Below are 72,089 nucleotides of genomic sequence, written 5' to 3'. Positions count from 1 at the left end.
TGTTTAGAAATGTTCAAGATGTATTAAAAAAAGATGTTCATGATATTTGGAAAATGTGCAATCGGGAAAAGAGTGCTTAACCTGTGTTTAAAGAAGTTGACATGTATTTGAAAATGTAACGAAAAGGGGAAAACATATGAAAATCCTTCGATAAACAGATAAAACCATGTAGAGAAAATACATACAAATAGAAAACAACTGACAGAACCTTCCAAAAACTACACAGAGTTTCCAAAACGCTAATAGGCCAGACCCCTTTGGTAGCCATGACTACTATCGATCTATTTCTTTACCTATTTATTAGAAGTATATATTTGATATTTTGAAATATTTTAAATAATTAAGTTCTTAAAAGTACTTTACCTATTTCTTTAATGTTCACTACACATTAAAAAAAGATGTTCATGATGTTTTTAAAAAAGTATATATATATATATGGTGTTTTGAAAAATGTTCGTTAATATGCAAAAAAAATGTTTGCGTAGTTTGTGAAATATATTCCTTCTATTCAAAAGATCACTCAAGGCATTTATAAAATGTTCACACATTTTGAAATATGGCTCTTGGCATTAAAACAATCATGGCATGTAAAACAAAAATCTTGAAATTCTAGAAAAGTGTTCATAGCATACAAATAAATCACACCATTTAGTAAAAAACCAGTAACACATACAAAATGTTTGCAAGCTTCAAAAGAAATGTTCATGAGTTTTTTTGAAATGTTCAAATGTGTATTAAAAATGTTCAAACATGCATTTTTTGAATGCTCATGATATATTAGGATAAGTGTTTAATATGTATTTGAACTGCCGGATGGAAGATTGGCCATGCAAATATCTTGGTCTTCAACTTAGCGTCCATCGGCTCACCCGAGTGGACTGGCAGCCCATACTCGATCAGGCAAAGAGATTCATACCAGCATGGCAAAGGGGGCTGATCCAGAGGCCCGACAGACTTGTGCTTGTCAAGAGTGTGATATCGGCACGCCCGGTACATCACTTGCTAGTCATGGGCGCGCCCCAATGGGTATATGAAGAGATCGACAAATGGATGCGTGCCTTTTTCTGGGCAGGGAAGGAATCAGTGAACGGCAGGCAATGTTTGGTGGCATGGCAAACTCTTTGCAGACCAACTGGCTTTGGAGGATTGGGAGTCAAGAACCTAAAGTTGCAAGGACTAGCCATGAGAGTGCGATGGGAGTGGCTGAGGAGGTATAACGCCCACGATGTGGCTATATCTCCCACGTGTCGGAGCACGACTTAGAGGCATAACTGCATTGTAAGCAATGTCGCAAGAGGGGTAATCTTTACACATCCCATGTACTGAATAAGAAAAGAGGTACATAGTTGGCTTACAATCGCCACATCACACAATAGCATAAATATAGCATTACAATCATCTAGATACAATCAAGGTCCGACTACGGAACCAAAATAAAGACAACCCCAAATGCATAATGTCCCCGATCGCCCCAACTGGGCTCCACTACTGATCATCTAGAAAGGAAACGTAGTATTGTCCCGAGTCCTCATCGAACTCCCACTTGAGCTCGGTCGCATCTCCTGGAGCAGTATCATCGGTCCCTGCATCTGGTTTTGGGCCACTTTGGAGGGGTGTTGGGCTGCAACACACACGAGGCCTTTTCGGTTCCTCGTTTAACCGTTGGAGTATCAAACGAAGTCCAAATGGCATGGAACTTGACAGGCGGTCTACCGGTAGTATACCAAGGCCGCTTGGCAAGTCTCGGTCCAATCCGAGAACGTTTAACACCTGCACACAAAAAGAGGTAAAAGGGGACACGGAGGACATAGGAGCGCCGAAAAGCAAAACGGACAACGGGAAAAATGCTCGGATGCATGAGACGAACATGTATGCAAATGCGATGCACATGATGACATGATATGATATGCATGACAAAGACAAAAGCAACACGAAGACAAAACCCAACAACGAGGAAATATCATAACTTAGTGCCGAAAATGGCAAGAGTTGGAACACAAATATGGCAGGTTACATATGGGGCGTTACAACACTCCACCACTACGAAAGGATCTCGTCCCGAGATCTAGGATTGGAAAAACCCTGGGTATTCAGAACGGAGGTGGTCCTCGCGTTCCCAGGTGGATTCATGGTCGGAATGATGTGACCACTTCACTTTCAGGAATTTGATAGACTTGTTGCGAGTCTTGCGCTCAGTTTCTTCAAGAATAGCAACGGGGTGCTCATGATAAGACAGGTCTTCTTGGAGATCAATCTCTTCGAAGTTGATGGTGCGGTCAGGAGTCTTGAAACACTTGCGGAGCTGAGACACGTGAAACACGTCGTGCACGTTTGCAAAGTTGGATGGAAGCTCAAGTTGATAGGCTAGATCGCCTCTTTTGCCAATGATCTTGAAAGGACCCACGTATCTAGGGGCAAACTTCCCTTTGATACCGAAACGACGAGTACCTTTCATTGGAGAGACGCGGAGGTAGACATGGTCTCCGATCTCGAAAGCCAAGTCACGATGCTTGCTATCATAGTAACTCTTCTGGCGCGATTGCGCGGCTTTGAGATTTTCACGAATGACTTTGCACATTTCTTCAGCCTCTGTGATCAAGTCATTGCCAAGAAGTTGGCGTTCACCAGTCTCTGGCTAGTTAAGAGGACTACGGCACTTTCTGCCATAGAGAATCTCGAATGGGGCCTTGCCCGAACTCGCTTGGAAGCTGTTGTTGTAGGAGAACTCGGCATATGGAAGACAATCTTCCCACTTCATACCGAAAGAAATGACACAAGCCCTGAGCATATCTTCAAGAATTTGATTGACTCGCTCGACTTGGCCACTAGTTTGAGGATGAAAAGCTGTGCTGAAGCGAATGTTGGTGCCCATGGCCTTCTGAAAAGAATCCCAGAACTTAGAGGTGAAGATGCTACCACGATCTGAAGATATCAACTGCGTAATGCCGTGCAAGGAGACAATCTTGGAGGTATATAGCTCTGCCAACTGAGCTGCTGTGATAGATTCTTTGATAGGGAGAAAATGAGCCACTTTAGTGAGCTTGTCGATGACAACGAAGATAGCATCATTGCCACGCTTGGACTTGGGAAATCCAGTCACGAAGTCCATCTCAATATGGTCGAACTTCCATTCTAGAATGGCAAGAGGTTGGAGGAGACCAGCTGGTCGTTGGTGTTCTGCTTTCACTCTTCTGCAGAAATCACATTCATTCACGAACTGAGCAATTTCGCGCTTCATTTGAGTCCACCAATACGGCTGCTTGAGGTCATGGTACATCTTTGTACTTCTAGGGTGAATAGAGAGGAGTGAATTGTGAGCCTCGTTCATAATGACTTTACGAAGGTCACCCTTAGGAACAACAATGCGATCCTTGAAGAATAGAGTATCCTTGTCATCAAGACGATAGCACTTGTACTTGGGTTGACTCTTGGCAATCCCAATCTTCACCTTCTTCACCATTGCATCAAGAAGTTGAGCCTCACGAATCTGATCTTCCAAAGTAGGAGAGACTTGGAGGTTGGCAAGGAATCCTTGAGGAACAACTTGGAGATTAAGTTTGTGGAAAGCTTCACAAAGCTCTGGTTGGTAGGGCTTGAGAATCAAACTGTTGCAGTAAGCCTTCCTGCTCAATGCGTCAGCAATTACATTGGCCTTGCCTGGAGTATATTCGATACTCGGATTATACTCTTGAATCATTTTGAACCAATGAGTCTGCCTGAGGTTGAGGTTGGGCTGAGTGAAGATGTACTTGAGACTCTTATAATCAGTGAAGATGTCCACTTTCCTTCCCAACAAGAGATGTCTCCATGTTAAAAGAGCATGGACAACTGCCGCCAACTCGAGGTCATGAGTGGGGTAGTTCTTTTTGTTGGGCTTCAACTGGCGAGAGGTATAAGTCACAACTTTCTTCTCTTGCATCAATACTGCACCAAGACCTTGAAGGGAAGCATCACAAAAAACCTCAAACGGTTTGGATTCATCAGGAGGAGTCAGAACTGGAGCTGTGACTAACTTCTCTTTGAGGGTGTTGAAAGCGATGTCACATTCAGGCGTCCATACATACTTCACATGCTTCTGTAGGAGGTTGGAAAGAGGCTTCTCGATCTTAGAGAAGTTCTCAACGAACTTTCGACAATAGCTTGCGAGCCCAAGGAAGCTGCGGAGTTGCTTCACATTCTGAGGCGGTTCCCAATTCACAATTGCAGACACCTTCTCAGGATTAACAGCTATGCCCTTGGCGGAGATGATATGCCCAAGGTAGAGAACCTCATCGAGCCAAAACTCACACTTTGAAAACTTCTCATAGAACTGATGTTCTCTGAGTTTGTCCAGAACCAATCTCAAGTGCTTGACATGATCCTCCTTGTTCTTGGAAAAGACCAGAATGTCATCAAGGTAGACCAAGATGAAGTCATTTGTGTAGGCGTTGAAGATGAAGTTCATCATGCGAGAGAATGTTGGAGGAGTGTTGACAATGCCGAAACACATGACCATGTATTCATATGAACCATATCTTGTTCTGAATGCTGTCTTGGGGATATCTTCTTCACGAATGCCAATCTGATGATAGCCCATACGGAGGTCAAGCTTGGAGAAAACTTGAGCACCTTTGAGTTGTTCGAAAAGCTCATTGATGTTGGGAAGTGGGTACTTGTTCTTTATGGTCTTGTTGTTCAATGGACGGTAGTCAACACAAAGTCGGTCCGTTCCATCCTTCTTCTTGACAAAAAGAACACAACAACCCCATGGGGAAGAACTTGGTCGGATGAGACCCATACGCTCTTGAATATCGACTTGTTTCTTTAGCTCCTTCAACTCTTCTGGTCCAAGCTTGTAAGGATGTTTGCAAACAGGTTCCGTGCCAGGCTCAAGATCGATGACGAATTCAACTGGCCGGTGCGGAGGCATTCCTGGAAGCTCTTCTAGAAAGACGTCTTGATATTCACAAACGACTAGAATCTAAGAGATGGCATCCAACTCACCCTTCTCATTGAGAGAAAACAGTCGAATGGTATCATCACGAGCGGCAAAGACGATTACATCCTCAGACGAATGTGTCAATTGAATCTGCCTGGCAGCACAATCAAGCTGAGCCTTGTGCTTAGAAAGCCAGTCCATTCCGAGAATAAGATCAATATCCGAGTCACCAAGAACATTAGGAGAAGACAGAAACTTATAGTCGCCCAACGTGATGGTAACATCCGGAACCATGGAGTTAGCGTTCATGCGTTTACCCGGAGAGACAACTGCTAACGAACCAGGCAAAACTTGGAAAGCCAACTTATGCTTAGATGCAAATGGTCTCGAGATGAAACAATGCGACGCACCAGTGTCAAAAAGAACTTTCGCAGGAATATCATTAACAAGAAGGTTACCCATTATCACATCTGACGAGTCCTCTGCCTGAGCTGCATTCATCATGTTGACCTTTGCAAACTTGGGATTATGCTTGACCACTGCGGTACTGGCAGGTCTCACAGGAGGAGGAGGAAGACGCCTCTGGTTGAAGCATTTGTTTGCATAGTGACCCTTCTGCTGACACTTGTTGCACGTGACCTCTGAGAGCGGACGGTGATACAGAGCACTTGATCTTGGAGCATGAGACGAAGTCTTGTTCCGAAAGCCTGGGTTGGATGGGTGGGAAGATCCATTGCCACCTTTTCTCTTCTGCTGATAAGGCTGTCGGAACGGAGGAGGAGGCAACCAATACTTTTGCTGCTTAGTTGTCACTTGAGTTGAGGAAGAAGGAGTTGCATCCCTGACTCGCTTCTTGGAAGCATCGCACTTGAGCTGAGCAGTCTCTTGCTTTAGTGCCATGTTGTAGAAATCATCGTACTTCTTCGGCTCAAAAAGCACGAGAGCTAGTTGCAGATCTTCTCTGAGGCCACCTCTGAACTGATAAATCACGCTCTTCTCGTCAGGGACGTCTTGCTTAGTGAAACGAGTGAGCTTCTGGAACATGATGTTGTACTGGTAAACAGACAAGCTGCCTTGCTTCAGATTGCAGAACTCCTCACGCTTACTCTCAACAACACTCTGAGGAATGTGGTGAGCTTTGAAGTCTTGACAGAATTCATCCCAGGTAATCACACGACCTCCTCTAGAATCTTTGTATTGCTGAAACCACTCTGCAGCTTGGTCTTTGAGTTGGAACGAAGCAAACTTGACAAAGTCCTCAGGCCTGACGTTGCTGCACTCGAAATGCTTGCAGATATCCACGAGCCAATCATCAGCGTCTGTTGCCTCAACACAGTTACTGAAGGTCTTTGACTGATTTGCGAGGAATTGGTTGAGTGTAGCAAACTGATTCTGATTGTTGCCATGGCCTTGATTTCCTTGGTTGCGCTCTTGCAAGAGTTGCATAAGCATCTGCGTGTTGGCGTTGGTAGCGGCCATCACAGCTTTCCATGCCTCCGGAGGTGGAGGTGGTGGCAGCGGTTCCGGATTCTGACGCGTTGGAGGAGCCATCCTGCATCCATTAGCATCTTGACAGACATATATTCAAGCTGAATCAAATGGATCGAAATTGCAACATATAGTCTTAACATTCGAACAAGAATGAATGAATGAATTCCAAATTAAATGGTCACACTTCCATAAATTGAGAAGCCACTTAGATAGAGGTAGATGAATAAAACAACAAGGTACAGACATGAACAAATACTTGGTAAGGATTACCCAATCACAAACCAAATATCCGCGGAAGAAATACTAGAGCAACATGAATTCCCACCTATGAAACTCCCAAAATTTTCCCGGTTATGCAATCAGGTGTTGGGGATACAGGGGAAGCATAATATCTCACCCAAATCTAGCAAATCCTACATCCAGCTGTATCCATCCTTCAACACATAACCAAGAAACCTTCAGAAATCATTTACCTCAACCTTCGAAAAGCATCCGTTATACGAGTTATGGCAATACTCCCGAACTCCCGCCCCAGTACTGGGTGGCGTCGAGGTTATCTCACCAACAACTGAATAAAAGAGATTTTCGATGTTGGCGAAACTCGGGTATTCCAGAACTGCAACGATAAAATTGTGACGACAACACCTCGGAGCTCAACTCCCCGGGACACTGCCACAACCCCTAAATGTCAGGAGGTAGCAAGAACAATGTTCTCGTCACAAAACCATCGGAACGATTCCAAGATACCCGCGTGATCCTAAATTTTTTTAGTGAAATTTGAGAAGAGAAGAGTCAAAACTCTACGTCAGGATGCCTCACCAGAGCGATGAAGGGACTGAGGAGTAAAAAGAATCCTACTCTCCGATATATATAATCCTATAAGACTCAAAACATTTTTCTAGACTCAACAACGCCAGCGATTCGATCAAGCAGGGGGCTCCTAAGTCGGGGAAGGCTCTGATTACCAACTTGTAACGCCCACGATGCGGCTATATTTCCCACGTGTCGGAGCACGACTTAGAGGCATAACCGCATTGTAAGCAATGTCGCAAGAGGGGTAATCTTTACACATCCCATGTACTGAATAAGAAAAGAGGTACATAGTTGGCTTACAATCGCCACGTCACACAATAGCATAAATATAGCATTACAATCATCCAGATACAATCAAGGTCCGACTACGGAACCAAAATAAAGACAACCCCAAATGCATAATGTCCCCGATCGCCCTAACTGGGCTCCACTACTGATCGTCTGGAAAGGAAACGTAGTATTGTCCTGAGTCCTCATCGAACTCCCACTTGAGCTCAGTCGCATCTCCTGGAGCGGTATCATCGGTCCCTGCATCTGGTTTTGGGCCACTTTGGAGGGGTGTTGGGCTGAAACACACACGAGGCTTTTTCGGTTCCTCGGTTAACCGTTGGAGTATCAAACGAAGTCAAAATGGTACGAAACTTGACAGGCGGTCTACCGGTAGTATACCAAGGCCGCTTGGCAAGTCTCGGTCCAATACGAGAACGTTTAACACCTGCACACAAAAAGAGCTAAAAGGGGACACCGGAGGACATAGGAGCGCCGGAAAGCAAAACAGACAATGGGGAAAATGCTCGGATGCATGAGACGAACATGTATGCAAATGCGATGCACATGATGACATGTGCTGATATGCATGACAAAGACAAAAGCAACACGAAGACAAAACCCAACAACGAGGAAATATCATAACTTAGTGCCAAAAATGGCAAGAGTTGGAATACAAATATGGCAGGTTACATATGGGGCGTTACAGGAGGACCGATCTCGCTCGTCCTTGGCAAGGTCTACAACTCATGGTAGATCAGGAGGCTAGAGCAGTCTTTGATAGCATGGTACGAATAAAGGTAGGAGAAGGTAGCAGGGTCGTGTTCTGGACAGACAGATGGCTACACGGGTTCACTATTGGTGACATAGCTCCTTTGATTGCTGGCATGGTGGATGATGGAACCAAAAGGAAGAGAACAGTGCAACAGGCTCTAACGGAGGGTGCTTGGTTACATGACATCAGAGACGAGCTTTTATTCACGGCACACCTGCAGTTAATCCACTTGCAGCAGGCCATTGCAACGGTTGACAGGGATGTCTCGGAGGAGGATCAATTCATTTGGCCTTGCGACGCATCAGGTGCATACACCACGAAATCCACCTACAGTCAACTTTGCCAGGGCGCTCTGCCGCAGCCCAGCGGATCTGGCATAGCTGGGCACCCCTCAAGTGCAAAATCTTTGCCTGGCTGGCTTCCCAAAACAGGCTATGGACATCTGATCGGCGAGCGCGGCACGGTTTGCAGGACGCTCCCTCGGCGTGCTACACATGCTGCCAAGAGGAGGACAATGCGGATCACATTTTGGCACAATGTGTCTTTACGAGGCAAGTGTGGCACGGATGTTTCGAGTACTTACAAGTCAACTTGCTCATCCCGAGCCATGAAGATTCCTTCATGGATTGGTGGGGAAGGACACGGGTCACCTTACAGGGGCTGGACAAGTGAGGTCTCGACTCCTTCATCATTGCGACAGCTTGGCAGCTTTGGAAGCAAAGGAACGCGAAGGTGTTCAATCGGATCGACCAGATTAGAACGGCGGAAAATCTAGTGCATCAAATCTTTGAGGACATCAAGCTATGGAAACTTGCCGGAGTAGGAGTTGTGGGTTTAGCTAGATTTGTGAGAGAGCAGCCTTTTCTTTCTCTACTGGAGTTGGTGTAATCGTGACGATGTTTGCATCTGCCACAAATCTTGTAAAAATTGCTTCTTCTCTAAATACGGTATGCATTTGGCGTACTCTCGAAAAAAAAAAGATAAATGTGGTGACTGTTAAACATTGTTGTCTTATGGTTTTCTGAAACAAAATTGGGAGGGGGGGGGGGGGGGGGGGGGGGGGGGGTGGAATTCTCCTTAATTTGAAACAATCAATTCTGAAGGCAAAATCTAACAATTCAAAACCGTTCGAAATGCCTAGGATGATGGTACGAGAAAAATAATCCCTGCTAATTGAAAAGGAAAACACCATCCACGGCATTTAGGATCCCATCATCATCAGCCAAACCGTCTTCCTCATCCACCGCACAAACGTTCAAATCCAAGCCTTGACGATGACGAGATCTCACTTCCATCTCCACGGAGCCACCTTCCTCACGGTTCTGTCCGCAAAAGCGTCGCTTCACCCGTGGAGAGGAAGATGAAGCCAGATATCTCGAGTCCAAGACGTCAGAGGCGCTCAACACTATGATGGCATCCTCCAGGCCGACCACGTCGCCGTTGCATCCCCTTACCATTCCTCCACCCGTGACGGCGCTCTTGATTTGCATCTCCGAGTCGCAATCCAGTCGGTCGACGCCGTCGATCAATATAACGCGGTGAGGGTTCTCCCTGACCGCTTCGAACAGCCTCGCCATGAGGTCGCCGTCGTTGTCTGTGTCCGTTGATCTCGGCCTCTTGAGGGCAAGCTTGCTGCCGTGTGCGGGAATGTCGGCGTTACCCTGCACCTGCAGGGCGGTGAACTCGGCGTAGGAGCCAAACACGAGCCTCGCGAGCTCCCGAGCAACCGCCATCTTGCCGCCACCATCCCTTCCTAGGAAGAGCAGCCAGGTCGACGACGACGTGCCAGACGGCTTAGTCCTCGTCACGCCGGATCGGCACCGGAGCACCGTGCTCGATATGCCGGGGACATTGCTCCCGTGCCACGGAACACTCAGCTCGAGCGCGTCACAGAGGATCCTGAGATTTGTTGCGGTGAGCTCCGTGAACTTCCGCAGGCGGCAAGCAGCCTGCATGTGTCACGCCCACGGTCGGGTAATCAATCCAATCATGATCTTCACTTCATAAGAGAATACAGTAGATAAATGTACCGGTCTAGCTATCTGGATTAGTTGCACGTACGTCTGCTTGAAGACTGGTGCCGCTGTAGGTTAATCTGATGGGAGTTTTATCTTTGAAGCGGCGGAGCCACGGATGAATGTTCGCCGTCGTTTTGTCTGGCTCGGTGCCGCCAAAGGTGGCCGATCGCCCTGCTCCTGATTTTGCTTTGCTAGGTTGACACCCACTGCAAGAGAGACACAGGAAAAAAATTAGCGTGCATGTCTAGATTTTTACTCATGGTTGTGTGCGTCACAGTGATACAACTATCCTTCTTTGTTGTAAAAAAAGTCTACAGGTGCATATTGGAAAATTAGTAAGCATTTCCAGATTTTTACTTGTGGTTGTATGCATCACATATTTTTACTTCCAAAAAATTTCCTGGAAATATTAAAATAATGAAGATGCATGCACTACGTTGGACAAATTAGTGGCCCTTGTTATGGTATAGTAACAAAAGAGTTCAAATTTTTCTTAAAAAAGGAGTTCAATTTTTCTCAAAAAAAGAGTTGAATATTTTTACCATAGCAAAGTGATTAAAAAAAATAGGAACATAACAAAGTTGGATTTTGTTTATTTTAGATTAACCGGAATCATTTCCTGCCGCCCTTGTTGAGATAAAACCAACCGGGAAAATGAACTATCAACTCGAGAAATATTGTAAGCTACAAAATATTATAATTTTAGAAATTTAGCTTTTGGTAGGATGACTGTCTTTGAATGGTTGACAGACATCTTACCTATTTTCTTTCATGTAATGAGGGCAGACAAAAAAAGAAAGCACACATGTGAAGCAGATGGGAAGATCACGTCGCGCGCAAGAGTTAGAGAATGAACATTTGTTTCTTATAACATTTGATTTTGTTGTTAATGCTTATTTTCTCTCTCTCTATTAATTTTTATACAAAGCACGGGTTAAAAAATATACACCTTGCATATCTTTTTTTGAGCTTTGTTAGAGTTTGTGTCCTGCTCAGAAAGGCGAGACGGTGGCGGCTCCCTGAAGATGGAATAAAGGTCTCCCCGTCTAGTCCCCATTCCGGTGATGTGTGTAGCATCATCGGTGGGCGTGTGGGGGTGTGTCTCCAGCGGGTCTTTCTTTGGTGGATTTGCTCGGATCTGTTCATTGTTCGTCTTCGTTCGTGTGTCTTCAGGTTGGATCCTTTTGATCTACACTCTTCATCTGCGGCGGTTGCTGTTCTGGTGCGTTGGTTCCATGGGGCCTTAGCACGACGACTTTCTGACTGTCTACTACAACAATGTTTGCCCGGCTCTGGTGAGGGAGGGGCGATGACAGCGGCGCGCCTTCGGCTCGCTTCAGTGCTTGTAGTCGTCGCTAGGTGGTCTACGGTTCTGGATGTAATTTTTATTATTTCTAGTGTCCGTTGTACTACCATGATTGAAGATGAATAGATTGAAAGTTTTTCTGCAAAAAAAAAGAACGCAAAAAGTATCTCTTCAAAGATACATGACTTCAAAGTGGTTTTTTAGTTCTTTTTGGTGAAAGTGGTTGTTTAGTAGAACTTCATAAGTGGCAAGTCTTGTAGGGCTCGAGTCCCTATGTGGCCCAATTCAGCCCAAAGAAAATAAAGAATAAATATGACTTTTTTTTGTCTTAAGATGTTCATCCACAAGATCCAACCCTTCCTAACCCCTGATAACGTCCTCCTTGGCTTAAGCCTAGGTCCAGTAGCGATGTCATATCAAGTGTGTGAAATCAAACTTTTTCAACTATATAAGAATATATTTAAAACAACAAAATTACACATGAAGTAGTTATTTATCTACACAAGGGAAATAACTGGTATTATTATTATGTAAGTGAAGTACTGCAAATTAATTAGGAGATTCTTTTTCAAAGGTACGGCTATAGGAGTGTTCTTCATTAACATTTGCAGTCACCTGCTAGGCAACAAGTGCTTCCATCTTCATACTCCTACTAAAGATGAGCTAGGGTTATGGCAAGTCAAAGTTTAGCTTAGGGCATTCACTTGAAGCGTGAGAGGGGGAGGTCTACATAGAAGGCTTTATCTAGTGGGGTGGGGTGAAACATAACAGCCAGTTGCAACAACGATGCCAAGCGGGGAAAGAAATAGATTCGTCAAACGGTTTAAAAAATATTTTTGGAAAAAATATCCAGTGATGTGAGCAATAACCTACAAGTGCGACTCTATTCAAGCTTTTCATCTAGTAAAGAACATTCGCCGCCATCATCACGACCATAAAAATAAAGCAACATGTCCTAGACTCCTAGATAATTAAGAAGAGAAAAGGCTCAAATATCATCTACGAAAAAAATGTTAATCACATCTATATCTTTTCAATTAGTTGAGTTGAAATATCAATGACATCGGTGTTGAGATTTTTTCGAAAAGGGGGGATTCCCCTCGGTGTTGAGATATTTGGTACAAAAAAAATCTAGTCATGTGAGTAATAATAATAACTTTATTTCCGAGTATTTTGGTCGGTAATGTTTAACCTTGTGCGTGGGGGTGGGTTGGGGGGGGGGGGGGGGGGGGGGGGGGTTGCTAAGACCTTCAACCTTTAGCCATTCTGGTTTTATCATTAGGTTAAGAAACATTTGGCGCCACCATGACGGAAGCACACCACACCCTAATCTAGTTAGGTAAGAAGAGGGAAAGCTAAAAATTCGTCTAAACAAAACAATACGACAAAAGATGCAAAGAGAGCCTTGGCTCAATGGTTGGGCATGCGGTTGTGCAGCCTAACGACCCGAGTTCAATTCCTAGAATTGACAGGTGATGCACAGGGATTTTCCCTCATTTATTGAGGATCAAGTTTGGTGTGTGGTGGAACCACCAATCAAAAAATATCTTGATACTCATTTAAAAAAATTCTGAGGACCATGTTTATCTTGGTACTCATACTAAAATGGCCGTATGCATCCCTAGTTGGTGCAGAGGCTGGGGAAGTGAAATTCTCCCCCATTTTTAAAAGACCGGGGAATCCCCTTTTCGAAAAAAAATACGCCAAAAGATGGATAAACGCCCACGCCATTCTGTGCCAAGTACCTTCCGACCGGGACGGTCTGGAGAGATGGTTGCCCTCCTCCGGCGATAATCCCGTCGGCAACTGCCCTAGTTGATTGCTCCAACGAAGCGACGACGCTGGCCCTGACATGGGAGCTCGAGAATCCGGCTGCGCGCATGACGCGGTCGACGCTGGGGTCGTCGAGGACGGAGGTGACGAGCTTCTCAAGCTCGACCTTTCCCTCGGCCCCGCCCGTGCGCCGGTACGGGCGCGCCTGCGCCCGCTTCAGTACGGCGACAAACGCGTTGGACGGCACTGGGTCGCCACCGTGGTGGGCCACGGTCACGGCGAGGCGGCCGAGCGCGAGGTCCAGGCAGAGGTCGAGCAAGTTGTGCTGCAAGGGGTGGGACTGGGACCTGATGCACCAGGCGCGAAGGATGCTTGCCGGCGCCGGGGACGAGAGCATTGCGCTTGCGATGTGGAGCGGGGTGACCTGCGCATGACCCCGCCGCGTCGCCAAGCTCACCGCTTGCCGCACGACGACGGCCGCCTCCTCCCCCAGCGAGTGCCCGTCGGTGACCCGCATTCTACTCATGGATCAGTTCGAGCTAGGGTAGTAGAGGCAGGTGTTTCTTCTTTTTTGTCGAGGTGGGTGCGTGCAGAGATTTATGCATGCATGGCACGGCGGCCGGCATGCAGGAGTAATTGCATGCGCTCCCCGGCCGGTTCCTGTATCTCTACGTACGGAATATATGCGGTGATCAACATTGGGATCAGTTAACAACCTCGATCGCCTGTCGATGTCATGTCACAGCAATCCTTGATCTGCCCAGACAATCTACCGTACGCTCGAATGAACAGAACTCATATCCATCTGCTTGTACTCATATGGAAATTATGCAGTCCATGAGCAGTCATGGCTGCAGGAAGGGACACCCAAGGACGCCGTGCCTCATGCATGCAGTGTAGTCATGGCAGAAGGGTACATAGGGTGACGACACAAGTGGTCCCAAAACATTCACCACCCTTATTACACAAAACAACTAAAGCCAAACAAAAGACAGGAATCATCTTCATCGCGGTTTGCACCATATGCTAAGTATAGGAGGAGTTGTATTGAGAATCTGCTATAGCAGCACACCTGTGAAACCCAAGAAATTTATAGAAAGAGCCCCAATAAGCATTTATAGAGGATGATTTTGTGGGATGCTGCTGGAGATGCTCTAACTACCACCACATATTTTCAGTCTCATCCCTAAAACGAATATAGCCGAACACGTACGCCTAAAATGCAGTTGAAACCATTACATTTTCACTCAAGGTTAAATTATACAGCACGCTTGTCAATAGTTCTTTTTTTCTTTTTACAAAAAAGCATGCATATGCTAGCCACAAGCCTTCTCAAAATCTTGTCATGAAACCATTGACTAAAAGTTTCTGTCACAGAACTACTAGAAACTCATGCCCTTACTTTCGAAACACGACAAAATAATTGTGATTGATTAGTTCTAGCTTTCACAACACACGACAAGACTCTGATCCACGGGTACATACCACATATAGCATGCATGCATGCTGTAAATGTGGTGCGTATCACTGGTCCATCCTGCGCATTGCTGCCCCCATTGCTGCATTAATTGATGGCGATATATAAGCTCAGTGTGTAGTTGTATGTGACATGAATATTCGAATAATAATAAAAAAACTACAACTAAAAATACAAATGACATATTGTACTTGATTATTTTTATAGCCATAAAGCATTTAGGAGTATTAAATATAAATAGCGTAATAAAATGAGTTGCTTCTCATGCATGGTTGCATGTTGGTGTGTGCATTTTTTCCTGCATGGTTACATGTTGCATGAATCTTTTCCCATGAATGGTTGCATGTTGACATGACATGTTTGAATGTTAAGAGAAATATGTTAGTGGGGATCACATATTTAGTAACTCTCATGGGTATGAAACAGATGACATAAATGGGCTCAAAACATTCGCCACCCTTATCTACTACCCCTATAAAAGGAAGAGAGGGCGGAGAACCAAACAATCAGATTCATCCATCAACAAGATCTAATGGCCCTTAATCCTCCAATGTTTAACGCAAGCAAACCACGCGTTAAGCCAAATCCATCGATCGCTAATCTGACCCGCCGTTCAAAAAAAAAATGCTCCCACACACGACCGCACGACCTCTCCCCTCCTCCACGCACGACCCCTCTCGCCTCCCCTCCCCGCACGTCTCTCGCCCCATCCTCCTCCTCCCGTGCCGTTCGCCGCCCCGTCGTTCCTCTCGCAGCCTCGCACCGCCTTTAGTCGCAGGAGCCGCCCCGCCGCGCCTGGAGCCGCCTCCCATAGCCGCGGCCAGTCGCCGCGCCCGGAGCCGCCTCCCGCAGCCGCCGCCGGTCGCCCCGGGAGCCTCCCCGCCGGCCTTTTGCGCCTCCCGCGGCCGCGCCCTTCGTCGCCGGTGGCCGCGCACGTCGCCCCGAGAACCACCCCGCCAAGCCTTGCCGCCTCCCACAGGCGCGCCCGTCGCCCCGCCCCGCCGGCCCTTCACTGCCTCCCATCGCCGTGGGTCGCCGCCGCCGGAGCCGTCCTCTTCTGCTTCCCGGCGGCCTAATGCAAGTAAGTTTCTTTTACACTTTCAACCAAAGGAATTGAGCAACTAGGTGGTAACAGATGCGCAATATATCCTAAATATATTTGGACAGACTGATTACTTAGATTACTTTCATCAGCGAAATCATGTGAATGCTACTGTTGGCATAAACCTGTCTATACAGCCTATAGGTGCCTGTACGAATTTCCCGGAGAGCCGCCATGGGCGCTCTGGTTGACACCACCTTCTTCACATCTTCTCTGGCGAGGAAAACGTTGCACACACGGCTTGAGGAATGAGGACCCTCCCTCTCCTTCAGAGGAATGTTTAATTGCAAGTAGTAAATCTTTCTTCCCGTCCATATCTTGACAGATTTGGCCACCAAATTATCCATCTCGAATACCTAAAACTGCAAGCATCAGACCAAGCTAAGCATCATATTCAAAGAATATGCAACTTTCCTACATGATTCAGTTTCTTTAATTTCCTATTGCTGAACTGTATAGCGGTTTTTGTTCATGCATTTGGGTTCTATAGTCATTTGGGTTCTGCTCAGGGGATTTTATTCATGCATGATTCACTGTACAATAGGATTTGTTGAGAATTCATAAACAATAAAAGTTTTCTGCTTGGATCACAATTACTCAAATATCAGCCTTTTTTATGTTTAATTATTTTAACTGATCAACAACCTATATGTAGTACTTTCTGGAGCAGCCTCCCCTTATACAATTATGACCTTCTATTCATAGATGATAGACTATGTTCCAGAGCAGCCGGTATGAGCTTCATGTATTATGCTGGTTCATAAGAGGTTCACTTGGTGCAGATGATGAGGTCCTTGGAATGCTTCCTGTAGCACGGGAATTTCTACGCCATGGAGTTAATATATAATCTGAAATATAATATAAGAAGAAGGAAATGCATTTTGTTAAGTTTCCTCCACATTGTAGTAAGGGTTAGTCCATCCACCCTCTCTTCTCACCACAAACACCCTGGATTGGATCCATGTGGCAGCTGGTGATTCCAGGCTCCTGTGTGTGTATTTGGTGACATCTTGTTACACTATAGGAGGAAAAAAATAGTTTCAGGAGAATCGGGTTCCAGACTTTCAGTAGTAACAAAGTGCAATTCGGTGGAACCATGGAAGGTCCTGTAGCTTGGATGTGCAGGGGAGGCTGAAGGTTACAATCCTTTTAATTTGTTGATAATTTATTTGACGTAGATTGTAATTTATATGGCCGGAGTAGATTCGAATTTGCATAGTGTGGATCCCAAAAACTGGTTCCTTATACTGAACATTCCTTTGTCATGGAATTTCTGTACAACTACTGAAATTACCTTGTGCTAAAGAAGAGCTCAGGGAGCAGGACAAGGAGAAAAGAGCTAGAAAGGAAAAGACATATGTGAGATTCAATAAAATAATGATTTCTAACCGGTATGCTTTTCACATTGCCATATATAGGACCAGTACAATTTCCTTTTGATTAAGGACCTTTACAGATTGAGGCAACTGCAGACCCTGTAGAAGCTGCTTGAGAAGAACTTCAAGGACCTTCTTGAGGACATCCAATGCCTGAAAAGGTCTCTTCTGGTTACCATGGTTGTCACTTGAATTATAGCTTTGATCCCTTTTATATTATACCTACTATACAATTAACTTCAAAATTGTTCAGCTCATGTTAATGTTTACTACAAGATTGTTCCTTGCAACGACGAACGAGCTATCATGTAGTATAATCCTACTTTGGGTGTTGGATATAGGATAAAGGTATGGGGTTCTATGTAGGCTATTGATCATGAGTTTCTTTCACCATTTCATTGTCCCAGTATTGTAGAGTCAATAGGATTATGTATCCTTGTATATGATTCTCTGCTTAGTTTCACCTTTTGCCAATAGTACAAAAGCTCAACCATCTTTTTAAGCAGCAATCTGAAGGATGTCAATCTTGCAATATATTTATTCATATATTGTAGTGTTTTCTATCAAGATGATAGACACAATATATTATAATATGTACCATGTTGATAAATAAATTAGATTATTATTTTTGTGTATATTGCACATACAACATATTATGTGGTTGAAGAATATACATGCATAGGTAAATGATGCATAGCTTGGTCATTTTGTGCATTTGGCACTTCTTAGCTTATGATGATTATTGCATCATCTGGTTACAATATTGGCGCCTTTTGTTAGTAGTATAGTATGTGTCATATTTCCTCCATTGTACACAGTTAGTGTAGTATTGTTACTTCATGATGGTTTGTTTTGATATTTTCGTTCTACATGTGCTGTTGTTCCTGTCTTGTGCTACTGCCAGCCTCAACGCCAGCCCTTCTACGCCTACTTCAAAGGCCCATTCACCAACAGCCAAAATATTACTCCCTCCGTCCAGAAATACTTGTCATCAAAATGAATAAAAAGGGATGTATCTAGATGTATTTTAGTTCTAGATACATCCCTTTTTGTCCATTTTGATGACAATTATTTTCGGACGGAGGGAGTATCTTTTTTGATCCGTGTGAAATTAAGAGGGTGATAGGCCAGACCTTCAGAGAGTTGCAAACACATGTGCTACTTCTACGCAATTACATGTGTATTCTTCACTGTTGTGTATTCTAAGACCGGTAGGTAATGCCCTTCCATTCAATGGAAAATTGGATCAGTGGCAGTTGCCCGGTTGGTTTGCAAATAATCCTTTTGCAACTTGCCACAGCAGCCAACTAGCTTAAACTTGTGCTTGTTGAAGGCAGAATTTGAGCCTGCCCATATTTATGGATAATACATATGCATCCTTAATGGGGTACACGTGCATGTGCGCGTGCGTGATTACTATTAAATTTAATGATGGCCGCATCTGATAGAACAACCAAACTCTTAGTTAATTGCTTAGCATATTGGCCCTAATTATATTTGCACCCATTTGGAACACATTAGTCCATTGCAACATAGCATCTGAAGGCTTTCATGTTTCCCAGATCTTTTATATCGTTCCCAAATCCATTCGTGATAGACAAGACATTACTGTACATTGTGTTTGGGCATAAATGTATCTTTGCTTTAGTCATTTGCTTGCCGCCCACGGATCTAGCACCGTCTATCCCCCACACTGATGTATAGTTCTCTCCGATCTCACCCAACATAAACGGACAAACAACACAATTACCACCAGCGCTACGCAGGTCAATTTGAATATGGATAACTAGACAAACTTCAATTCAGTGGCCTTTTGATGATCTATGTTGCAAATGGTCAATACTTATGCTTTATCTTATTTTACCTTATCTCTGCTTAACTCGATTGCATCATCCTGAAAATATTAGTTTGTACATATTTTTTCTCGAATTGTCTCTTTGATAATAAAATGGATGAAAATATGCTTGGAGAGACATGAGAGGGGAGGGTGGGGGTGGAGAATGAAAATTTAAAGTATTTAAGGCATGGTGTTTTCGATACAAATGACCGTCAAGATGAACGACTCAACTTCTTTAAGGTTACACGTGCATTGCACGTGCGCGATTACTAGTTACATGAAATGGAATAGATGTTCACTAGCACTAGCACAAAACACTGTAGTAAAACAGAAGGCCAGAACCGTTTTTATCAGTTAGCACCACACCCCTACAAAGATCTTGTAAGTAAATAGAATGTCTGGGGTGTTACCGGGGAAGAGGACTCGTAGTCCACAGATCTAGTCTGCGATCCATCCTCCCATAAGTTTAACATTTTCAATATTGAGTCCCATCTCTTAACAAATCTCCTAAAATGAATATAGACAAAACTCTCCTTAAATAATGTTTAAACCATTATATTTTGACTCAAGTTTAAATTATACATATCGGCATTTTTTACATAAAGTCATGAATCTTAAGCACAAGTCTTCCAAAAATCTTGTCCTGTTAGCATTCACTACTTACTCACAAAAATTATAAAATACACCCCTTACTTTAAAAAAAGTATGAAAGAATTGGGATTTAAGTCTAGATTACATGTACCACAACATTTCTTGAGTGCAATATTATTTGTCTAGAATAAGTTTCTGCCACAACCCATCCTCATTTTCATACTTCCAATGCCACTAACCAAAAGGACACATATTCATTACCTCAAGGTATACGTACACCTAGCCCACCGTGATCATCAGGTTCGCAAACAACTTTCCAGTTAACTAAATGTTACTGCTGTGGATTATCACTATCCTGCCATAATAAATCCCCCCCCCTCCCCCAAGATCTATATTCTTAAGAGAACCTTAGGAAATTCCAACATAGACATGATATAAAAAGGTATATTAATCATGCACGATATGAAACACCAATATACCGCTCCCTGCATTCCAAAATATAAGGTGTATCATTTTTCATGGAAGTCAAACATTTTTATGCTTGTCCAAGATTATAGAATAAAATATCTACATCTTCAATACCTAATAGATAAAATATGAAATACTTTTCATGATGGAACAATATGGTACCAATTTGCTATTGTAGATATTGATAATTTTTTCCTAAAAACATTATCAAATATGTAAATTTTTTTTTTGAAATTTTCCTAGTTGAATATCAACCATCACTCCTGCACTCCCACTACCAACTACTAAACTTGCTTTAAATCTTTAATAATCATGAACCACAAGTGTTGAAAAAGCTTAGCCGTCGGATAATCAAGGCTTGTAGCTTTGATATGTTTCATTCGAAATACAGCAACATAGATCTCTTCTATAAACACTTCATATTTTCTCTACCATCATTATTTAGCACACTAGGTACAAGTGTATCTAGAATAATAGAAACATCATATGCAACTGGGCCAAACAAGGATTTGTAGAAGTAGTAACGTACAATAATATATCTCTATATCTTTGTGCTAAACCTTCCTATCTAAGGGTGATGGGGTCAGGGTCCTCCCGGGATCGTGTGGGATTAGTCGACTACCCCAGCTGGTGGAGGCCGCGGTGGATGGGAGGCGGCGAGGACGGGGTCGGGGTCAGGTTCCTCCTAGGACCGTGCCACCCTCGTCGAGTGGCATCGTTCACGACGAGGCAATCACTACTCTAGCCCAGCGGTTGCTATGGTGGGAGGTATGGGGCTTGAAGGGACGTTGGAGGCCGGCGCGGCGGGGTTGGGAGAAAGGAAGCCTAGTGGCGGTGGTGTCCCTATAATGGGCATTGGTGGAGGTGCAGAACACACAGATTGGTTGAGGGCATCGCCAAAAGAATGGCGGGCTCGGTGGGGGTGACTGGGAGGTGTGGGTGCTCGTCGGCACGACCCAGGAGAGAGTGGGGTTAGGGTTCAGACGGTTTTGAGATATGTTTCATTATAGTTGGCTTTTGGATCGGGCACTTACCCGAAGCGGTTCGGTGTAGGTGAAACCGCGTGAGTAACTTGTGCGTATGGTTTCTCCATGAAAACCGTCTGCAATATAAGGTGATTTTTTTAGAGAGCAATATAAGGTGTCTTTAAGTGTGTTGCTCGGGAGAGACCGGCTCCAATATTTGGTTGAGTTGGTTTCTATGTAGAAACGCTCTAGTGTGGGCTGAAATTTTGTTCGCTGAAAACTAACGCCAAAGCTAAGATTTGTACTTCGTGTCTGCAGAAATCCAATGCGACAGCTCGACTACATCATTTTATTATACTCCAGTGTAAGGCCGTGTAGATATATATGTCAACTGTTATTTCCTTGGAACGATCGCAAAAGAGGTTTTTTTGGGGACGCAAAAAGAGGTTGAGGTCTAGTACAACCTTGCGAGCTACTTGAGCGATGTGTCGAAAGTCTGAACCTGTTTAATACAGAGGTCGTTATCAAAAAAGGAAAAAGGCTCCGGTGGCAGTGATGCCTAGAGGTTCTATAACACAAAGCCTTGCCTCCAGCTAGATGGTCTTGATAGAAGTATTCGTTGCACAGAGTGTCATAATACCTTTGTCACTCAGTACAGGGGCGAAGCTACTAGAATAGAAGTCTTATGGGGTCAACCTCATTAATTGCAACGGTGTCAGCTTATCCAAATGAACACTCGTTAGTATTGATTCCATGAAGGTTTTGCTAAGTGTCACCTGACACCATGGGCCATATGCAACCCCTGTCCCTGCAGACACTCCATCAGCGCAACTCTAGTAGCGTCGTCATATTTCCAGCCTCCCTATTCATGGAGCTATATATCCATATATGAAGCACACTCCATATAGATTATGGGGACCTGAAGTTTTCATCCTGCCACATAGTACTACTAGTAAGGTACACGTGCATTGCACGTATGAGATTTGTCAATCAAATTATGAATAAATACCACATTATAGCATGTAAGCTTTGAGTCATATATATGCGTGATGTAGATGTTCGTTTAATCCTTATAGTTCGTGTCATTCAAAATCAATTTTAAGATTCATGGAATTGTGCGTTGTAAAGCATAAAGTAAAAACAAATAATGACGATTCATCTAGAAAAAAATTGGGCAATCATGATACGGAAGATTCTAGAACAAAGGAGAAGTCCTTGTGTTTTGAGCTTTGTGCATTTCTCTTAAGTTCAATCACGGAGTCTTCTAGATTGTACATGTGGCAAAATCTGGTGGATTGTAGATGATATCCAACGGCCAGTAGTGTTCGGATTTGCCATCTCTGCACCGTTGGATTGGTTTCATCCAACGACCATCTTTCAAAATTATTCACACACTATATAAGGGTATAGATATAGAAACGTAACTGTCATATGAAGCACGCTCTAAAATAAAACCCCACGACGTCATATATAACGATTGGAAGGAAAGATATAAAGGACACTCCAGAAACTATGACGATCCTCACAAGATGACGACTTTGTAAGAATGCCTTTTCTTAAAATTAAAATCATAGTAGTAACAGTTATTATGACAGTTTAGAATTAAAGTTCCAGTTAGAATTAAAGTTTTCATGTGGTTTGTCCACAAGGAAGTGATTTTGATCAAGGATAACTTGTTAAAACGAAGATGGGAGGGTAGTTCGATGTTGCTTTTGCGATCAGGATAAAAATATACAACACATCTTTCTCGATTGTCCACTTGCCAAACTGATTTGGCGTGCGATTTATATAGCCTTCAACGTTAGTCCTCAGACTAGAATCAACATGTTATATGGGACGGGAGTAAACGGAGTAGAACCAAATATCGTGAGACATATCCGGATAGGGATATGTGCCTATTTTCGGCTATATGAAACTGTAGAAATGATATGATATTTAACAGAGTTTTTTTGCCAACTTTTTGCAGGTTATATACAAAGCCGCGTGGATCTGTACGTGGTCTTTACTCACTCATGCATACTCCAGGGAGCTTTTGGCTACTAGGTGCAACCGCTGGGAGATGATAGAACAGGTTATCTTAAATTGATTTAGATGGGGGACTAATAATAGGCTAGGTGTTTAATCATCGTATATTATTTTTTGCCAGCCGTGGCATTTTCTATTCTATTTTCCTTTGGCTACTTTTGTAAGCCAGTACTGGACCAAAGATTTCGTATTCGTATTTTCGTTAAATAACATGGCTGCATGCATCACTCGGATGCAGAGGCAGGGGCTATCCTTCTTTTCATTTCAGAAAAAGAAAAACACAGTTATTACGATGGTTGACCATACATGGCGATTCTTTTTTTTTTTGAGCGATATACATGGCGATCCTACTCTACTAGAGTTCCTCTTACTCGTCCTTGACGAAAAGATCGTTATTACTACTTGGCACTATTGGCACCGGCCACTGCCCACACAGCAGAGCTGGTTGAAGAAGATATCGTACGTGTGTGGGCGGATACGCGAGGCGCGAGCCATGCATTTCAAAGGCAGATAACTATTAGTTATAAAATCAAACACTATGCCGTCCGTTGCAGGTGCAGGCCAGGCACGTGTCGGCAATTGCCAAGGAGCAGGAGCACTTGTCGGGCACGTAGCGGCACTTAATAATTAACTTCGGACATTGCATCGATCGATTAATGCCGGTGCCATGCCATACCAGAGCTCTGCGCCCGTTACGAGCTGCTCACCATGTCATACCAGAGCTCTGCGCCCGTTACGAGCTGCTCACCATGTCATGAGGTTTGCTCAGGCGCTCAGCAAAAGCCTATTTGCTTACAGTACCGCATCTTTATTGTCGCCAAAAATCATTTCGCTTAGATTTTAGCACCACCATAGATTATGGCTCTACATGTTAGGTTTTTTCATACAATTTTGCTAAGTCTCAGTCGTTATGTCTCAGTCGATGTTATCTTCCTTTGATTTTGCATGGAGATTCGTACGAAAAAATTATTTTCAGTTTTTCTTTTTCATCTTACATACTATATCACATGATTAAGTCTCAGTCGACTGAGACCAAATCACACCCTTTTTCATAATAGACTAATTTAATTAGTACGTGCTTCTAGGCCAGCCATAACTGACGCCGTAGCGCACACATGTAGTAAGGTCCCAGAATGCCTCACCTGTCGCTAAATGTCCATTTTTTAAAAGGAGGATACATCCCGGCCTTGATGAAGGGGTGCCGAATATCCAAGCTGAATACCAAACAGACATCGCATCAAAGCCTATCATTTAAAGACAAATGCCTCAACAAGGGAACGACATCGGGGACGCCGTCATCGTCTGCCATGACCGAAGTCCGCACGTGTCGGAGTAATTAGCCATGGGTAGCCTCATCTGCTCCCCATTGCATTTCAAGACATCAGGGCCGACTTCGCCCCTCAAGACCCGAAGATCAGCCAGCCGCCTTCTTACGGCCGACTGGTCCCAGTGGCCGGCTGGCAGAAGACGGCAAGGCCCAGAGAATGGCCTCAAAGTGGGCCGACTCCTGGCGGGCGACCTCTAGAGAGGCCGGCCCTCGGCAGGCTGTCGGAGTAATGGGCCGCGGGTAGGCCAACCCGAGCCCCAGAACCTTTTAAAACATCGGGGCAGGCTGCGCCCCTCAAGACCCCAGGACGAAGAGCCGCCTCCTGGGGAGTCGACGGCAAGACGGACGACTGCCCGCTCATGGCCGAGTCCCAGGGACGACTTCCAGAGAAGCCGGCTTTGGGGAGTCGGTCTGTGACTCCAACAAACCCCATGACCTCATCAAAGGGGACGAGGCAGGGGCGTGGCTACAATGAAGCCCACCCCCGCCCCTCACCAAGGGCAGGCATGGCCGCAGCACGCCGTACCCCGGAAGATCTCCGTGCGGCGTGGCACTATTGCCATGCCGGCCCTGACACCAGCACCACAGGGCCGAATCCTGCACCCACAATGGCTTGTCTGTACGGCCTGGAGGCACCAGGCCCCACCAGTCAGTGAGACCTCAGGAGACGGCAGGAGAACCACCAGTCGGACCCGTCGGGAGTCGACCCGGGGGAGTCGGCCGAGTCCTCCCCCGGGGCCCACGCGCCATTAATCAAGATGTGATGGGAAGAGGCAACAGTGATTGCCCGCCAGGCGGCGGGGCTGTTGCCACGACCTCATGATCAAGCCCGCGTCATCAGAAGCACGGCTACAGTAAGCAGCAGCCGGCAAGACCCGCCCGCGGCGGACGCGGGCTGTCGGCTCCGTACCAGGCCAGTCGGCGGGCCCCAGCGGTCGGCAGAGAAGACGGAGGCCAGAGACACTGACGGCTGGGCCCACGCCCAGCCGGATTACCATTGTACCCCTGGGGGGGGTAGGCCTATATAAACCCCCCAGGGCACCCATGCAAAGGGTTGGAACCCATTAGCTTTAGACCAGATCATATAGAAGGGAGAGAGCTAGTCTTGCCCTCTCCTACCACCAGAAAACAGCTCAAGGAGCAACCGTGTAAACACTTTGGCCATAGTGATCATGCGGAGACCCCGCAGAGCAGCAGTAGGGGTATTATCTTTCCGGAGAGCCCCGAAGCTGGGTAAGATTCGCCGGCGTGCATGTCTTCGCCTCATCCCGTTTCCAGACACAGGTGACGTTCTACTCGCCCCCACCATGATAAGCCATCCGTTGGCATATGTCGCACCAAAGCCCCGACATTTTGCGCCCACCGTGGGGCCTGGTGCACCGCCGCCTGGAGATCTGCTCTGGACGGGAACTCTTTTCCTCCCTGGCGAGCGCAGCCAGCCAGGCACGCCAGACAGAGTTTGCGCCAACGCGCTAAGCGGCGTCGAGATCGCCTACGCGGTCAGCTCCTTGGCCGAACTTGTCGGTGAGGTCCGCCTCTCCGACGAACCTGCATCCAACGCAGGCACGGGCGGCCCCGAGAACCTCCTCGTGGGCCTCCTCGATCAACTCCACGTTTCCGGCGAGCCCGCCGTAGACTTGGAGTCCGTAGGCTCCACCGACCCGATGCTGGTCGACTCCGACACCGCGTCGCTCGACGCATTCCCCACCAATGTGGCGGTCTACGACGAACCTCTCCCCCACGCAGAGAGCAACGGAAGCACCGTCACAGAGGTGCTAGTCATCAGTCATGACGAGCTCCCCGGCGGAGGAGCGCACGACTCGCTCGGCGCGGCGCTGCAAGACCTAACTGTGCCCATTCCGGAAGACGCTGACGCAGAGACGTTGGAGGCGCGCCGCCTTCAGCTCGTTGAAGACGCGAAGAAGCTGGCCAGCATGAGACGCTTGTCAGAGGCCTACCAGCGGGAGATGGATCGCGCCGTCGGCGGCTCACCGGCCCCGGCGGGGCCCAGCCGCCTTGGCGCGGTCCGGCAGTGCGGCGTAGCCATCGCCAACCTGTTTGGGGCAAGCCGTCCTGTGTACGCTACACCAGCGGAGAACATCCGAGCCGCCCAGGCAGCGGCGGACGAGCTGGACAATTTCGAGGGCGAAGAACGCCGCCTCATGATGGAACGAGTCCAGCGGCTTCTCGACGCGGCCGCCGTGCAGAACGAGGCCGGCTGCCGCATGGAAGCGCCTCAACGACCCGTCGACGACCTTCACCGAGATCAAGGCGCAACGTCTCGGACATCGACTGGCGGCGCCCGAGGAAGAAGAGACAAGGAGCCGACTGTCAGCCACAGTCGGACCCGCATTACCATAGAGCGTGACCGAGACGGCCGCCCAAGAGCAGTGGAACGACGGGACGACTATCCGCCTCCCCCTCCCCGCAAGGAGAGGCGAATCTCCCCGCCGCCTGTTGACCATCCGACTCTCGGTGACCGCCTTGGCCGCCGAGAGGGAGTTGGGGAGAATGACGCCCGCCACCCGATCGACCGACTCCACCGATCCTTAGCGCTGGAAGAAGAAGACGAGCTGGGTCCGCCTTGTTTCGGGCCCCGCATTCGGGACGAACCCTTTCCCAGAGGGTTCACGCTCCCAAGAGACAAGCCCAAGTATACCGGCTCCGTGAAGCCGGAAGACTGGCTAGTCGACTACTCCACGGCTGTCAGCATAGCAAACGGCAACAAGCCTGTCGCCGTAAAGTACGTTCCGCTCATGCTCCAGGGCACGGCCCGGACATGGCTGAACAGCCTAAAGCCCCGCAGCATCAACAGCTGGGTCGACTTCACCGAAGCGTTTGTCCGCAACTTCACCACCACGTACAAGCGTCCTCCCAAGCCTCGTCAGCTCTCCTTGTGCGTGCAAGGCCCTGACGAGTCGACTCGCGATTACCTCACGCGTTGGGCCGAGCTCCGGAACTCCTGCGAGGGCGTGCACGAGGTGCAGGCCATCGAGTACTTCACAGCCGGGTGCAGAGAAGGCACCCTCCTCAAGCACAAGCTCCTCTGAGACGAGCCAGAAACCCTCGACGAGCTGCTGATCATAGTGGACAAGTACGCCACGGCCGACTCCTCCATGAAGGCGGAAATTCAAATCAGCACAACTGGCAAAGTGGCTCCTCAAGCTCCAAGAACTCCGGCGACAGACGCCGGCCGGTGACAACAGCAGGGCGACAACAATCGCAAGGCCCCGTCGCCGGCTTCCAGCAGCCGGCAGGTCGCGACCGTTGAAGCCCAGCAGCCAGAAGAGCAGCCCCCGCCCAAGCGACAGAAAGGCGGCAAGCCAAACTGGTTGCCGGCCTTCTCCTATGAGCAGACCTTGGATGGACCTTGCAAGTTCCACAGCGGCGCAAAGCTGTCGAATCACACCACCCGAAAGTGCCACTGGCTCACCAGGATCGCCAAGGGAGACGGCCTCCTGCCTCCCCCACCTACTGGGCAGCCGCCTCCTCCTCCGCCCAGCAGCCGGCTGTCAGGTCAGTCGGCGCAGTACAGGACGAATACCCTGAAGATCATGGAGCCTATGTGGTGTTCACCAGTGTGGCTGATGATCGACGCAGCAGGCGGCTGCAGCGACAAGAGGTGAATGCAGTAGCGTCGGAGATGCCAGAGTTCATGCACTGGTCTGAGAAGCCCATCAGCTGGAGCAGGGCTGACCACCCAGAAGTGATGCCGAGTCCGGGCTCCTATGCCTTGGTCCTAGACGCCACCTTTGCTATGGACAGACGAGCCGCGCGTTTCTCGCGAGTTCTGATAGACGGGGGCAGCAGCATCAATATCATGTACAAGGACACCATGGAGAAGTTAGGGATCAAGCAAAGACAGCTTCAGAATAGCCGAACTGTTTTCCACGACATTGTTCCTGGGCTTTCCTGCTCGCCAATCGGCAAGATCCTGATGGACGTCCTCTTTGGGGACAAAGATCACTTCCGTAGAGAGCCTGTTTGGTTTGAGGTGGTGGATCTTGAGAGCCCATACCATGCGCTGCTTGGCCGACTAGCCTTGGCCAAGTTCATGGCGGTCCCCCACTACGCCTACCTCAAGATGAAGATGCCCAGTTCAAAGGGAATTCTGACTGTGGCCGGCGACTACCTAAAGTCGTCTGCTTGCGCAGCTGAGAGCAGTCGGCTGGCCGAGTCCCTGGTAATCGCGACTGAGAAGCGGCTCCTTGAGCGAGTTGTGGCGATGGCCGGCAAGCAGCCTGAGGTATCGCCCAACCCAAAGGAGTCGGAGGCTGAGGGTTCGTTCAAGCCGGCCAAAGAAACAAAGAAGATACCCTTGGACTCGGAGCACCCAGAGAGGTACGCCTGTAACACCCCGGATATGACTTTCCCAATTTGTACTCCAACTCTTGCCGTTTCCGGCGTTAACTTATTTTATTTTCTCGGGTTCGGGTTTTTGTCTCCGTGTGTTGTTGTCGTTGTCATGCATCTCATATCATGTCATCATGTGCATTGCATTTGCATACGTGTTCATCTCATGCATTCGAGCATTTTCCCCGTTGTCCGTTTTGCATTCCGGCGCTTCGTTCTCCTCCGGTGGTCATTTCTAGCTTTCTTTCGTGTGTGGGGATTAAACATTTCCGGATTGGACCGAGACTTGTCAAGCGGCCTTATTTTACTACCGGTAGACCACCTGTCAAGTTTCGTATCATTTGGACTTCGTTTGATACTCCAACGGTTAACCGAGGGACCGAAAAGGCCTCGTGTGTGTTGCAGCCCAACACCTTTCCAAATTGGCCCAAAACCCACCAAAACCCTCTCCATCATCTAGAGGTTCGATCATGATCGCGTGGCCGAAAACCGCACCTCATTTGGACTCTCCTAGCTCCCTTTATGCCTATTTAAAGAACCCCCAAAAATCTCCTTCTCCTTCCTCCCGAAAAAACCCTAGATCCACCCCTCGCGCCGCGCCGGACATTGTCCGTCCGGGCCGGACGCGTCCGCGCCGCCGCCGCCGCCCAATCACTCGCTGCCATGTGTCCCCGGGCGGGTGCCCACTTCGCCGCCGCCAGGGCCCCTGAAGGCCCGAGGCCGGCCCTCCCCGGCGCCGACCGGGCCCGGACGCCCCGACCGCGCCGCCCCCCTTCTTCCCCGCGCCGCCACCCTTCGTCTTCCTCCGCCGCCCGCCGCCCACCGGCGACGCGCGCCTCCGCCGCTGCAAGTTCCGGCCACCACGGGCCCTGCGACGCCGCGGCCACCGCCGCCAATCGCCTCGCCGCCAGGGCGGATCTGGCCCGGATCCGCCTCCTCCGACCTCCCCGGCGCCGCCCCGCGCACTCCTCCGGCGAACCTCGGTTCGCGCGCCAGCCCGATCCGTATCTGGGAGGTTGACTTTTTCCCCTCAAGTTTTCACTAAGTCCCCGGAATTTCCTAGTCCATGTGCCCATGTTCATAGCATCGTATCTTTGCATCCATAGCTCCGATTTGGGCATATAGCATATCAAATTGTTCGTCTCAGAGAGTACATCATTTCATTCCATTGCATCATTTTCATTTAAGTTCATCTTGGTGCCCGAAATGCTGTTAGAAGAGGGCTACTTGAGATTATTGTCAGATCTACTGCTCCATTTGCATATTTGTCATTTTGCCATGATTATTGTGTGCATGATATGCCCATGAGCTCTACATATGTTTTGTTAAGGGTTTTTCCATCTTTCCAGAGGTGCAACCCATGTATTTTTATGATGTGTGTGGTGACTAGCACAAGCTTGCAAAGTGGTGCACTTGTTAGTGCTGATTTCAGGGACTTAGTAATTTCACTAAGTCCTTGATCTGTTTATTTCATATGGCCATATGTTCATGTTGTTTCCTAGTGATCCGTGCCTCTTTTGAGGATGATCAGTAAGGATGTTTTGTTAATCATGTAGTGATCTATCCATCCATGTCTTTGTTTTCAATTATGGAGCATCCTAGCTTGAGTCAATCGAGCTCTACTTTTGCTACTTTGTGAATCTGGGCAGATTGTCAACTTGTTTGCAATTTTGCCGATGATGTTGTAGTTGATCCGTGCATGCTATGTTATTGTTCTTGCCATGTCTAGCTTGCATTTTGTGTATTCTTGATGGGTGTATGCTTAGTTTGTCATGACTTGCCCCGTAGTGAGTGCATCGAGCTCGTAAACATGCCTACTTGATATCTGTTTTCAGTATGTTCCAGTTTTCACTAAGTCTATGATCTGATTATGTTTTTGCCATGTTTACATGCTTGCAATTGTATTTTCTGATCCCTTTTGGCTCAAGGTCACTAAGGGACTTTTGTTAAGATCTTTGAGTAGCTCCATGCCATGCTTTACTTTGCCATGTTCAGGTCCTGTAGCATGTAGTTTTGTTACTCCGAAGAGTGCTACCTGATCTGAAATTCCAGACAAGTGTTAATTTCAGTAAGTCTGAGATCTGTTTGCCATATGCGTTTTTGCCATGCTTGTTTGAACCTGTTAATGGATGATTTGGCCGTAGCTCAGTGCTATACTTTTGTTAAGCATCTTGAATGCATCCCTGCCATGTATTTTGTTGTCATGTTTGGGTGCTTTAGCATGTTTATCTCATTGCATTTAGATGGCTATTTGCTGTAAATCGCAGACCGGTGTCATATTTGAATCGCTTGCCATTTCCAAACCGTAACTCCGATTCCGGCGTTCTTTATATCGTTTTCAAGCGATTTCATCTCATCTTTCCAGTGGCACACTTGGTTTTCCAATTTGAGGCCAGGTTCTTGCATTTCCTGTCACATCTTGCATATGCATCCCGCATCGCATCCCGCATAGCATATCATCGTTGCATCATGTTGTTTGAGCTTTGCACGTGGTTGATTATGTCCTTGTTGCTTGTTTGTCTTGTTTGGGTAGAGCCGGGAGACGAGTTCGCTAATGAGGAGCCCGTTGAGTTTGCTTTCGAGGATCTAGTCAACTCTGACAACTTTGCAGGCAAGATGATCATACCCTCGAAATCACTACTATCTTTGCTATGCTAGATTGCTCGCTCTTTTGCTATGACATTGCTACGATGCCTACCATTTGCTTTCAGGCCTCCCAAATTGCCATGTCAAACCGCTAACCCACCATGTCCTAGCAAACCATTGATTGGCTATGTTACCGCTTTGCTCAGCCCCTCTTATAGCGTTGCTAGTTGCAGGTGAAGATTGGAGGCCGTTCCTTGTTGGAACATTTATTTACTTGTTGGGATATCATTATATTATCTGTTATCTTAATGCATCTATATACTTGGTAAAGGGTGGAAGACTCGGCCTCTCGCCCAGTGCTTTGTTCCACTCTTGCCGCCCTAGTTTCCGTCATATCGGTGTTATGTTCCCGGATTTTGCGTTCCTTACGCGGTTGGGTTATAATGGGAACCCCTTGATAGTCCGCCTTGAATAAAACTCCACCAGCAGTGCCCAACCTTGGTTTTACCATTTGCCACCTAGCCTTTTCCCTTGGGTTTCGCGGACTCAAGGGTCATCTTATTTAAACCCCCCGGGCCAGTGCTCCTCTGAGTGTTGGTCCAACCTAGAGCACCGTGCAGGGCCGTCCCTTGGCAACTTGGGTTACGTTGGCTCCCGTACTCTTAGCTTATCCGGTGTGCCCTGAGAACGAGATATGTGCAGCTCCTATCGGGATTTGTCGGCACATCGGGTGGTGTTGCTGGACTTGTTTTACCATTGTCGGAGTTGTCTTGAAGAACCGAGATACCGAGTCTGATCGGAACGTCTTAGGAGGAGGTCTATTCCTTCGTTGATCGTGAGAGCTTGTCATGGGCTAAGTTGGGACTCCCCTGCAGGGATTTGAACTTTCGAAAGTCGTGTCCGCGGTTATGGGCAGATGGGAATTTGTTAATGTCCGGTTGTAGATAACTTGAACCTTAACTTAATTAAAATGAATCAACTGAGTGTGTTACCGTGATGGCCTCTTCTCGGCGGAGTCCGGGAAGTGGACATGGTGTTGGAGTAATGCTTGCGCAGGTTGTTCTCTAGATTTTCTCGCTCGCATTTTGCCTCCTCTTCTCGCTCTCTTTTGCGAACAGGATAGCCACCATATATGCTAGTCGCTTGCTGCTGCTCCACTTATATTTACCTTGTCTTACCTTTAAGCTTAAATAGTCTTGATCGCGAGGGTGCGAGATTGCTGAGTCCCTGTGGCTCACAGATTACTATTACACCAGATGCAGGGCCTGATGATTCCGCTCCAGGTGACGCGCTCGAGCTCAAGTGGGAGTTCGACGAGGACTCTCAACGTTATTATGTTTCCTTTCCTGATGATCAGTAGTGGTGCCCAGTTGGGGGTGATCAGGACCGTGTCACATGTTGGGTTTTCTTTTATTTTGGGGCCGTAGTCGGGCCATGAGTGTTTGGATGATGTAATGTTATTTATGTACCTTGATTGACGTGGCGAGTGTAAGCCAACTATGTTTTTCTCCACCTTTATTATTATATTACATGGGATGTGTAAAGATTACCTTACTTGCGACATATGCCTTCAATGCGATTATGTCTCTAGTCGTGCCTCGACACGTGGGAGCTATAGTCGCATCGAGGGTGTTAAAACGCCGTCGTAGGTGCAAACCTCGACAGCAAATAGGAAGGCGAGCTCGTCGATTTCCTCCGTGAGAATCAGGACATCTTCGTATGGTCCCCCAAAGACATGCCAGGTGTACCGACGTAATTCGCCGAGCACAAGTTACATGTCCGATCTGATGCAAAGCCGGTCAGACAGTCCCTGCGCCGCTTATCTGAAGAGAAGAGAAGAGTTGTCGGAGAAGAGATAGCCTGACTCCTAGCAGCCGGCTTCATTATGGAAGTGTTCTTTCCAGAATGGCTAGAAAATCCGGTCCTGGTACTAAAGAAGAACAAGCAGTGGCGAATGTGTATTGACTACACGAGCCTCAACAAGGCCTGCCCCAAGGACCCATTTGCTTTACCAAGAATCGATCAGGTGATAGACTCCACAACCGGATGCGAGCTGTTGAGTTTTTTGGATGCGTACTCAGGATATCACCAGATCAAGCTAAACCCGGCTGACAGACTAAAAACCGCCTTCATCACACCGTTTGGAGCCTTCTGCTACCTCACCATGACGTTCGGCTTAAGGAACGCCGGCGCCACCTTTCAGCGTTGCATGCAGAAGTGCCTCCTCAAGCAGCTCGGCAGGAACGCCCACGTTTACGTGGTCGACGTGGTGGTGAAGAAGGAAAAGTGTGGGACACTGCTGGAAGACCTCAAGGAGACTTTTGAGAACCTGCGCCGATTCCAGATCAAGCTCAACCCCGAGAAGTGTGTCTTCGGAGTACCAGCCGTCCAGCTCCTTGGCTTCCTGGTCTCTGAACGCAGCATAGAATGCAACCCAGTAAAGATCAAGGCCATTGAGAGAATGGACGTACCCAGCCGACTGCTGGACGTGCAGAAGTTCACCGGTTGCTTGGCGTCCATCAGCCGATTCATCAGTCGGCTGGGCGAGAAAGCTCTCCCCTTGTACCAACTCATGAAGAAGACCATTTTTTTAGTGGAACCATAAGGCGGACGAAGCTTTTCACCAGTTGAAGAAGATGTTGACTACTCCACCCGTCCTGGCGGCTCCGACTCCCAAGGAACCTATGCTCCTGTATGTCGCCGCCACCAGCCGGGTAGTCAGCACGGTCATTGTAGTGGAACGCAAGGAGGAAGGCAAGGCGCTACCTGTCCAGAGACCGGTATATTACCTGAGCGAGGTACTGTCGACCTCCAAGCAGAACTACCCCCACTACCAGAAGATGTGCTATGGCGTACACTTTGCTGCCAAGAAATTGAAGCCTTACTTTCAAGAGCATCCAATCACGGTGGTCTGCACGGCCCCACTTACCGAGATCATCGGTAGCCGAGATGCTTCTGGTCGAGTGGCCAAGTGGGCCATAGAGCTGGCTCCTTACACCATCCACTACCAGCCCCGCACTGCCATCAAGTCACAAGCACTGGCCGACTTCCTCGTCGACTGGGCCGAGACCTAGTACCTACCTCCAGCACCTGATTCCACCCATTGGCGGATGCATTTCGACGGCTCCAAGATGCGCACTGGCTTGGGAGCCGGTGTCGTCCTCACCTCTCCCAAAGGCGACAAGCTCAAATATGCGCTGCAAATCCACTTTGCCGCCTCCAATAACGTCGCCGAGTACGAGGTGCTCATTCACAGGCTCCGGTTTTCCAAAGAGCTTGGCATCCACCGGATCTTGTGTTATGGCGACTCGGACTTAGTGGTCCAGCAATCATCTGGCGACTGGGACGCGAAAGATGCAAACATGGCGAGCTACCGTTTCCTCGTGCAGCAACTCAGCGGGTATTTCGAAGGGTGCGAGTTCCTCCATGTGCCAAGAAATGACAACGACCAAGCAGATGCATTGGCACGAATTGGCTCTACCCACTAAGCAATACCATCTGGTGTCGCCCTTCAACGCCTCCTCAAGCCTCTGTCAAGCCTTCACCAGAATCAGACTCCATTTTTGTGCCGGCTCCTCCCGAAGACGTCGGATCCGGCTCCAGAGCTCCGGCAGTCGGAACGAGGATTTTGGCGGAAGACCCCAAAGCTGCCACAGCCAAACCCGGCCCGGGGACTACGGTGGCGGACTCGAAGACTCCAGAACTCAGCCCAAGGACCGCGCCAGTCGGCCTGGGGACTTCATCAACCTAGCAAGCGGCTGTTGACTCCACCCCGCCGCCTCCCAGCCCAACCGCCCTCGTCCAAGTCGCAGTTCTGGCAGTCGAAGAAATAGCAGCACCCTCATGGGCCCAACCCATCCTCAAATTCCTGGTGAACAAAGAACTGCTGACTGATGAAACTTCATCTCGGCAAATACAACGCCGGGCGGCAGCCTACACCATAGTCAACAGAGAGCTGGTCAGACGCAGCATCACTGGTGTCTACCAGCGCTGCGTAGATCCAGAGCAAGGCCAAGCGATCCTCAAAGACATCCATCAAGGCGAGTGCGGCCACCATGCGGCTTCAAGAGCACTCATCACCAAAGCCTTTCGACACGGTTTCTTCTGGCCAACTGCCTTGGAAGAGGCCAAGGAGTTGGTCCAAAAATGCAAAGGGTGTCAGAAGTTCAGCTCCAAGCCGCACCAGCCAGCTTCTGCACTCAAGACCATCCCCATTGCCTGGCCTTTCACAGTTTGGGGTCTAGACATGGTGGGGCCATTCAAAACAACACGAGGTGGTTTAACTCACTTACTTGTCGTAGTGGACAAGTTCACCAAGTGGATAGAAGCAAAGCCAATCAAGAAGCTGAACGGTCCGACCGCCGTAACTTTCATCTCCGATATCACAATTCGGTACGACATACCACACAGCATCATCACCGACAACGGCACAAATTTCGCCAAAGGCGCCTTGGCCCGTTTCTGCGCAACACAGGGCATCCGACTGGACCTAGCGTCCGTCGCCCATCCGCAGTCAAACGGCCAAGTGGAGCGAGCAAACGGCCTCATCCTGTCCGGCATCAAGCCTCGGTTGATCGAGCCTTTGGAGCGCTCGGCTGGCTGCTGGCTCGACGAGCTGCCAGCCGTCCTTTGGAGTCTGCGCACGACTCCAAACAAGTCAACCGGCTTCACGCCCTTCTTCCTCGTCTACGGTGCCGAAGCCGTCATCCCAACGGACATAGAGTTCGACTCCCCACGAGTCACCATGTACACCAAGGAGGAAGCAGAAGAAGCACGACAAGACGGTGTCGATCTGCTAGAAGAGGGCCGGCTGTTGGCACTCAGCCGGTCCAGCATCTACCAGCAGAGCCTGCGCCGATACCACAACAGGAAGGTCAGGCCAAGATCTTTCCAAGAAGGCAACCTTGTGCTCCGGCTGATCCAGCGAACAGCCGGCCAGCACAAGCTGTCGGCGCCTTGGGAAGGCCCTTTCATCATCAGCAAAGTACTGGGAAACGATTCCTACTACCTGATCGATGCTCAGAAGCCCCGAGCACGCAAGAGGGACGACTCCAGCAAGGAGACAGAGCGGCCATGGAATGCAAATCTCCTCTGAAGATTTTACAGTTGATGCAGTATGTACCACGCTACCTTTTGTATTAAAGTACCAAGACTTCGGGCCCCCCGAGGCGAGCTCGGGGACTGCCCTCTTTTGTCTGTATGATAAAAATTATGACTGCGAGTATGTTACTCCTTTTTATGCCGTTTGGCACCGGGCTCGACAAGTCGGCCCGATGACTTGCCGCCTTGCACTACGAAATGCTTCCTACAGTTGGACAAGTAGTGTGTAAACGCCTAAACCGTCTCCTGTCAGAAGGCGCAGCTCGCAGAGCGACTGTACGGTGGGCAGCAGTAAGGTAGAATGGGCATTCGCATGAAAAATGGCTAAGGACTCAAAGCATAAAACATAGCTCAAGACAGCTTCCAGCCTTTCTCGCAAACCGACTCTCGGATAGTCGGATTGCCGTCTTCTATCTAACTTGCTCAAAAAAATCTTGAAAACGGCTAAGTACTTGCTTTCCCAAAGTAGCCTAGCACTTGATCTAGCGACAGTCCGCAGAGCGGCTGTCCGATTGGCAAGGCAGGCAACTAAGAGAAAGCGGCAAAGGAAAAAAGCCAAAAGAGCAATGAGCAAGAAAAGATAGAACTCAGATAAATATATTTACATAACATAGGCCCTTGGCCGAATTTTCGAGCAAAGGTTCAAAATACACCCCGCGGGTGGAATTGTGCGAATTAACAAGTTCTTCAAAGACTACTGAAGCAGACAAAACAAAGATACAGCGCCAGCTTAGGAAGCAGCAGACGGACTCGGAGGGTCAGAGGAGGCGCCAACGCCAGGCGTCGGGGCGGCCGGCTGGCTAGTCTCGGCTTGATTGCCTACGGCGGCAGTCGGGTCAGTCGCACGCGGCTCGTTGCTGGAGGCACGGTCGAGCTGAGGCTGGCCGTCTGCTCCGTCTTCTGGTGCCTCCGCCTCGAATCCGTCCTCCGCCTCGCCCTCTTCCACGACGCTAGAGCCAATCACCTCCGTCGAGTCCTCGCCGTAGTCTGGGTTCATCCCAAACCACTCCGGCGGTACCTCCTCGCCGTCTTCAGACCGCTCGAGGACGAAGATGCTGGTGTCGGTGTACTCAGCGATCGCCGCAGCACGCTTGACGAGGGCGTCTTCCGCGGCTGCCAGCTCCGGCTGGGCCTCCGACCGAAGCGTGGCCAGCCGGTCTAGGTCTAGCCCCGGATACCATGCCTTGACGAACTCCAAGGCCCGGCGCGCTCCAGCTCGGGCCGAAGAGCCCTTCCAGGCCTCAAGACAACCATCCGCGACCTCCAGCCAGTCGGCCGTCAGGCTGGGGGTGCGCGGAGCCTGCATATCCAGCCACAGGGCGGCAATTGCCTGGGCACCGACACGCTGAAGCCGGCGCAGCATCCGGTGAGCCGGCCGAAGGCGAGCCTCGTTGCTCAGGATGTGCTCGTCAAGAGTTCGGGGGGCATCGGCGGCAATCTTTGCGCCCTCCGTCCTCCGACCTTCATGGTCAGCCTCGATGGCTTGGATGGCGGCCTGCGACTGCCCAGGGAAGAAGTCTGCAAAGACACGAAGAAACGAAGAAGCAAGCCAAAAACCAGGAGTCGGCACGATCTAAGTCGGCAGCTCGAAGAAAGAAAATAAAGAAACTCACCATCAACGATGTCTTCAATCTCGTGGAAGCCGGAGGACAGCAGCGCCTCCTTGTCAGACCACGAGGAGCGCTCACTCGCGAACTCGGCCAAGAGGGCGGTTTCCGTCTCCTCCGCCTCCCTCCGCGACTTCACAAGCAGCTCCTTCTGCTCTGCCAATTGAGCGGCCAGCAGATCGCGCTCCGTGGCGAGCTTGCTGCACTCCTCCTCTTTGGCGCGCAAAGCGGAGTTGGCGTCACTCAGCTGCTGTTGAAGAGCAGCGTTGGCCCCTGAGAAGAAGAAACAAAGAAGGCGTCAAGTCATCAGTAAAGAAGGTCGCCGGGGAGATCCGGCCCGACTGTTCAGCAGTCGGCCCGAATCTCGGGGACTACAGCCCGCGGGTGCGCCAGCGCGCCCCCGCGAAGAAGGAAAAGGACTTACTCCGGCTCTCCGAAAGATCGGCGGTCCACTTGCCCAGCTCTTCAACGTTACGGTTGAAGGCAGTGACGCGGAGGTTGTGGTAATCCTGCGACGAACGTTTCAGACAAAAAGTTAATACCCAAAGTTCATCAATTGGTGTTCCAGGCTGCCTGCTCAGCAGCCAGCCCGAAACTCGGGGACTACACCCAGTGGGTGCGCTGGCGCGTCCCCACAGAGAGGAACAAGAAAAACAAAGGCCAAAAGGAAAAACATACCCGGACGGCTGCCCGCGACGCCAGGTACGCCTTGGTGCAATTCTGGAGAGCGTCGCCCTCGGCACGAAGCTTCGCCTGGACGTCCAGGAGCGCCTGGTTCAGCGGCCCTGTGCTGCCTCCTTGCACCCACCCAATGGGCGCGGTGCTCGTCGCCTCGACGTCTGGGATCGCCGAGCTGGCAGCGCCGACTTCCAAGGGGCGGGGCGCCGAAGTCGCCCTCTCCAGACGGCGGCGCGTTGGCAAGCCGACTTGGAGGAGTAGCCTCGCCACGGCCTCGTCTTCGGTCGGCGGCACCGGAGGGCCCGCCGGCTGCTCGCCCTGCGCACCTTCAGACGGCGGCGGAGGCGGCGGCGGAACATTCGCATCCGACGTACAGGGGTCGCCGCCCTCCCCCTCCACGACGGGGTTCTCCCCGCCGGCTTCCCTAGTCTGCCCCGTGAACTCTGGAGGCGGCGGCGCAGAGTTCAACAGAGTGACGAGCACCGCCGACTGGCAGCGTGCGGCTTGCTCAGCCTGCTACTTCGCCGCGGCGGCGGCCTCGGCCTCCGCTAGTTTTTTCTTAGCGGAGGCCTCCGCCCTGTCGGCCTCCGCCTTCTCCAGGCGGAGGGCCTCTTCTTTGTTGCGCTTCTCCTGCGCATTCCGCTCCGTCGCCTCCCAGAGGTCAGCAGCGGGGTCAATCCGCCGAGTGGTGGCGGACGTCTCCGCTGACCCCATGACGGAGGCGGCGGTGACCCTCTCAAGAGAGAGGGGAGCCTTGAAGCAAGAGGGGCAAGCAGAGACTCAGACAAATCACAAAGAAAGAATAAAACTTTGAAGACAGAATACTTATGTGGAGACCAATGGCGGCTTCTTCACTTCCTTACGGAAGCGGATGGCCTTCGCGGCCGCCTCGTCCCGCCGGGTCGCCGCAGCCGAACCCTTGGGCTTCTTCGGTCGACTGCCGAACAAGGTCGGCACGGCCCTGCGCTTCTTCCCGCCGCCTGGAGCGCCCGACGCGGCAGAAGAGCCCGCGCCAGGCTGGCTGGCTCCTAGCCGATGGCGAGGGGCGACTTCTCCCTTGGCGTCGTCGTCAGGCCAGTCGGCGAAAGTGGCCGAAGGCCTGAAGTCGCCCGCTGTTCCTCCTCCTCCCTCGGCGTCATCTTCCAGAGCCGCCGCCCCCAGATCGGGGTCGTCGACGTCGCTCTCCGCCCGGTCGGCGAGGAACTCGCGGGCCGGCCCCGAGGTGCCGGCTGGTGGGTGAAGGAGGGGATTCTAACCAAAGCCGACTGGTCAAAACAAAACTCGGCAAGAAGAAGGCAATCCAAAGAAAGAAAAGAAAGGCGACTCACCACGGGCGGGGGGTTGGCGCGGGAGTACGGCTCCTTGCCGAACCGCCAGTCCTCCAATGGCCTGCTGTCCGAGAGGTAGTTCACCATGAAGGCCACCTCTTCGTGAGGCATGTCCTTGGTGCGCATCCGACTCGGGTCGCGATGCCCGCTCATCTGGCATATCATATGAGGGCGGCCTTGGAGTGAGAGAATTCGGCGTGAAACGAAGGCGGCCAGTAGGTCCGGACCAGTCAGACCCTCCGACTGCGTCAGCACTCGGAGTCGCGTGATGGCGCCGGCTCCCGCAGGCGTCAGCGACTTGGCCCGGTACGACCAGTTGGGCAGTCGTCCAGCTGGCGGGCCGGCTTCGAAAGCCGGCAAGTTGACCCAGTCCCTCCTCGCGGAGGCGTTCTTGACGTAGAAGTAGGATCTCTGCCACATCTTCACCGACTTGATCAGCGAGATGGAGGGGAAGGGATTGTCGGCCCCCGACCTTCGCACGACGATGAAAGCACCGCACTGAGCCGGCATGCCCGCAGCCTGGGTGACGAGCTTGGAGAAGAAGAGCTCCCCCCAGAGCTCGAGGGTGGGGAGGACTCCGAGGAAGCCTTCGCACATGGCCACGAAGGCGGACAGCAGCACCACTACGTTGGGGGTGAGGTGGTGCGGCTGGAGGCCGTAGAATTCGAGGAAGGACCGGAAGAAACTGCTCGCTGGCAGCCCCAACCCGCGCAGGCAGTGCGAGCGGAAGATAACCCGCTCGCCCTCCTACGGCGCGGGGGAAATCTCCCCCTTCGGCGCAAGACGCACCTGCACGCTATCCTCGCCGAGGAGCCGACGAGTCTGGCGGAGGAACTCGATGTGGTCTTCATGAACTTCGGAGCCGTCCCAGGTGCCGGAGCGCACTGGGGGAGGCGCGGCGGCGGAGGAAGAACTCATCGTGAGCTGTCGCCGCAGCGTTCGCCGGAGCTTGGGTGCACGGCGGAGCGAACAAGAGAATAGGAAGGAGGAAGAGTGAGGAACAGCAAGAAGGAAGAGAACGAGGAGTAGTGGGAAGGAGGGGCGCGCGTGCCCCCCTCTTCCCCCTACTTATAGCCTCGTGGGCTGCGAAGACGAGGGGGCGGACGTGGGGATTTACTGCGCCCATGACCCCACGACCCCCATGATCTACGGTAAAGTTACTGCGCGCAGTAACTCCACGGGAATCCCAACCGTGCACCAGGGCCGCAGCGGATCCGCTCGGGCGCCGAGGCGCGGTAGTGGCGGGCCCAGCCTATGGGCCTGTCCCGTCGCACGCGTAGGCTGGTAGGACGGCCTAGCCATGTGCCCTCGCGTGTCAGGCCTAGAACGGGCGGCGGCCTGGGGGCTTAGCTAGCATGCCACTTAAATCCCGCCGCGACGTTCGAAATACTGAGCGAGTCGGAATTGAGTGAGTCCGAGTTGAGAAAGTCCGACTCCTTCTAGTCGGCCCGGCAGAAGTCAATCAAAGACCATGCATTGAGCACCCGGAAAGAGAAACTGTTGACGCTTCTCGGCCGATCGTCCGCGGCGCCTCACCAGCTTCGGGGACTACTGTCGGAGTAATGGGCCGCGGGTAGGCCAACCCGAGCCCAGAACCTTTCAGAACATCGGGGCAGGCTGCGCCCCTCAAGACCCCAGGACGAAGAGCCGCCTCCTGGGGAGTCGACGACAAGACGGCCGACTGCCCGCTCATGGCCGAGTCCCAGGGACGACTTCTAGAGAAGCCAGCTTTGGGGAGTCGGCCTGCGACTCCAACAAACCCCATGACCTCATCAAAGGGGACGAGGCAGGGGCGTGGCTACAGTGAAGCCCACCCCCGCCCCTCACCAAGGGCAGGCATGGCCGCAGCATGCCGTACCCCGGAAGATCACCGTGCGGCGTGGCACTGTTGCCATGCCGGCCCTGACATCACCACCGCAGGGCCGAATCCTGCACCCACGACGGCTTGTCTGTACGGCCTGGAGGCAGCAGGCCCCACTAGTCAGTGAGACCTCGGGAGACGGCAGGAGAACCACCAGTCGGACCCGTTGGGAGTCGGCCCGGGGGAGTCGGCCGAGTCCTCCCCCGGGGCCCACGCGCCATTAATCAAGATGTGATGGGAAGAGGCAACAGTGATCGCCCGCCAGGCGGCGGGGCTGTTGCCACGACCTCATGATCAAGCCCGCGTCATCAGAAGCACGGCTACAGTAAGCAGCAGCTGGCAAGACCCGCCGGCGGTGGACGCGGGCTGTCGGCTCCGTACCAGGCCAGTCGGCGGGCCCCAGCGGTCGGCAGAGAAGACGGAGGCCAAAGACACTGACGGCTGGGCCCGCGCCCAGCCGGATTACCATTGTACCCCTGGGGGGGTAGGCCTATATAAACCCCCAGGGTACCCATGCAAAGGGTTGGAACCCATTAGCTCTAGACCAGATCATATAGAAGGGAGAGAGCTAGTCTTGCCCTCTCCTACCACCAGAAAACAGCTCAAGGAGCAATCGTGTAAACACTTTGGCCATACTGATCATGCGGAGACCCCGCAGAGCAGCAGTAGGGGTATTATCTCCCTGGAGAGCCCCGAAGCTGGGTAAGATTCGCCGGCGTGCATGTCTTCACCTCATCCCGTTTCCAGGCACCGGCGACGTTCTACTCGCCCCCACCATGATAAGCCATCCGTTGGCATATGTCGCACCAAACCCCCGACACAGGCGGCCCCAAACACCCTCAAAGTTTGTACCACATTATGACGACATGACGGGGCGTGGCTGTTGGGGAACGTAGTAATTTCAAAAAAATTCCTACGCACACGCAAGATCATGGTGATGCATAGCAACGAGAGGGGAGAATGTTGTCTACGTACCCTCATAGACCGAAAGCGGAAGCGTTAGCACAACGCGGTTGATGTAGTCGTACATCTTCACGATCCGACCGATCCAAGTACCGAACGCACGGCACCTCCGAGTTTAGCACACGTTCAGCTCGATGCCGTCCCGCGAACTCCAATCCAGTAGAGCTTCACGGGAGAGTTCCGCCAGCACGACGGCGCGGTGATGATGATGATGTTCTACCGTCGCAGGGCTTCGCCTAAGCACCGCTACGATATGATCGAGGTGGATTATGGTGGAACGGGGCACCGCACACGGCTAAGAGATCAAGAGATCAATTGTTGTGACTATGGGGTGCCCCCTGGCCACGTATATAAAGGAGTGGAGGAGGAGGGGGCCGGCCAAGAGGAGGAGGCGCGCCCAAGGGGGCAATCCTACTCCAAGTAGGTTTTGCCCCCCTTTCCTATTCCAACTAGGACAAGGGGGAAGGAGGAGGTGGAGAGAAGGAAGGAGAAGGGGGGCCGCGCCCCTTCCCTTTCCCAATTCGGATTGGGGAAAGGGGGGCTGCGCGCCACCTCCTGCTGCCTCTCCTCTTCCACTACTTTGGGCCCATGAGGCCCAATAACCCCCCCCCCTGGAGGGGGGGGGGTTCCGGTAACCCCCCGGTACTCCGGTATATATCCGATAACCCCCGGAACCATTCTAGTGTCCGAATATAGTCGTCCAATATATCAATCTTCATGTCTCGACCATTTCGAGACTCCTCGTCATGTCCGTGATCACATCCGGGACTCTGAACAACCTTCGGTACATCAAAAATCATAAACTCATAATATAACCGGCATCGAAACGTTAAGCGTGCGGACCCTACGGGTTCGAGAACTATGTAGACATGACCTAGACATGTCTCCGGTCAATAACCAATAGCGGAACCTGGATGCTCATATTGGCTCCCACATATTCTACGAAGATCTTTATCGGTCAGACCGCATAACAACATACGTATGTTACTTGCCTGAGATTCGATTGTCGGTATCTCAATACCTAGTTCAATCTCGTTACCGGCAAGTCTCTTTACTCGTTCCGTAATACATCATTCCGCAACTAACTCATTTAGTTGCAATGCTTGCAAGGCTTAAGTGATGTGCATTACTGAGAGGGCCCAGAGATACCTCTCCGACAATCGGAGTGACAAGTCCTAATCTCGAAATACGCCAACCGTACAAGTACCTTTGGAGACACCTGTAGAGCACCTTTATAATCACCCAGTTATGTTGTGACGTTTGGTATCACACAAAGTGTTCCTCCGGTAAACGGGAGTTGCATAATCTCATAGTCATAGGAACATGTATAAGTTATGAAGAAAGCAATAGCAACAAACTAAACGATCAAGTGCTAAGCTAACAGAATGGGTCAAGTCAATCACATCATTCTCCTAATGATGTGATCCCGTTAATCAAATGACAACTCATGTCTATGGTTAGGAAACATAACCATCTTCGATCAACGAGCTAGTCAAGTAGAGGCATACTAGTGACACTCTGTTTGTCTATGTATTCACACATGTATTATGTTTCCGGTTAATACAATTCTAGCATGAATAATAAACATTTATCATGATATAAGGAAATAAATAATAACTTTATTATTGCCTCTAGGGCATATTTCCTTCAGTCTCCCACTTGCACTAGAGTCAATAATCTAGATTACACTGTGATGATCCTAACACCCATGGAGCCTTGGTGCTGATCATGTTTTGCTCGTGGAAGAGGCTTAGTCAACGAGTCTGTAACATTTAGATCCGTATGTATCTTGCAAATTTCTATGTCTCCCACCTGGACTAAATCCCGGATGGAATTGAAGCGTCTATTGATGTGCTTGGTTCTCTTGTGAAATCTGGATTCCTTTGGTGAGGCAATTGCTCCAGTATTGCTACAAAAGATTTTCATTTGACCCGATGCACTAGGTATGACACCTATATCGGATATGAACTCCTTCATCCAGACTCCTTCATTTGCTTCTTCCGAAGCAGCTATGTACTCCACTTCACATGTATATCCTGCCACGACGCTTTGTTTAGAACTGCACCAACTGACAGATCCACCGTTTAATGTAAACATGTATCCGGTTTGCGATTTAGAATCTTCCGGATCAGTGTCAAAGCTTGCATCAACGTAACCATTTACGATGAGCTCTTTGTCACCTCCATAAACAAGAAACATATCCTTAGTCCTTTTCAGGTACTTCAGGATGTTCTTGACCGCTATCCAGTGATCCACTCCTAGATTACTTTGGTACCTCCCTGCTAGACTTATAGCAAGGCACACATCAGGTCTGGTACACAGCATTGCATACATGATAGAGCCTATGGCTGAAGCATAGGGAACATCTTTCATTTTCTCTCTATCTTCTGAAGTGGTCGGACATTGAGTCTTACTCAACTTCACACCTTGTAACACAGGCAAGAACCCTTTCTTTCCTTGATCCATTTTGAACTTCTTCAAAACTTTGTCAAGGTATGTGCTTTGTGAAAGTCCAATTAAGCGTCTTGATCTATCTCTATAGATCTTAATGCCCAATATGTAAGCAGCTTCACCGAGGTTTTTCATTGAAAAACTTTTATTCAAGTATCCCTTTATGCTATCCATAAATTCTATATCATTTCCAATCAGTAATATGTCATCCACATATAATATCAGAAATGCTACCGAGCTCCCACTCATTTTCTTGTAAATACAGGCTTCTCCAAAAGTCTGTATAAAACCAAATGCTTTGATCACATTATCAAAGCATTTATTCCAACTCCGAGAGGCTTGCACCAGTCCATAAATGGATCGCTGGAGCTTGCACACTTTGTTAGCTCCCTTTGGATCGACAAAACCTTCCGGTTGCATCATATACAACTCTTCTTCAAAAAATCCATTCTGGAATGCAGTTTTGACATCCATTTGCCAAATTTCATAATCATAAAATGCGGCAATCGCTAACATGATTCGGACGGACTTAAGCATCGCTACGGGTGAGAAGGTCTCATCGTAGTCAATCCCTTGAACTTGTCGAAACCCTTCCGCAACAAGTCGAGCTTTGTAGACAGTAACATTACTGTCAGCGTCATTCTTCTTCTTGAAGATCCATTTATTCTCAATTGCTTTCCGATCAATGGGCAAGTCAACCAAAGTCCACACTTTGTTCTCATACATGGATCCCATCTCAGATTTCATGGCTTCAAGCCATTTTGCGGAATCTGGGCTCACCATCGCTTCTTCATAGTTCGTAGGTTCATCATGATCCAGTAGCATGACTTCCAGAACAGGATTACCATACCACTCTGGCGCGGATCTTACTCCGATTGATCTACGAGGTTCAGTAATAACTTGATCTGAAGTTTCATGATCATCATCATTAACTTCCTCACTAATTGGTATAGTTGTCATAGGAACCGGTTTCTGTGATGAGCTACTTTCCAATAAGGGAGCAGGTACAGTTACCTCATCAAGTTCCACTTTCCTCCCACTCACTTCTTTCGAGAGAAACTCCTTCTCTAGAAAGGATCAATTCTTAGCAACGAATGTCTTGCCTTCGGATCTGTGATAGAAGGTGTACCCAACAGTCTCCTTTGGGTATCCTATGAAGACACATTTCTCCGATTTGGGTTCAAGCTTATCAGGTTGAAGCTTTTTCACATAAGCATCGCAGCCCCAAACTTTAAGAAATGACAACTTTGGTTTCTTGCCAAACCACAGTTCATAAGGTGTCATCTCAACGGATTTTGATGGTGCCCTATTTAACGTGAATGCGCCATCTCTAAAGAATAACCCCAAAATGATAGCGGTAAATTAGTAAGAGACATCATAGATCGCACCATATCTAGTAAAGTACGATTACGACGTTCGGACACACCATTACGATGTGGTGTTCCGGGTGGCATGAGTTGCGAAACTATTCCGCTTTGTTTCAAATGTAGACCAAACTCGTAACTCAAATATTCTCCTCCACGATCAGATCGTAGATATTTTATTTTCTTGTTACGATGATTTTCAACTTCACTCTGAAATTCTTTGAACTTTTCAAATGTTTCAGACTTATGTTTCATTAAGTAGATATACCCATATCTACTTAAATCATCTGTGAAGGTGAGAAAATAACGATATCCACCATGAGCCTCAACATTCATCGGACCACATACATTTGTATGTATGATTTCCAACAAATATGTTGCTTGCTCCATTGTTCCGGAGAACGGAGTCTTAGTCATCTTACCCATGAGGCACGATTCGCAAGTACCAAGTGATTCATAATCAAGTGATTCCAAAAGTCCATCAATATGGAGTTTCTTCATGCGCTTTACACCGATATGACCTAAACGGCAGTGCCACAAATAAGTTGCACTATCATTATCAACTGTGCATCTTTTGGCTTCAACATTATGAATATGTGTATCACTACTATCGAGATTCATCAAAAATAGACCACTCTTCAAGGGTGCATGACCATAAAATATATTACTCATATAAATAGAACAACCATTATTCTCTGATTTAAATGAATAACCGTCTCGCATCAAACAAGATCCATATATAATGTTCATGCTCAACGCTGGCACCAAATAATAATTATTTAGGTCTAATACTAATCCCGAAGGTAGATGTAGAGGTAGTGTGCCGACTGCGATCACATCGACTTTGGAACCATTTCCCACGCGCATCGTCACCTCGTCCTTCGCCAGTGTTCGCTTAATCTATAGTCCCTGTTTCGAGTTGCAAATATTAGCAACAGAACCAGTATCAAATACCCAGGTGCTACTGCGAGCTCTAGTAAGGTACACATCAATAACATGTATATCACATATACCTTTGTTCACCTTGCCATCCTTCTTATCCACCAAATACTTGGGGCAGTTCCGCTTCCAGTGACCAGTCTGCTTGCAATAGAAGCACTCAGTTTCAGGCTTAGGTCCAGACTTGGGATTCTTCTCCTGAGCAGCAACTTGCTTGCTGTTCTTCTTGAAGTTCCCCTTCTTCTTCCCTTTGCCCTTTATCTTGAAACTAGCGGTCTTATTGACCATCAACACTTGATGCTCCTTCTTGATTTCTACCTCCGCAGCCTTTAGCATTGCGATGAGCTCGGGAATCGTCTTATCCATCCCTTGCATGTTATAGTTCATCACGAAGCTCTTGTAGCTTGGTGGCAGTGATTGAAGAACTCTGTCAATGACACCATCAACAGGAAGATTAACTCCCAGTTGAGTCAAGTGATTATGATACCCAGACATTTTGAGTATATGTTCACTGACAGAACTATTCTCCTCCATCTTGCAGCTATAGAACTTCTTGGAGACTTCATATCTCTCAATTCGGGCATTTGCTTGAAATATTAACTTCAACTCCTGGAACATCTCATATGCTCCATGACGTTCAAAACGTCGTTGAAGTCCCGATTCTAAGACGTAAAGCATGGCACACTGAACTATTGAGTAGTCATCAGCTTTGCTTTGCCAGATGTTCATAACATCTGGTGTTGCTCCTGCAGCAGGCCTGGCACCCAGCGGTGCTTCCAGGACGTAATTCTTTTGTGCAGCAATGAGGATAATCCTCAAGTTACGGACCCAATCCGTGTAATTGCTACCATCATCTTTCAACTTTGCTTTCTCAAGGAACACATTAAAATTCAACGGAACAACAGCACGGGCCATCTATCTACAATCAAACATAGACAAGCAAAATACTATCAGGTACTAAGTTCACGATAAATTTAAGTTCAATTAATCATATTACTTAAGAACTTCCACTTAGAAAGACATCCCTCTATTCTTCTAAGTGATCACGTGATCGAAATCAACTAAACCATAACTGATCATCACGTGAAATGGAGTAGCTTTCAATGGTGAATATCAATATGTTGATCATATCTACTATATGATTCACGCTCGACCTTTCGGTCTCAGTGTTCCGAGGCCATGTATGCATATGCTAGGCTCGTCAAGTTTAACCCGAGTATTCTGCGTGTGCAAAAACTGGCTTGCACCCGTTGTAGATGGACATAGAGCATATCACACCCGATCATCACGTGGTGTCTGGGCACGATGAACTTTGGCAATGGTGCATACTCAGGGAGAACACTTTTATCTTGAAATTTAGTGAGAGATCATCTTATAATTCTACCGTTAATCAAAGCAAGATAAGATGCATAAAAGATAAACATCACATGCAATCAATATAAGTGATATGATATGGCCATCATCATCTTGTGCTTGTGATTTCCATCTCCGAAGCACCTTCATGATCACCATCGTCACCGGCGCGACACCCTGATCTCCATCGTAGCATCGTTGTCGTCTCGCGAATCTCATGCTTCCACGACTATCTCTACCGCTTAGTGATAAAGTAAAGCATTACAGGGCGATTGCATTGCATACAATAAAGCGACAACCATATGGCTCCTGCCAGTTGCCGATAACTTGGTTACAAAACATGATCATCTCATACAATAAAATTTAGCATCATGTCTTGACCATATCACATCACAACATGCCCTGCAAAAACAAGTTAGACGTCCTCTACTTTGTTGTTGCAAGTTTTACTTGGCTGCTACGGGCTTAGCAAGAACCGTTCTTACCTACGCATCAAAACCACAACGATAGTTTGTCAAGTTGATGCTGTTTTAACCTTCGCAAGGACCGGGCGTAGCCACACTTGGTTCAACTAAAGTTGGAGAAACTGACACCCTCCAGCCACCTGTGTGCAAAGCACGTCGGTAGAACCAGTCTCGCGTAAGCGTACGCGTAATGTCGGTCCGGGCCGCTTCATCCAACAATACCGCCGAACCAAAGTATGACATGCTGGTAAGCAGTATGACTTATATCGCCCACAACTCACTTGTGTTCTACTCGTGCATATAACATCAATGCATAAAACCTGGCTCGGATGCCACTGTTGGGGAACGTAGTAATTTCAAAAAATTTCCTACGCACACGCAAGATCATGGTGATGCATAGCAACGAGAGGGGAGAATGTTGTCTACGTACCCTCGTAGACCGAAAGTGGAAGTGTTAGCACAACGCGGTTGATGTAGTCGTACGTCTTCACGATCCGACCGATCCAAGTACCGAACGCACGGCACCTCCGAGTTCAGCACACGTTCAACTCGATGACGTCCCACGAACTCCAATCCAGTAGAGCTTCACGGGAGAGTTCCGCCAGCACGACAGCGTGGTGACGATGATGATGTTCTACCATCGCAGGGCTTCGCCTAAGCACCGCTACGATATGATCGAGGTGGATTATGGTGGAAGGGGGCACCGCACACGGCTAAGAGATCAAGAGATCAATTGTTGTGTCTATGGGGTGCCCCCTGGCCACGTATATAAAGGAGTGGAGGAGGAGGGGGCCAGCCAAGAGGAGGAGGCGCGCCCAAGGGGGGGAAATCCTACTCCAAGTAGGTTTTGCCCCCCTTTCCTATTCCAACTAGGAGAAGGGGGAAGGAGGAGGTGGAGAGAAGGAAGGAGAAGGGGGGCCGCGCCCCCTTCCCGTTCCCTATTCGGATTGTGGCAAGGGGGGCTGCGCGCTACCTCCTGCTGCCTCTCCTCTTCCACTACTTTGGGCCCATGAGGCCCAATAACCCCCCCGGGGGGGGTTCCGGTAACCCCCCGGTACTCCGGTATATATCCGATAACCCCCGGAACCATTCCGGTGTTTGAATATAGTCGTCCAATATATCAATCTTCATGTCTCGACCATTTCGAGACTCCTCGTCATGTCCGTTATCACATCCAGGACTCCGAACAACCTTCGGTACATCAAAACTCATAAACTCATAATATAACCGACATCGAAACGTTAAGCGTGCGGACCCTACGGGTTCGAGAACTATGTAGACATGACCGAGACATGTCTCCGGTCAATAACCAATAGCGGAACTTGGATGCTCATATTGGCTCCCACATATTCTACGAAGATCTTTATCGGTCAGACCGCATAACAATATACGTTGTTCCCTTTGTCATCGGTATGTTACTTGCCCGAGATTCGAGCATCGGTATCTCAATACCTAGTTCAATCTCATTACTGGAAAGTCTCTTTACTCGTTCCGTAATACATCATTCCGCAACTAACTCATTTAGTTGCAATGCTTGCAAGGCTTAAGTGATGTGCATTACCGAGAGGGCCTAGAGATACCTCTCCGACAATCGAAGTGACAAATCCTAATCTCGAAATACGCCAACCCAACAAGTACCTTTGGAGACACCTGTAGAGCACCTTTATAATCACCCCAGTTATGTTGTGACGTTTGGTATCACACAAAGTGTTCCTCCGATAAACGGGAGTTGCATAATCTCATAGTCATAGGAACATGTATAAGTTATGAAGAAAGCAATGGCAACAAACTAAACGATCAAGTGCTAAGCTAACGGAATGGGTCAAGTCAATCACATCATTCTCCTAATGATGTGATCCCGTTAATCAAATGACAACTCATGTCTATGGTTAGGAAACATAACCATCTTCGATCAACGAGCTAGTCAAGTAGAGGCATACTAGTGACACTCTGTTTGTCTATGTATTCACACATGTATTATGTTTCCGGTTAATACAATTCTAGCATCAATAATAAACATTTATCATGATATAAGGAAATAAATAATAACTTTATTATTGCCTCTAGGGCATATTTCCTTCAGTGGCTACAATGCTGACGGCCACCCCCGAATCTAGGGCAAGCGTGGCCACAGTGCATTGTACGGGGCGGACGCCCCCGGCCGGCTCGGCACTGTTGATGTACGACCCATGACATCACCCATGACAGAGAGGACCATGGCCCCACTACGGACTGTCGGTACGGCCCACAGGTGGTGGGCCCTGCCTGTCCGTGAGAAGCCAGAGGGCGGCGAGCCCAGACCAACCGGCTCGAGGAGAGGTCGGCTCCTGGCCAGGCGGCCCTCCTCTCCTCAAAGTCCATGCGCCATTAATCAGAAGAGATGGGGGATGGCTACAATGATCACCCGCCAGGCGGCGGTACTGTACCCACGCCTCCCCCGACAAAGCATGCATCATTACCAGCATCGCTACAGTGCTGAGCAGCCGACGGACCCGCAAGCGGTGGGAACAGCCTGTCGGCCAAGTACAAGACAGCCGACCGGGCCCACCAGGCGGCGGGCCCCAGCGACCGGTGGAGAAGCCGACGACCATAGACACTGATAGATGGGGCCAACACCCAGCTAGATTACCATTGTACCCTTGGGGGTGGGCCTATATAAACCCCACAGGGCACCCATGTAAAGGGTTCAGACCTTAGTTCATTTCACCCACACCAACAGAGAGAGGAAGCTAGGGCTAGCCTTGTTCTTCTTCCTCCTCTAGAGAAACAGCTCAAGGAGCAACCTTGTATCCGCTCTTGTTACTATAGTGATCATGCGGAGACCCTGCAGAGCAGGACTAGGGGTGTTATCTCCTAGGAGAGCCCCGAACCCGGGTAAGATTCACCAGCGTGAATGTCTTCGCCTCATCTCATTTCCTGGCACCGGCGACGTACTATTAGCCCCCTCCATGATAAGCCATCCTTTGGCATATGTCGCACGACACCCCCGACATTTGGCGCCCACCGTGGGGATAGGTGCATCATCGTCCGGAGATCTGTTCTGGACGGAAACCCTGTTCCTTCCCCGCGAGCGCAGACAGCCCGGCTCACCCGATGGCGTCTGTGCCGACGCGGTGCACGACGCGGAGGTCGCCTGCGTGGCGGCCAGCCTCGCCGATCTTGTTGGCGAGCTTCACCTTTCCACCGAGCCCGCACCCGACGCGGGAGCGGCCAACTCTGAGAGCTGCTTCGTCGACCTTCTCGGCAAGCTTCACATCGCCAATGAGCCAGCCACCGATTTGGAGTCGGTTGGCTCCACCAACCCGATGCTTGTGGACACCGACACGGTTTCTTCCAATTCCTTCCCCACCAACGTGGTGGTCATCGACGATCATCTTCCTCGCGCAGAGAGCGGCGACAACACCGTCACAGAGGTGCTTGTCATCAGCCACAATGGGGGTCCCAGAGGAGCCGGCCAGGACCCGTTGCAGGCGGAAATGCGAGACCTATCCACACCCATTGCTGCGGATGCGGATGCCGAGACCCTGGAAGCCTGTCATGTCTCACTCGTGGAGAACGCTAAGAAATTGGCTACCATGAGACGCCTCTCCGAGGCATTCCAGCATGAGGTTGATCGCGCTGTCGGCGGCACGCCGACTGCTTCTGGGCCCAGCCGAGCAGGCACGGTCAGATAGCGAGGCGGCGCCGTCGACAGCATGTTTGGAGTGGACCGCCCGGTCTACGCCACGCCTATGGAGAACATACGCGTTGCCTAGGCAGCAGCAGACGAGCTGGACCACCTGGAGGACGACGAGCGTCGTTACATGTCAGAGCGCGTTCAGCAGCTTATCGATGCGGCTGTGATAACCCACAAGTATAGGGGATCACAACAGTTTTCGAGGGCAGAGTATTCAACCCAAATTTATTGATTCGACACAAGGGGAGCCAAAGAATATTCTCAAGTATTAGCAGCTGAGTTGTCAATTCAACCACACCTGAAACTTAATATCTGCAGCAAGGTATTTATTAGCAAAGTAATATTATAGTAGTGGTAACGGTGGCAAAAAGTAACGGTAGAAAAAGTAATATTTTTGGGTTTTGTAGTGATTGTAACAGTAGAAGCGGAAAAGTAAATAAGCGAAGAACAATATATGGAAAAGCTCGTAGGCAATGGATCGATGATGGAGAATTATGTCACATGCGATCGATCATGTAACAGTCATAACATAGGGTGACACAGAACTAGCTCCAGTTCATCAATGTAATGTAGGCATGTATTCCGAATATAGTCATACGTGCTTATGGAAAAGAAACTTGCATGACATCTTTTGTCATACCCTCCCCTGGCACCGTGGTCTATTGAAAACTAAGGGATATTAAGGCCTCCTTTTAATAGAGTACTGGACCAAAGCATTAACACATAGTGAATACATGAACTCCTCAAACTACAGTCATCACCGGTAATGATCCCGATTATTGTCACTTCGGGGTCAACGGATCATAACACATAATAGGTGACTATAGACTTGCAGGATAAGATCAAGAACTCTCATATATTGATGAAAACATAATAGGTCCATATCTGAAATCATGGCACTCGGTCCCTAGTGATAAGCATCAAATATTAGCAGCTGAGTTGTCAATTCAACCACACCTGGAAACTTAATATCTGCAGCAAGGTATTTAGTAGCAAAGTAATATGATAGTAGTGGTAACAGTGGAAAAAAGTAATGACAACAAAAGTAATATTTTTGGGTTTTGTAGTGATTGTAAGAGTAGCAGCGCAAAAGTAAATAAGCGAAGAACAATATATGGAAAAGCTCATAGGAAATGGATCTGTGATGGAGAATTATGCCGGATGTGATCGATCATGTAACAGTCATAACATAGGGTGACACAGATCTGGCTCCAGTTCATCAATGTAATGTAGGCATGTATTCCGAATATAGTCATACGTGCTTATGGAAAAGAACTTGCATGACATCTTTTGTCCTACCCTCCCGTGGCAACGGGGTCCTATTGGAAACTAAGGAATATTAAGGCCTCCTTTTAATAGAGTACCGGACCAAAGCATTAACACATAGTGAATACATGAACTCCCCAAACTACGGTCATCACTGGTAATGATCCCGATTATTGTCAATTCGGGGTTAACGGATCATAAAACATAATAGGTGACTATAGACTTGCAATATAGGATCAAGAACTCTCATATATTGATGAAACCATAATAGGTTCAGATCTGAAATCATGGCACTCCGGCCCTAGTGACATGCATTAAGCATAGCAACATCAATCTCAGAACATAGTGGATACTAGGGATCAAACCCTAACAAAACTAACTCGATTACATGATAAATCTCATCCAACCCATCACCGTGCAGCAAGCCTATGATGGAATTACTCACGCATGGTGGTGAGCATAATGAAATTGGTGATGGAGGAAGGTTGATGATGACGATGGCGACGGATTCCCCTCTCCGGAGCCCCGGACGGACTCGAGATCAGCCCTCCCGAGAGAGTTTAGGGATTGGCGGCGGCTCCGTATCGTAAAACGCAATGAATCCTTCTCTTTGATTTTTTCTCCTCGATCACGAATATATGGAGTTGGAGTTGAGGTCGGTGGAGCGTCAGGGGGCCCACAAGGAAGGGGGCGCGCCCAGGGGGGTAGGCGTGCACCCTCCCTCGTGTACAAGGTGTGGGCCCCCTGACGTGGATCTTTCTTCCAGTATTTTTTAGATATTCCAAAAATAATCTGCGTTGATTTTTAGGTCATTTCGAGAACTTTTATTTCTGCACAAAAATAACACCATGGCAATTCTGCTGAAAACAGCGTCGGTCCGGGTTAGTTCCATTCAAATCATGCAAGTTAGATTCCAAAACAAGGGCAAAAGTGTTTGGAAAAGTAGATACGACGGAGACATATCAACTCCCCCAAGATTAAACCTTTGCTTGTCATCAAGCAGTTCAGTTAATAAACTGAAAGTGATAAAGAAAAACTTTTAGAAACTCTGTTTGCTCTTCTTGTTGTAAATATGTAAAGCCATCATTCAAGTTTTCAGCAAAGATTATGAACTAACCATATTCACAACAACATTAAAGTCTCATGTTTACTCATATAAATGGCATAATCAACTAGCGAGCAATAATAATAAATCTCGGATGACAACACTTTCTCAAAACAATCATAATATGATATAACAAGATGGTATCTCGCTAGCCCTTTCTGAGACCGCAAAACATAAATGTAGAGCACCTTTAAAGATCAAGGACTGACTAGACATTGTAATTGATGGTAAAAGAGATCCAGTGAAGTCATACTCAATGTAAACTAACAGTAATGGATGCAAATGACAGCGGTGCTCTCCAACTGGTGTTTTTTAATAAGAGGATGATGACTCAGCATAAAAGTAAATGGATAGGCCCTTCGCAAAGGGAATCAGGGATTTGTAGAGGTGCCAGAGCTCGATTTTGAAATAGATATGAATAATATTTTGAGCGGTATAATTTTATTGTCAACATAACAACTGAGAGATCTCGATATCTTCCATGCTACACACATTATAGGCGGTTCCCAAGCAGAATGTAAAAGTTTATACTCCCCCTCCACTAACAAGCATCAATCCATGGCTTGCTCAAAACAATGAGTGCCTCCAACTAACAAGAGTCCCGGGGGAGTTTTGTTTGCAATTATTTTGATTTGATTTGCTTAAAGCATGGGACTGGGCATCCCGGTGGCCAACCATTTTCTCGTGAGTGAGGAGCGGTGTCCACTCCTCTTGAGAATAACCCACCTAGCATGGAAGATACATACAACCCTAGTTGATACATGAGCTATTCGAGCATACAAAACAGAATGTTTATTTGAAGCTTTAGAGTTTGGCACATACAAATTTACTTGGAACGGTAGGTAGATACCATATATAGGTAGATATGGTGGACTCATATGGAATAACTTTGGGGTTTATGGAGTTGGATGCACAAGCAGTATTCCCGCTTAGTACAAGTGAAGGCTAGAAAAAGACTGGGAAGCGACCAGCTAGAGAGCGACAACGGTCATGAACATGCATTAAAATTAATCAACACCGAATGCAAGCATGAGTAGGATATAATGCACAATCAACATAAATATCATAGAGGCTATGTTGATTTTGTTTCAACTACATGCGTGAACATGTGCCAAGTCAAGCCACTCGAATTGTTGAAAAGAGTATACCACGCTATCATACAACATCACAACCATTTTAATAACATGTTGGCACGCAAGGTAAACCATTATAAACTCCTAGCTAATTAAGCATGTTATAAGCAACTACAATCTCTAATTGTCATTGCAAACATGTTTCTTTCATAATAGGATGAATCAGTAATGATGAACTAATCATATTTACAAAAACAAGAGAGGTCGAGTTCATACCAGCTTTCCTCATCTCAATAATTTCATCATATAATCATCATTATTGCCTTTCACTTGCACGACCGAATAGTGTGGATAATAATAATAGTGCACGTGCATTGGACTAAGCTGGAATCTGCAAGCATTCAATTCAAGAGAGAAGACAAGGTAATATGGGCTCTTTGTTAGATCAACAATAATGCATATGAGAGCCACTCAACATTTTCATTATGATCTTATCCTCTCGACCCCAAAGAAAAGAAACAAAACTATTTACATGGGAAAGCTCCCAACAAGCAAAAGAAGAACGAGAAATATTTTTGGGTTTTCTTTTTAATTACTACCACTACAGGCATGGAAAGTAAACTAACTAAAAGCTACAACTAATTTTTTGGTTTTTCTTAAGGTTTATCAAACACACAAGAAGAAAGCATAAAAAGGGAAATGAACTAGCATGGATATTACAATGAAAAAGTACGAGCACCGACAACTAGCATGATTGTGTGAACAGGAATGTAATGTCAGTGAGAAGTACGTACTCCCCCAAGCTTAGGATTTTGGCCTAAGTTGGTCTACTGCCACGGCTGGCCTGGAGGATATCCAAAGTTATAATTGGGGTCGTACTGAGAAGGATCCTCCTGGTGCCACTGGTTGGCGATCTCTTCCGGATTCCACTAATAAATGGACTGCCAGTGAGGATCAAATTGTGGTTCCGGCTCTGGCTCTGTAGCTGGTGTGGGGTTCGGCGGAACAAGGTACTTGCCTGCAGATAAGTCAAACAAGGAAGGAGCAGGCAAGGTAATAGTCTCAGGGTGATTTTTATCAAATATCAGCTTGTACTTAAGCATCTTTTCCTTATTCTTAACGATAAAATCATGTGCTACCATACTCTTATAGTCTAGAAAAACAGGAGGCAAGAACTTTTCTTCTTTCTCATAATGCCTAATAGGTATGTTAAAATGTGCAGCGAGGCGCGAGGCGAAGATACCTCCCAAGATGGGGCCCTTCGTAAGATTTAACCGCTTTGCAACAATAGCGCCCAGACTAAATGTGTCATCACAGAACAAGGCATGGCACAAAATAACAATATCAGGGGCACTAAGGTTGCCAAATTTTCCGCGACCAATTAAGCATCTACTAGCAAATTTTGCAAAGTAACGTAAAACAGGAAAATGTATGCTAGTGATTCTTGCATCGGAAACTTTCCTCGTTTCCCCTACAACAATCATATCAATAAATCCATCCACATCATCACGATGTGGTTCCTCTACGCTGCCTTCAAAGGGGATCAAACAAACCCGACAAAAATCACGAAGTGACATCTCCTTATGCTCATCGTATAAATAAAATTCCATTGAAGGTGGTGAGCTCCTTGCATGGAAATGAAAGTTTTGCACAAAGATATTGGTGAGTAAGAGATACTGTTCGCGTTGGTCATGGAGGAAGGTGGTGAGGCCTGCATTCTCAGCCAACTCATAGAAATCATCATAAATTCTGGTGCTCTCAAGAAATCATCACAAGGCCATTCACAAGGCCGAACCTCCGTGGTGCGAGGGAGATTATACTTGGGCTTCTTGTTCTCTCCACTTTGTTTATCCTTCGAGCTTCGGCTCGATGGGCCCCTCAAAAATCTCTTCATCTTTTTCCGAAAGTTTTAGCAACTCAAAATAAAAGTGAACCAAACTCAACAAAATTGATAGCAACTACTCCTACAAGTGCCTAGAGGCAATATCATGCATTAAAACTACTTTTAACCACATAAATTTGACATGCAAGCTCAAGAACAGGGTCACCTAAGCAGCAAAAATTTGCAATGAATAAAGCATTAGAACAAAAACTAATTGGACCATTGGAGGAGTCACATACCAAAGAACAATCGCCCAAAGCAGTTTCGTGAATGGAGCTTTGAGCTAGGAGATCAAAAATGGCAGCAAGATGAGCTAGAACTCGTGCTTGAGCTGGTTGGTTATTTTTTTGGGAGGAAGAAGGAGTGTGTGGTGGCTGGAATAAGTGGAGGGGAGCCACCATGGGCCCATGAGGCAGGGGTGCGCGCCCAGGGGGGTGGGCGCGCCCTCGACCCTCATGGCCAGGTGCTTGCTCCCCCTGGTGTGTTCTCAGTGCCAGATATTCTCAAATATTCAAGAGAAAACATATTTAATTTTCAGGTCATTTGGAGAACTTTTATTTTCGAGGTATTTTTTATTGCATGGATAATTCAGAAAACAGACAGAAATTACTATTTTTGCTTTATTAATATAAATAACAGAAAGTAAAAAGAGGGTATAGAGAGTTGTGTTTTCTAAATTCACCCATCTCAAATCCACTAACAAGGTTGATCAGGTCTTGTTGACAAACTCATTTCGAATAATATGAAACCAGAGAATTTTCAAAAAACACTAGGTTACCTCAACGGGGATATGCATGCCCCCAACAATAAGAAAATCATATTTCTTCTTGACAGTAGGAAGAGTAAATTCGAAACCTACAATAGTGATTGTCGAAATTTTTCCAATATAATTGATACTGTGGACTTGAGGTTGTTTCCTCGGAAAGTGTACCGTATGCTCATTACCATTAACATGAAAAGTGACATTGCCTTTGGTGCAATCAATAACAGCCCCTGCAGTATTCAAAAAGGGTCTCCCGAGAATAATAGACATACTATCGTCCTCGGGAATATCAAGAATAACAAAGTCCGTTAAAATAGTAACGTTTGCAACCACAACATGCACATCCTCACAAATACCGACAGGTATAGCAGTTGATTTATCAGCCATTTGCAAAGATATTTCAGTAGGTGTCAACTTATTCAAACCAAGTCTATGATATAAAGAGAGAGGCATAACACTAACACCGGCTCCAACATCACATAAAGCAATTTTAACATAGTTTCTTTTAATGGAGCATGGTATAGTTGGTACTCCTGGATCACCAAGTTTCTTTGGTATTCCACCCTTAAAAGTATAATTAGCAAGCATGGTGGAAATTTCATCTTCCTGTATCTTTCTTTTATTAGTAACAATATATTTAATGTACTTAGCATAAAGATTCATTTTAAGCATATCAGTCAAACGCATACGCAAAAATATAGGTCTAAGCATTTCAGCAAAGCACTCAAAATCCTCATCATCCTTTTTCTTGGATGGTTTAGGAGGAAAAGGCAAGGGTTTCTGAACCCATGGTTCTCTTTCTTTACTGTGCTTCCTAGCAACAAAGTTTCTCTTATCATAATGTTGATTCTTTGATTGTGGGTTATCAAGATCAACAGTAGGTTCAATTTCTACATCATTATTATTGCTAGGTTGAGCATCAACATGAACATCATCATTAATATTACTAGATTGTGTTTCAGCATCAGAGATAGAAATATCATTAGGATTCTCCGGTATGTCTACAACAGGTTCACAAGAAGCATGCAAAGTCCTATCATTTTTCTTTTTCTTCCTCTTAGAAGGACTAGGTGCATCAACGTCATTTCTCTGAGAATCTTGCTCAATTCTCTTAGGGTGGCCCTCAGGATACAAAGGTTCCTGAGTCACTTTACCTCCTCTAGTTGCAACTCTAACAACAAAGTCATTATTCTTATTATTTAATTCATTGAGAAAATCATTCCGAGCTTTAAGTACTTGTTCTACTTGAGTGGTAACCATAGAAGCATGTTTACTAATAATTTTAAGTTCACCTTTAACACTAGCCATATAATCACTCAAGTGTTCAATCATATAAGCATCGCGTTTCAGTTGTCTACCAAAATAAGCATTGAAGTTTTCTTGTTTAATAATAAAATATTCAAACTCATCTAAGCATTGGCTAGCAGACTTATTGCGAGGAATGTCACCTTCATAAAATCTATAGAGAGATTTACCTTTACTACCTGTGTCGGGTTATCAAGACCGTGTGTTTCTTCAATAGGTGATGAATTAAGACCATTTATTTCTTCAACAGGAGGTAAATTCTTAACATCTTCAGCTTTTATACCTTTTGTTTCATAGATTTCTTTGCCTCTTGCATATCTTCAGGACTGAGAAATAGAATACCCCTTTTCTTCGGAGTTGGCTTAGGCGTTGGTTCAAGAAGTTTCCAATTATTTTCATTGGTCAACATATTATTCAATAGCAATTCAGCTTGATCAACTGTTCTTTTCCTGAAAACACAACCAGCACAACTATCCAGGTAATCTCTGGAAGCATCATTAGTTCATTATAAAAGATATCAAGTATTTCATTTTTCTTGTGAGGATGATCAGGCAAAGCATTAAGTAATTGGAGAAGCTTCCCCCAAGCTTGTGGGAGACTCTCTTCTTCAATTTGCACAAAATTATATATTTCCCTTAAAGCAGCTTGTTTATTATGAGCGGGGAAATATTTAGCAGAGAAGTAGTAAATCATATCCTGGGGACTACGCACACAACCAAGATCAAGATAATTAAACCATATCTTAGCATCACCCTTTAATGAGAACGGAAATAATTTAAGGATATAATAGTAGCGAGTTTTCTCATCATTAGTGAACAGGGTAGCTATATCATTTAATTTAGTAAGATGTGCCACAACAGTTTTGGATTCATAGCCATAGAAAGGATCAGATTCAACCAAATTGATTATATCAGGATCAACTGAGAAATCATAATCCTTATCAGTAATAAAGATAGGTGAGGTAGCATAAGCAGGATCATATTTCATTCTAGCATTCAGAGATTTTTCTTTCTGCTTAGCTAATAGTTTCTTAAGATCACTTCTATCATTGCAAGCAAGAAAGTCTCTAACAGTTTCTTCATCCATAACATAATCCTCAGGCACAACAGGCAATTCATATGTAGGGGAGAATCTTTATCATCACTTTCATCAATATCAGTTTCAATAATTTCATTCTCTCTAGCCCTAGAAAGTTGTTCATCAACAAATTCACCAAGTGGCACAGTAGTATCAAGCATAGAGGTAGTTTCATCAAAAGTATACTGCAAAGCAGAAGTGGCATCATCAATAACATGCGACCTATCGGAATCAATAGCATGTGTAGGTGTCGCAAGTTTACTCAAAACAGAAGGTGAATCAAGTGCAGAGCTAGATGGCAGTTCCTTACCACCCCTCGTAGTTGAGGGAAAAATCTTGGTTATTTGATCTTTCAAGTTCTTCATAATGATAAGCAGATATAAATCCCATGTGACTGAAAGAATAGATCTATGCTCCCCGACGACGGCGCCAGAAAATGGTCTTGATAATCCACAAGTATAGGGGATCGCAACAGTTTTCAAGGGTAGAGTATTCTTCCCAAATTTATTGATTCGACACAAGGGGAGCCAAAGAATATTCTCAAGTATTAGCAGCTGAGTTGTCAATTCAACCACACCTGGAAACTTAATATATGCAGCAAGGTATTTAGTAGCAAAGTAATATGATAGTAGTGGTAACGGTGGAAAAAGTAACGGTAGCAAAAGTAATATTTTTGGGTTTCGTAGTGATTGTAACAGTAGCAACGGAAATGTAAATAAGCGAAGAACAATATATGGAATAGCTCGTAGGCAATGGATCGATGATGGAGAATTATGCCGGATGCGATCGATCGAACAATATATGGAATAGCTCGTAGGTCGGTGGAGTTTCAGGGGCCCTACGAGGTAGGGGGGCACGCCCAGGGGGGTAGGCGCGCCCCCACCCTAGTGGACAGGGTGTGGGTCCCCTGACGTGGATCTTTCTTCCAGTATTTTTTATATATTCCAAAAATAATCTCCGTTGATTTTTAGGTCATTCCGAGAACTTTTATTTCTTCACAAAAATAACACCATGGCAATTCTGCTAAAAACAACGTCAGTCCGGGTTAGTTCCATTCAAATCATGCAAGTTAGAGTCCAAAACAAGGGCAAAAGTGTTTGGAAAAGTAGATACGACGGTGACGTATCAGGCTGCTGCGCAGCAAGAAGCCGGCTGTCGCGCCGAAGAACTTAACCATCGGGCTGAGAATCAGCCTCCTCGCCAAGAGCATGGTGCGACCTCCCGGACGCTGACAGGCGGCGCCCACGACAAATGAGACAAGGAGCCGGCTGCTAGCCGCAGCCGGACTCGCATCACCATCGAGCGTGCCCAGGACAGCCGCCCTTGAGCAGTCAAACGACGGGGCGATGATCCACCGCCGCCGCCCCCTCGAAGAGAGAGGCGTACTTCCCCGCCACCTACTGATCATCCGACTCTTGGCGACCGGCTGGGCCGCTGAGAGGGGGTCAGAGAGAATGACGCGCGCCACCGAATCGATCACTTGGCTCGATCCTTGGCACTAGAAGAAGAAGGCGCAATGGGTCCGCGTTGTTTTGGCCCCCTCATTCGTGACGAGCCCTTCCCTAAGGGGTTCTCTCTCCCAAGAGACACGCCCAAGTACAACGTCTCCGTGAAGCCAGAGGATTGGCTGGTGGACTATTCCATAGCCGTCAGCATAGCAAATGGAAACAAGCATGTTGCCATGAAGTACGTTCTGCTGATGCTCCAGGGCACAGCCCGGACGTGGCTGAACAGCCTGAAGCCCTACAGCGTCAACAGCTGGGTAGATTTCACCGAAGTATTCATCCGCAACTTCACTAGCAGCTACAAGCGCCCCCCAAGCCTCGCCAGCTTTTGGCGGTGCGTCTAAGGCCCCAATGAGTTCACCCGCGATTATCTAACGCAGTGGGCAGAATTGCGCAACTCCTGCGAAGGGGTACATGAGGTCCAAGCCATCGGGTACTTCACCGCCGGGTGCCGAGAGGGAACATTACTCAAGTACCGGCTTCTCTACGACGAGCCGGTCACACTCGACGAACTGCTGATCATAGCAGACAAGTACGCCACTACCGACTCCTCCATGAAGTCAGAGCCCCGGGTGGACACTTCTGGGAAGGTGCTCCCCCAGCCCCTTGAACACCGGCTGGAGACAACAGTCGGCGCCAGCAGCCGAATGATAACAAACGCAAAGCCCCCTAGCCGGCTTCAACCAGCCGGCAGGTGGCGACAGTTGAAGATCAACAACCTGAAGGGTTGCCACTCCCCAAGCGTCAGAAGGGCGGCAAGCCGGCCTGGTTGCCCTCTTTCTCCTTTGAGCAGACCCTCGATGCTCTCTACAAGTTTCAAAGCGGGGCGAAGCCATCCAACCATACAACTCGAAAGTGCCACTGGCTTGTCCGCATCGTCTAGGGAGAAGGACTGCCTCCGCCGCCTGCTGGCCCACTGGCTCCGCCTACTCAGCAGCCGGCCGCCCGTCCAGCGGTCGGAGCGGTCCAAGATGATTATCTTGAAGAACATGGCGCTTACGTAGTCTTCACTAGCATGGCGGACGATCGACGCAGCCGGCGTCAGCAGCACCGAGAGGTGAACGTTGTCGCCTCGGGTGCTCCTGAATTCATCCATTGGTCTGAGAAGCCCATCAGCTGGAGCCGGGCTGACCACCTGGAGGTGATGCCCTCTCCGGGCTCCTATGCTCTGGCCATTTTAGTATGAGTACCAAGATAAACATGGTCCTCAGAATTTTTTAAATGAGTATCAAGATATTTTTTTTGATGAGTGGTTCCACCACACACCAAACTTGATCCTCAATAAATGGGGACAAATCCATGTGCATCACCTATCAATTCTAGAAATTGAACTCAGGTCGTTAGGTTGCTAAATATTCATGCTTGTTTATTTTGAAAAATTTAATGAACGACATTTTTTTCTAATGATGAAAGCATGTATCCAGTGTAACATTTTATTTTGTTTTCTATGTATTGAAGTAAAAGTATAGATGAAGGAAACGAAATTGGAAAGTGCATGAGGGCACTACAAGCTCAGGTGACGCACCACGGGGGACTGCACGCCCTCTGCACTTGCGTCTCCCTTGAAGACCTTATCAGCTATTTCTTATTTTCCTAATTTTTTATACATACCAAAACTGAGAGAAAGTATTTTTATAGAATGTTTGGAGTCACTTTACTTACAGTACCACGTACCTATTCCCTTTTCAGGTTTCAGGATTACCCCAAAAGGTCTCTTTAATATAGTCCTTCGGTTAACTTCCTAATCAATGTTAATGGGGTACCTATAATAAAATGTTTAACTCTTTGCCCATTAACCACCTTAGGTATGTTTTCTTCGGCGTTATTGATCTTGAAGACTTCGAAGCGGTAAACTTCTTCGACGATGTACAATCCTTCCCACTTAGAGAGAGAGAGCAAAATTTCTGAAATGAGACTTGTACAAAAGCACTTTTATCATAAATATTAGATTTTCGTTTCTGAATTTTTTTTGTCATGCCATCTTTTAACTTTCTCTTTGAATAATTTAGCATTTTCATAAGTTTGCGTCCTCGATTCACCCAGAGAACTAATATCAACTAACCACTTTTCACCAGCAAGTTTAAAGTCACAATTAAGTCCTTTAATGTCCCAATACTCTTTATGTTCTAGCTCAAGAGGTAAATGAAAAGATTTTCCATAAACCATTTTATACGGGGACATATTCATATGATTTTTTTTAAGTAGATCTGTATGCCTAGAGTGCATCATCAAGTTTTTTAGACCAATCCTTTCTAGATCTATTAATAGTATTTTTCAAAATTAACTTATTTCTTGGTTACTTAATTCAACTTTCCCACTAGACTGAGGATGATAAGGTGATGCTACTCTATGGTTTACATCATATTTAGCTAGAACTTTACGGAAAGAAACATGAAGGAAATGTGAACCACCATCAGTCATTAAATATCTACAGACTCCAAACCTCAGAAAAATAACCTCTTTAAGCATTTTAATAGAAGTCTCATGATCACCATTGCTAGTCGGAATAGCTTCTACCTATTTGGTGACATAGTCAACATCAACTTAAATATAAGTAAAACCATAGAGGAAGGAAAATGTCCCATATAATCAAAGCCTCGAACATCAAACAGTTCAATTACAAGGAATAATTCATAGACATTTCGTGACGTCTACTAATATTTCCAACTCTTTGACATTCATTACAAGAAAGGGAAAACTTACATGCATCTTTTAGGAGGTAGGCCAATAAAAACCGGATTGTAATACCTTGTGTGCAGTTCTGTCTCCGGCATGGTGTCCTTTGTATGCATCGGAGTGGTACTTCCCCAAAATTTGTTCCTGCTCATCCTTAGGTAAAAAACGTCTAATAACACTATCTACTCATTCTTTATATAAATGTGGGTCATCCCAAAAAGTAATGTCTTAAGTCAAAGAAGAACTTTTCTTTTGTTGGTAAGGGTAATTAGGTGGTATATATATTTAGCAACAATGTAATTAGCATAATCTGCATACCAAGGGTTATCACGAGAAGAATAAGCATTTATAATAGCTAATTACTCATTAGGAAAACTATCATTAATAGGTATTGGGTCATCAAGAATATTTTCCATCCAAGACAAATTATCTATTATAGGATAATTGGCTCCATTTCTATCAACAATATACAAATCAAACTCTTGTAATAAAAGAACCCACCTAATCAACGTAGGCTTAGCATATTTATTATCCATAAGCTATTTAATAGCATCATGATCAGTATGAATAGTAACTTTGGAATCAACAATATAATGTCTGAACTTATCACAAGCAAACACAACTGCTATTTTTTTCATGTGTAGCATAATTTTTCTGAGCATTGTCCAAGGACAAGCATAACGGATAACATTTAATTTCTTATCAACTCTTTGACCAAGAAAGGAACCAACAACATAATCACTAGCATCACACATAATTTCAAAAGGTAAATTCCAATCAGGTGGTTGAACAATAGGGGCATTAATCAAAGCTTTCTTAAGTATTTCAAAGGCTTCTACGCAAACATCATAGAAAATAAATGGAACATTTTTTCAAATGATTAGTAATAGGCGTAGATATTTTAGAATTCCTTAATGAGCCTCCTATAGAAATCAACATGACCGAGAAAACTCCTTATACCATTGATATCTTTAGGACACGACATTTACTCAATAGCATCAACTTCAGCTTTGTCTACTTCAATATATCTTTCAGAAATTTTATGACCAAGGACTATACCTTCATTCGCCATAAAGTGGCACTTCTCTGAGTTCAAGACAAGACTAGTCTCTTCACATATCTGCAAAGATTTATCAACATTGCTCAACCAGTCATAAAAAAGTTTAGTATATGGAAAAAATAAATCATCCATGAATACCTCAACAATGTTTTCATAGAAATAAGAGAATATTGAGTCACACATCTTTGAAACATAGCAGGTGCATTACATAAACCAAAAGGTATACGACTATAAGCATAAGTTCCAAAAGGACAAGTAAAAGTGGTTTTCTTTTGATCTTCGAGTGACACATGTATCTGAGAGAAACTTGAATATCCATCTAAGAAACAAAAGTGTGTATGCTTAGATATTTGTTCTAATGTTTGATCATAAAAGGCAAGGGATAACAATCTTTCCTAGTAGATTTATTTAATTTTCTAAAATCAATTACCATCCTATAACCTATAACAACTCTTTGTGGGACAATTTCATTTTTCTCATTGGGAACAATGGTAATGCCACCTTTCTTAGGGACACAATAAACTGGACTTACCCATCTACTATCAGCTATAGGATAAATTATACCTGCCTCCAAAAGCTTTAATATGATCGTTCTTACCACATCCTCCATCTTCGGATTTAAGCGGTGTTGATGATCGACAACTAGTTTAAGATTAGGCTCCATATAATTTTATGTTGACACAGAGTAGGACTAATGCCCTTAAGATCATCTAGACTATATCCAATTGTTGCACGGTGTTTCTTCAATGTATTCAATAATGTTTTCTCTTTGTGCGCTGAAAGGTTAACATTGATAATAACAAGATATATCTTCTTTCCATCAAAATAAGCACATTTCAAAGTATATGGGAGTTTCTTTAATTCAAACACAAGATCACCCTTAGCTGGAGGAAGATCTCCCAAATTTCAACAGGCAGATTGTTCTTAATAATAGGTCCTTGCCCAAAGAAAGTTCCATCTATTTTATTTCTTTCATTCATATGCATATCATTTTCATGGTCTAACAAATATTGTTCTAAAGGATCAGTAGGAGGCACAACAATAGAAGCAATAACAGTAATATCGTCTTAAGGTAAATCTTTATCATGAGATTGTCTAGTGAACTTAGAAAAATTAAATTCGTGAGACACATCACCAAACTTAACCTTAACCTTTTCCTTAACACAATCAATTTTAGCATTAACAATATTCAAGAAGGGTCTACCAAATATGATGATTTTTTTTATCTTGTTGCGATCCAAGCACTAGAAAATTAGTAGGGTATTTGATCTTAGCACACAAGAATTCAACATGTCTTACAATCCCATGTAGTGAAATGGTATCCCTATTTGCAAGCTTAATAGTAACATCAATATATTATATCCCGGCAAGTGAAATATCATGCATGATTTCTTGATACAGAGACAAAGGAATAACACTTATACTAGCACCCATATCACATTAACCATGATAGCAATGATCTTCAATCTTAACAGAAACAACAGGCACGCCAACAACTTTCTTATTCTTATCTAACATATCTTGTTCATTTCTAGCAACTTTAGCAATTCTAAAGGCTTCCTCACAAAGGTATATAAACATGCCAATCAATATTATCAACCAAGATATCTTTAACCATTGGAATAGAAGGTTCTAATTTAATTTGTTTAGAGAGTTTAGGTGTTATAATGTTACTCTTATGAACCACAGTTGTAGTCTTAGCATGTTCCTTAGTCCTAACAAGGAAATGAGGCTTCTCAATGTAAGTATTAGGCACAACAAGATTGGCAGTGTAAGCAAGTATTTCAATATTACTCCATTCGTCACACTTTACACGACTCTCTTCAACAATCTCTGGGACCAAGATGATTAGCGATTGGACTGAAAAATAGCATTAATGGTTACACCACAACGCTGAAGGAAATATGCCCTAGAGGAAATAATAAAGTTGTTATTTATATTTCCTTATATCATGATAAATGTTTATTATTCATGCTAGAATTGTATTAACTGGAAACTTAGTACATGTGTGAATACATAGACAAACAGAGTGTCCTTAGTATGCCTCTACTTGACTAGCTCATTAATCAATGATGGTTAAGTTTCCTGACCATATACATGTTTTGTCATTTGATGAACGGTATCACATCATTAGAGAATGATGTGATGGACAAGACCCATCCATTAGCTTAGCATAATGATCGTTTAGTTTTATTGCTTTTGCTTTCTTCATGACTTATACATGTTCCTCTGACTATGAGATTATGCAACTCCCGAATACCGGAGGAACACCTTGTGTGCTATAAAACGTCACAACGTAACCGGGTGATTATAAAGATGCTCTACAGGTGTCTCCGATGGTGTTTGTTGAGTTGGCATAGATCGAGATTAGGCTTTGTCACTCAGTGTATCGGAGAGGTATCTTTGGGCCCTCTCGCTAATGCACATCTCTATGAGCCTTGCAAGCAATATGACTAATGAGTTAGTTATGGGACGATGCATTACGGAACGAGTAGAGAGACTTACCGATAATGAGATTGAACTAGGTATGAAGATATCGACGATCGAATCTCGGGCAAGTAACATACCGATGACAAAGGGAATGACGTATGTTGTTATGCGGTTTGACCGATAAAGATATTCGTAGAATATGTAGGATCCAATATGAGCATCCAGGTTTTGCTATTGGTTATTTACCAGAGATGTGTCTCGGTCATGTCTACATAGTTCTCGAACCCGTAGGGTCCGCATGCTTAACGTTCGATGACGATTTGTATTATAAGTTATGTGTTTTTGATGACCGAAGTTTGTTCGGAGTCCCGAATGAGATTATGGACATGACGAGGAGTCTCCAAATGGTCGATACGTAAAGAATGATATATTGGATGATGTTATTCGGACACCAGATGAGTTCCGAGAGGTACCAGATAACTATCGAAGTGCCGGAGGGTTATCGGAACCCCCCCGGGGGAACTAATGGGCATTCATGGGCCTTAGTGGAGTGAGAGGGGGGACACAAGGGGCTGGCTGCGCGCACCCCCCTTTGTAGTCCGAATTGGACTAGGGGAAGGGGGTGGTGCCCCCCTTTCCTTTCCCTCTCCCTCTCCCTTCCTTCTTCCCCATTCCACCAAGTGGAATCCTACTAGGACTTGGAGTCCTAGTAGGACTCCTCTCTCTTGGCGCGCCCTACAGGGGCCGACCGGCCTCCCCCTCTCCTCCTTTATATATGGGGGCAGGGCGGCACCCTAGAACACATAAGATCAATTGTCTTAGCCGTGTGCGGTGCCCCCTCCATAGTTTACCACCCCGGTCATATTATCGTAGTGCTTAGGCGAAGCCCTGCGCGGATCACATTGATACATCCATTTTGCATCATGCTTTTATATCGATATTTATTGCATTATGGGCTGTTATTACACATTATGTCACAATACTTATGCCTATTCTCTCTTATTTTACAAGGTTTTCATGAAGAGGGGGAATGCCGACAGCTGGAATTCTGGGTTGGAAAAGGAGCAAATATTAGAGACCTATTCTACACATCTCCAAAAGTCCTGAAACTTCACGGGAGCACGTTTCAGAATATATAAAAAATATTGGGCGAAAGAAGTACCAGAGGGGGGCCACCCACCATCCACCATCGCGCCTACCCCCCTGGGCGCGCCCTCTGCCTCGTGGGCCCCCTGGTGGCCCTCTAAAGCCCATCTTCTGCTATATGAGGTCTTTCGTCTGAGAAAAAAAATCAGAAGCAAGCTCACGGGATGAAACTCCGCCGCCACGAGGCGGAACCTTGGCAGAACCAATCTAGGGCTCCAGCGGAGCTGTTCTGCCGGGGAAACTTCCCTCCGGGAGGGGGAAATCACCGCCATCATCACCACCAACGGTCCTCTCATCGGGAGGGGGTCAATCTACATCATTATCTTCACCGCACCATCTCATCTCAAACCCTAATTCATCTCTTGTATCCAATCTTTGTATACAAACCTCAGATTGGTACCTGTGGGTTGCTAGTAGTGCTGAGTACTCCTTGTAGTTGATGCTAGTTGGTTTACTTGATGGAAGATCATATGTTTAGATCCATTATGCATATTAATACCCCTCTGATTATGAACATGAATATGCTTTCGGAGTAGTTACATTTGTTCCTGAGGACATGGGAGAAGTCTTGCTATTAACAGTCATGTGAATTTGGTATTCGTTCAATATTTTGATGAGATGTATGTTGTCATCCCTCTAGTGGTGTCATATGAACGTCAACTACATGACAGTTCACCATTGTTTGGGCCTAGAGGGAGGCATTGGGAAGTAGTAAGTAGATGATGGGTTGCTAGAGTGACAGAAGCTTAAACCCTAGTTTATGGCGTTGCTTCGTAAGGGGCTGATTTGGATCCATGTGTTTCATGCTATGGTTAGGTTTACCTTAATACTTCTGTTGTAGTTGCGGATGCTTGCAATGGGGGTTAATCATAAGTGGGATGCTTGTCCAAGTAAGGACAACACCCAAGCACCGGTCCACCCACATATCAAATTATCAAAGTACCGAATGTGAATCATATGAGCGTGATGAAAACTAGCTTGATGATAATTCTCATGTGTCCTCGGGAGCGCTTTTCTCTATATAAGAGTTTGTCCAGGCTTGTCCTTTGCTACAAAAAGGATTGGGCCATCTTGCTGCACCTTATTTACTTTTATTTCTTGTTGCTCGTTACAATTTATCTAATCACAAGACTATCTATTACCGATAATTTCAGTGCTTGCAGAGAATACCTTGCTGAAAACAGCTTATCATTTCCTTCTGCTCCTCGTTGGGTTCGACACTCTTACTTATCGAAAGGACTACAATAGAGCCCATATACTTGTGGGTCATCACACATCATCAACACCTTCACCACGCCGTCGTGCTGAATGTGTGCTGAACACGGAGGTACCGTACGTTCGGTGCTTGGATCGGTTGGATCGTGAAGACGTTCGACTACATCAACCGCATTACTAAACGCTTCAGCTTTCGGTCTATGTGGGTATGTAGACATAATCTCCCCTGTCGTTTCTATGCATCTCCTAGATAGATCTTGCATGATCGTAGGATTTTTTTGAAATACTACATTCCCCAACAGTGGCATCCGAGCCAGGTCTATGTGTAGATGTT

The sequence above is a fragment of the Triticum urartu genome, chromosome 5 (assembly GCF_003073215.2).
Source record: "Triticum urartu cultivar G1812 chromosome 5, Tu2.1, whole genome shotgun sequence".
NCBI lineage: Eukaryota > Viridiplantae > Streptophyta > Magnoliopsida > Poales > Poaceae > Triticum > Triticum urartu.
Note: the sequence above shows the minus strand (reverse complement) of the source record.